General features: G+C 47.5%; 1 protein-coding gene across 1 annotated transcript; it reads left to right on the top strand.

Moving 5' to 3' along the window:
* Nucleotides 1-2,258: 2,258 nt before the first annotated feature.
* On the top strand, nt 2,259-27,435 carry LOC139229301 (sphingosine-1-phosphate phosphatase 2-like). The gene is made up of 5 exons (XM_070860984.1): nt 2,259-2,580; nt 11,343-11,501; nt 16,003-16,182; nt 24,274-24,363; nt 26,549-27,435. Exons 1-5 carry the CDS (start codon nt 2,365-2,367, stop codon nt 27,089-27,091), a joined length of 1,188 nt encoding a protein of 395 aa, XP_070717085.1. The 5' UTR covers nt 2,259-2,364; the 3' UTR covers nt 27,092-27,435.
* Nucleotides 27,436-60,948: the final 33,513 nt, after the last annotated feature.

The raw sequence follows: 60,948 nt of genomic DNA, 5'->3' as shown, positions 1-60,948 counted from the left end.
TATAACACTAAGGGGTATAACACTATGGGTATAACACTATGGGGTATAAAACTAAGGGGTATAACACAATGGGATATAACACTGAGGGGTATAACACTAAGTGGTATAACACTGTGGGTATAACACTATGGAATATAACACTAAGGGGTATATCACTATGGGGTATAACACTAAGGGGTATAACACTATGGGGGATAACACTAAGGGGTATTACACTATGGGGTATAACACTAAGTGGTAAAACACTAATGAGTATAACACTATGGTTATAACACTATGGGGGATAACACTAAGGGGTATAACACTATGGGATATAACACTAAGGGGTATAACACTTATGGGGGTTTCACACTAATGGTGTATAACACTTTGGGGTATAACACTATGGGGTATATAAATATGGGGTATAACACTATGGGATATAACACTATGGGATATAACACTAAGGGCTATAACACTATGGGATATAACACTAATGGGTATAACATTATGGGGTCTATCACTATGGGGTATAACACTATGGGGTATAACACTGTGGTTATAACACTAAGGGCTAATACTATGGTGTATAACACTAAGGGGTATAACACTAAGGGGTATAACACTAAGTGGTATAACACTATAGGGTATAACACTGTGGTTATAACACTAAGGGGTAATACTATGGGGTATAACACTATGGGGGATAACACTAAGGGGTATAACACTATGGGGTATAACACTAAGTGGTATAACACTGTGGGTATAACACTATGGGGCAGAACACTAAGGACTATAACACTATGGGGTATAATACTAAGGGGTATAAGACTATGGGGTACAACACTACGGGGTATAACACTAAGGGGTATATAAATATGGGGTATAACACTATGGGATATAACACTATGGGATATAACACTAAGGGCTATAACACTATGGGATATAACACTATGGAGTACAACACTATGGGGTATAACACTATGGGTATAAAACTAAAGTGTATAAAACTAAAGGGTATAACACTAAAGGATAAAATACTAAGGGGTATAACACTATGGGGTATATAAATATGGGGTATAACACTATGGGGTATAGCACTAAGGGGTATAACATTATGGGGTCTATCACTATGGGGTATAACACTATCGGGTATAAAATTAAGGGGTATAACACTATGGGGTATAATACTATGGGGTATAACACTAAGTGGTATTACACTATGGGGTATAACACTATGGGGTATAACATTATGGGGTCTATCACTTTGGGGTATAACACTGTCGGGTATAACACTAAGGGGTATAACACAATGGGGTATAACACTATGGGGTATAACACTATGGGTATAAAACTAAAGGGTATAAAGCTAAAGGATAAAACACTAAGGGGTGTAACACTATGGGGTATAACACTAATGGGATATAAAACTCAAGGGTATAACACTATGGGGTATAACACTATTGGGTATAACACTAAGGGGTATAACATTATGGGGTATAACACTATGGGGTATAACACTATGGGGTATAACACTATGGGTATAACACTAAGGGGTATAACACTCAAGGATATAACACTATGGGGTCTAATACTGTGGGGTACAACACTATGGGGTATAACACTAAGGGGTATAACATTATGGGGTATAACACTAAGGGGTATAACATTATGGGGTATAACACTTTGGGGTATAACACTAAGGGGTATAAAACTATGGGTATAACACTATGGGTTATATCACTATGGGGCATAAAACTAAGGGCTATAGCACTGTGGGATATAACACTAAGGGCTACAACACTCTGGGGTATAACACTCAGGGCTATAACACTATGGGATATAGGGTATCACACTGAGGGGTATAACACTATAGGGTGTAACACTATGGGTATAACACTATGGGAAATAACTATGGGGTATCGGTTATAACACTTTGGCGTATGACACTATGGCCATAACGCAATGTGGTTTAACTCTGTGGGATATGACACTGTAACAATGATTAGATGACATGTTCCCATCGAGCCCCACTTTGCCACAGCAGAATCTCACCATAATCTCAAAGGACCGTTTGGAATTTGAGCCCTGGCCTTGGCTCTCAAAGTGACCTTTCCAAACACGGTTGACTCTCTGAGGGTGGACTTTGAGCCTGCAGTCGCTACTGTTTCCTTGTTTACTGTCAATCATGGGTCGCTGACACCGCCTACCCAACCCCGGAGCACCAATGGCAGGAGTCAGATACCTGTGCACGTGATACCTGGAAAGGTAAGCCAAGGTTTTCCAGTTGAGTAGCAGATTTCTGCCTCCTGGCAGTTGACGGTCCTTTTCCATTGCCTCTGCCAGCTCACAACCCCCACCAGCTTAACAGCTCTTGCTTTTGACATGTCCGATTTGCTGAATAAACTCCGGGGGCCGGAGCTGGTGGCTGAGTTTCAGGGGATATGCGGACTCAGCCTGATTTCAGAGGACAAATCAGTTCCTCGGCACTTCCCTGAAGCGGACAGACAGGCACAGCCAGTTTCCACACCCCGATCACACGCTGCATGGAGGGGAGAACATGTCACAACTGAAACCAACGGCACGGTCTCGGGGACTCCGGTGAGTGCATTGCCTCAGGTATTGTGACTTTACTCTGATCCTGCGAGGCAGGGCTCGCCCTGCACTTTGGAATCCAAGTTTATTATACAATTTCCTCCTTGCACTAAACTGTACCGGTGGAGGAGGGCCCACACACGTGTGCCTCCGTTGGCCTCAGTGCCCAGGGATTAGGGAGGGGAGACATCAGCCTGGGTTCTTGCTCCTGTGCTGTAAACGAAAGTTCTAATGCCCTCTGTGTTTGAATAGCACATGGGTATATCACCCAGCTCCACAGAGGCAGGTTTCAATACCCCAAGTCTTGTTGCACCTGCACAGGCTTATTATTTGTCTGTATTTCCTCCTTGCTGTTTCTTCCTGTGCAGGGTTCCCCCTGGCTCCGATCTCCAGACTCCACACTGACCGGGGACTCAATCTGGCACCTGTCTGGTCTGTATGCTTCAGTATCAGTCCAGACTATGTCTTTACTCACTGAGCATTGGGGGAGCTGAGTCACCTCGTTCCATAATAGGCTCAGTGGGAGCCTGATCTATGTGGGGCTGGATCTATGGGGGTCGGATCTATGGGGGGCCGGATCTACGGAGGCCGGAACAATGGGGATCTGATCTATGGGGGCTGAATCTATGGGGGCTGAATCTATGGGGGCCGGATCTATGGGAGTTTGATCTATGGGGGTCTGATCTATGGGGGCCTGATATTTGGGGGGCGGATCTATGGGGCCCGGATCTCTGGGGGTCTGATCTATTGGGGCCTGATTGATGAGGGTCTGATTTATGGGGGGCTGATTTATGGGGGCCGGATCTATAGGGGCCGGATCTATGGACATCTGATCTATATGGGTCTGATATAACATCTCTGTTGCTATTCCGCACTGACTCTAGTTACAAGCTACTTGTCATGGAGAAATTTAGCAAAACCTTTTCATAATTCCCTGATATGTTTATGTATCTCAGAAAATTTACAAATCGTTATTAATGGATGGTTTTATATCAAGCATCTGCGTAAGAATAGGCCATTTAGTCCCTTGAGCCTGCTCCATCATTCAATCAGATCATGGCTGATCTGTACCTGAACTCCATTTATCTGCCTTTGATCCATGTCCCTTGATGCCTTTCACTTTCTGGAGTGTCCTGTAAAACCCTTCGTTCTATGCTGACATGACTAGTACCTCACCCAAGTTGCTATTCTTCATTGCAAATTTAGATACTGAGTGTCAACAAACTATTCAGCAGTGAAATGCATCACCATCAAGTCTGATCTTTTCTTCATCCGACATCCAGCAGGGGCACTAAGGTCAATTATATCACAGACTGGTGGTTGAGCCTTGGTTGTATTGGCACCAAGTGTCCTTGCTGTGTGACTGGAGACCCTCCTGTACATCAGGAATGAACTGTGGCAAACCTTTAGCACAGACTCACTCCTCTCATTTATCTAGGCATATAGCAAATGCCCAGTGAAGTCTCACAGTCTGATCTTATTCCAGTCTCAGGATGGAGAAAAGATTCCCGTTTTCTCATTGACAATGGCACCAGGTGGGACTTGCATTAATACAACCTCTTTCACTAGCTCAGGACCCACTAAAGTGCTTTACAGCCAATGAAGTACTTTTAAAGTGCAGTCACTATTGTAATGTAGGAAACATGGCAGCCAATTTGTACACAGCCAGGTCCCACAAACCACAAAGTGATAATTGTTATGTATGCAATAAAGGTTCAAACTGAGTACTGTTAAACTAAGCAAGGTACAAACTTGGCTCTGCTTTATTTAGGCCCAAAGTGCCTGACTCTCAAAATGGCTGGCCTTTTATACCTGAGCAGCACCATGTGCGTGCTGCTCAGTGGCCTCCAACAATGACGCCATCTGGTGGCTAAAAACAGAATATACATACATGACAATATCCCCATCTGAGATCTTATCACAGTCTTTCACAGGTTGAGACGGTCTGGTGCTTTGCGCTCCCGGGTTGACCGTCTCAGTTCGATTCCAACCTTGGGGGAGTGTGCGGGGTCTGTTGTGGCTGATGGCTGGATGATTGACTTGTTGGGGGTGGCAGTGGCCATGTCAGGAATTGCAAGTCCATTTTTATTGAACAGGTGATGGAAATTTCGGGTTCACTAATGATCCTTGAGTCCTCTGAAGACTGCTGGTAGGTTGGTTGGTCGTCGATGGTTTCTTCGTCTGACTGCTCTGGCTTGTCTGTGTGCCTCAGCTTTGTCTGATCCATGTGTTTCCTGCAAATTTGCCCATTCTTGAGCTTAATAACGAATATTCTGTTGCCCTCCTTGGCCATGACCGTACCAGCGATCCATTTGGGACCTGACCATAGTTCAACACATATACAGGATCATTAACAGAAATCTCATGTGACACAGTTGTGCAATCGTGGTACCCTTGTTGACTATGTCTTCTGTATTCAACATGATTATTTAAATCTGGGTGTACCAGAGAAAGCTTGGTATTAAGACCTCTTTTCATCATGAGTTCAGCAGGCGAGACCCCTGTGAGTGTGTGGGGTCTTGTCCTGTAACTCAGCAGTATGCAGGACAAGTGGGTCTGCAGTGACCCTTGGGTTACTCTCCTCATGCTTTGCTTGATAATTTGTACTGCACGTTCAGCTTGCCCGTTGGACGCAGGCTTGAATGGTGCTGACCTTACATGTTTTATGCCATTAAGTTTCACAAACTCCTGACTGGTGAACCACGATCCATTGTTGCTCACCACTATGTCAGGCAGACCATGTGTCGCGAACATGACATTGAGATTCTCTATGGTTGCCGTGGACGTGCTGGATGACATGATTATTCATTCTATCCACTTCGAATAAGCATCCACCACCACTAAAAACATCTTGTCCAGGAAGTGAACTGCAAAATCTACATGGATCCTGGACCAAGGTTTGGATGGCCACAACCACAGACTCAGCGGCAATTCCGCTGGTGCTTTGCTGAGCTGCATGCAAGTTTGCACTGATGCATGCATGCTTCCAGCTCAGAATCAATTCCTGGCCACCATACATGGATCCTGGCAATGGCCTTCATCATCACTATACCCGGATGTGTGCTATGTAACTCACGCACCAACTTCTCTCTCCCTTTCTTGAGCATTACAACGCGATTGCCCCACAATATGCAATCTGCTTGAATAGACAGTTCATCCTTGCGATGAATGTACGGTTTGGCCTCCTCGCACATTTGCATAGGTGTGGCAGACCAATCCGCTTTGAGGATGCAACCCTTTACCACCAATAAAATCGGGTCCTTGCTGGTCCAGGTCTTAACTTGTTGAGCCGTGACAGGGGTTGCTTTACTCTCAAAAGCATCCATGATTAACATTAGATCCGCCGGTTGTGGCATTTCCACCTCCGGTGTGGGCAACGACAACCGCTTAAAGCATCGGCACAATTTTCTGTGCCAGGTCTGTGGCGGATGACATAATCATAAGCAGATAATGCCAGCACCCACCTTTGGATACAGGATGAAGCATTGGTATTGATACATTTGCTCTCGGAAAACAATGAAATGAGCGGCTTGAGATCAGTCTCTAATTCGAACCTCAGACCGAGCAGGTATTGATGCATCTTTTTAACACCGTACACACACACTAAAGCTTCTTTTTCTACCATGCTGTAGGCTCCTTCCGCTTTAGACAAACTTTTGGATGCATACGCGACAGATTGAAGTTTCCCCGACTCATTGGCTTGTTGGAATATGCAACCAGTTCCATATGATGATGCGTCACAGGCCAAAACTAAATGTTCACATGGGTCATAATGTACCAGCGGCTTGTTCAAGCAAAGCAGATTGGTGGCTTTCTCGAAAGCTCTCTGTTGCGTTGCGCTCCACACCCAGTTGTCGCCTTTTCTCAATAGCATGTGCAGTGGTTCTAGTAAGGTGCTCAATTTAGATAGGAAATTACCAAAGTACTTGAGTAGACCCAGGAACGAATGCAGCTCCGTCACATTCTGCGGCTTGGGTACATTCTTGATGGGCCTAGGTTTTCACGTCAGTGGGGCTGATGCCATCAGTGGCAATTTTCCTCCTGAGGAATTCGACCTCTGGTGCCATGAAGATGCACTTCGAGCGTTTCAGTCTGAGTCCCATGCTATCCAAACGCAGTAGAACCTCTTCCAGGTTGTTCAGATGTTCCTTGGAGTCACGACCAGTGATCAGGATGTCATCTTGGAACACAACGGTTCTGGGAACGGACTTCAGTAGACTTTCCATATTCCTCTAGAATATTGCTACAGCCGAGCAAATTCCGAAAGGGCACCTGAGGTAAATAAACAGTCCTTTGTGCGTGTTAATGCACGTAAGTCTCTTCAACGTCTCAACCAATTCGTGTCATATAGGCCGACGTCAAGTGAACGACTTCCCTCCGGATAGCGTCGCAAACAAGTCATAAGCCTTGGGTAACGGGTACTGATCTTGTTTCGAAACCCTGTTGATCGTAGCCTTGTATTCTCCACAGATTCTGACTGTGCCATCACTTTTCAGCACAGGAACAATGGGGCTGGCCCATTCATTAAATTTGACCGGTGATATGATTCCTTCATGCTGGAGTCTGTCCAGTTCAATTTTGACCTTCTCCCTCATCATATACGGCACTGCCCGAGCTTTATGATGGATGGGTCTTGCATCTGAGTCCACGTGGATCTGCACCTTGGCTCCCGTGAAGTTGCCAATACCCAGTTCGAACAGCGAGGGGAACTTGCTCAATACTTGGGCACATGTATCTTCCTCCGATGACAACGCCTTTATGTCGTTCCAGTCGCATCTGATTTTCTCCAACCAGCTCCTACCGAGCAGCGTTGGTCCATTGCCTGGAACAATCCACAGTGGTAACTCGTGAACCGCACCATTATATGACACATTAATTTGTGCACTGCCAATCACCTTTATCAGTTCTTTGGTGTACGTGCACAGCTTGGCGTTAACAGGGCTCAGCCTGGGCCTCACAGTCTTAATATCCCACAGCTTATAAAATGCCCTCTCGTTCGTGATCGATTGACTCGCCCCCGTGTCCAGTTTCATCGATACCGGTATCCCGTTAAACTTCACGTTAATCAAAATTGGTTTACTCTTGGTTATGAAGGGGTACAGTCCATACACTTCCTCCTCTGGCATCTCAGATTGCGAGTCGGATCTGCGCTAGTCTGACTCTCATCCTCCACATGGTGCGTCGCAGCACGCTTGCTCATCTGCGGACACTTGCACTGGAGATGCCCCACTCTCAGACAGCCTTTGCAACTATATTGCTTAAATCAGCACTGCTGGTGCCGATGATTTCCCCCACAATGCCAACATGGAGAAGTCGGATATATTCCCCGCTGGTGGACTTTGGGCAGTCACAGGTTTCGCGAACACAGCTGGATAGGCCCTGCCATGTGCTGCTCTGCCGAACGCCAAATCAATCGCATTTACAGTACTTGCCGAGGTTCGGTTCTTCACCACTATTTGCTCTAGACTGTCCATTGTCATACATGATTGAGCGATCTGGATGGCCCTTTTTTAAATCTAACTCCTCCACTGCCAGAAGTTTGCACAGGATCACCTCGTGATTGATACCGATAACAAAGAAGTCCCGCAGCATGTCTGCCAACACCGTCCCGAACTTGCACGGTCCCGCTAGACGTCTCAGGTTGGCAACGAATTCCGCCGCTCTCTGGCCCTCCGATCGAACGTGTGTATAAAACCTGTATCTCGAGATGATGATGCCGTTGTCTGGCTTGAGCTGCTCACATACCAATGTACACAACTCCTCGTACGTTTTCTCTGTTGGATCACTAGGCGTGAGTAAATTTTTATCAGACCATAGATCTTTGAACCGTACACAGTGAGGAACATGACCCGGCGCCGATCTGCTTTGTCGACCCCCTTCATTTTGTTGGCCACGAAGTACTGGTTCAAACGGCTCACAGAGTCTGCCCAATCTTCTCCCTCCACGAATCGCTCTAAAAATCCAATCGTGCTCATTTTGCAAACAAAGATTCTTGTATTCTCGTCGCCAAATGTTATGTATGCAATAAAGGTTCAAGCTGAATACTGTTTAACTAAGCAAGGTACGACCTTGGCTCTGCTTTATTTAGGCCCAAAGTGCCTGACTCTCAAAATGGCTGGCCTTTTATACCTGAGCAGCACCATGTGTGTGTTGCTCAGTGGCCTCCAACAATGACGCCATCCGGTGGCTACAAACAGAATGTACATACATGACAATAATGACCAGCTATTCTGTTTGAGTGATGGTGGTTGAGGGAAAAATATTGTCCAGGCCCCAGATCCTTTTCAAAATAGTGCCATGGGATCTTTTACGTCCACCTGAGAGAGCAGCTGGAGCCTCAGTTTAACATCTCATCCAAAAGATGGCCCCTCCGACAGTGCAGCACTCCCTCATTATTGCACTGGAGTGTCTGCCTGGATTATGTGCTCAAGTCTCTAGAGTGGGATTTGAACCGACAATGTTTTGGCTCAGAGGCAAGAGTGGTACCACTGAATCACAGGGCTGTTATGGTCGGACTGCTTTCAGGTTCCTGCTCACTGTGCTGATATAATCCATCAGGCTTGGAATCTGATTCAATCTGCAAGGTTGTGGTGGCAGATAGGAGTCAAAGCGCAGAGGAACCTCAGTCACTCCAGATCTCATTAAACTCTGCTGAAGGTGCCACATGAACGACGGGGCTTGAAAACCGCTGCCTGGTGGGGTGAAGTACCAGCCTATATACGGCATTAGATCTCCCCTTACATCTTCTGTAAATGTTCTCTAAACTCAGAATATTTTGTCGGGAGGCCCCGAGCTGCGAGGGAACATCAGCGGCAGGTCGGGGCCATAAAAGGAGCGGCGAGCGGCCCCTGGAGCAGTGTGGCGGCCTACCACTGCAAGGTACAGCGCGAGCTGGTGCAGGAGGGCGATGGCTGTGAAGAGTGATGTCATCAAGATCCAGGTCGGTGATTGGAGCGTGGGCAGGTACAGCAGGAGTAGCGAAGTCGGGGCGAAGGAGCGGCGAGAGACTGTAGAGGGACGTGATCGGAGCCCAGTGGAGGCGTGAATTCGGATCCGGGGGCCCAAGGGTAGCACGGGCCAGCCCACACTGCGATATGTGTGTGCACTAGGTCCGTACAGCAGAGCAGGTCTCCAGTTGTCTTGGTTAATCCTTGCCACTGGACCAAGACCTAGCTCTGTCAAGCCCGTGTGGTGGCTGGTGTGCAACGGCCACCCCACGTTAAAAAAATCCACACACAGGCATCTTCCACCCTTCAGGCTGTAGTTCGCTGTGAAATACCTGTGAACTCGTCCTTTTTTTAGCGTGGAAGCAAGTCATCCTCATTTCGAGGGACCGCCTATGATGATGTTGATGATAAACACAGAAATTCTTAAGGGTGGAGGAGTCTGCATGTCATGTTATTAACTCACGCTGACAAATATTCAGAATCTTTGGCACTGCATTATTGGTTTCTGAAGTGGCACTGCTTTCCTGGATACTCTTTTTTTAATTCTGTCTCCCCTTAAAGCCTTGTTGTCCACACAAAACTTTGCCAAGAATCTAAATGTTTTGAAGACACTGCATTAATATACATAATATTAGCTGTGTTAGCCCTGGTTCAGTGGGTAGCACTCTCGCCTGTGAGTCAGAAGGTTGTGGGTTTTCCAGAGACTTGAGCACAAACTCCAGGCCGACACTGCCAGTACAGTACTGAGGGAATGCTGCACTGTCAGACGTGAGATCTTTCAGATGAGACATTAAACCGAGGCCCCATCTGCCCTCCCGGGTGGATGTAAAAAATCCCATGACACTATTGGAAGAAGTGCAGGAGAGTTCTCCCAGGTGTCTTAGACAATAGTTATCACTCAACCAGCATCACTAAAAACAGATTATCTGGTCATTGTCACATTGCTGTTTGTAGGACCTTGCTGTGCGCAAATTGGTTGCCGCATTTCTAACATTACAACAGTGACTACACTTCAAAAAGTATTTAAATGAGTGTAAGGCGTTTGGGACGCACTGAGGTCGTGAAAAGCAAGTCTGTCATTCAAGATGATAGGGGTGAAAGCACAGCCTGGGTGTGATGCTGAATCATGTGGACAGGTCCCATTCCCTGTCTATGTTGAGAGAGCTGATCTAAGCTGGGACATCGACTGGGGCTCTGAGTTAGGGAGAGGAAAATTCCTATATTATTGGGGCAGTATGTTACTATATTATTGGGGTGGTATATTAATATATTATTGGGGCGGTATGTTACTATAATATTGGGGCGGTATGTTACTATATTATTGGGCGGTATATTACTATATTATTGGGGTGGTATATTACTATATTATATTATTATATTAACATGGTGCTTCTCATGGTAACTCAGAGGATGTAATGTTTAAAAGAATAGGAACATTAAAGTAGACGTGTGTATCCCTTTCAGATCCTTAAAGTCTAATTGCATTAATTAGGTACACTGGGTGAGTTCTTACAGAGGTCAGTGAACATGGTGGAGACATTCTGGCTCTGAATGCTGGTGTTCCTGGAGAGATTCTTTATGCTTTTCTTTGAAGTATGACCCATAATGTTGGGTCTGACACTTGGAGTATGATAGCCAGGAAATGCACACTAGGTGCCTATTCTTATAACATTATGGGTGGATAGACATGTATTTCTATATGTTTATGTTGTATTTTACAAAGTCTGACAGTCCCTTTCAGCCTCCGCTCTTGTATGCTGCAGAATCTGATGGAGTGCACGTCAAACCCCAATAACAATATTGTGTGTACGATTCCTCTAGGTTCCTCGGAAGAAGTACAAGATTGAGAATTATTTCCTCTACTACCTCTTCATGTTTGCTGCCACCTTGGGCCAGGAGGTTTTTTACATCACCTTCCTTCCTTTTTGCTACTGGAACATTGACCCATATGTAGCTCGGAGAGTGATCAATATCTGGGCCGTGAGTTGCTTCATTTGTGTATTTTGGTGGGGGAAGGGTGACACTGAAATGCCAAAGCACTGCAATGAAAAGACGCTTCATGTGGGGTTGGCACAATGAGGATAATGTGCTAAAAAGTTTTATTCATTTATTGTGCTTCTCCCCTTGTCGTGTCCAATTCACTTTAACTGGGGTCCCTTTGTGGCTCGGTCTCAAATGTTGTCTGGTAACGCTCCTGTGGAACCCTTTGAGACCTTTTTCTACATTAATGGCTCAAATTAAAGGTTGATGTTACATAGGTACTGGTATCCATCTATTACCTCATTCAAGTGGCTATCCTTCATATGTGCCAGAGGCTATTGGACTGTGGTGTGCACATTCCATCACCATTCTATTGTTGATAGCTAGCAATAAGGAGTCAGATTAATTTACCTCCACCTCAGACCAAGGACTCCAGAGCTCCTGTTGTGGCTGAGATCAGCTGCCTTGGCACAGAGTAGGGGTTGAAAGTGGGGACCTCCCTTGGTAGTGTGGCTCAGTACCACATCATTTACCAACTGAGCCGCAGAGGCGTCTTTATTTCTCATCATTAATCTCTTAAAAGCAGTTTATTTGGGCCTTGAAATTTGGACGTCGTTATCTGATGTTAGAACATGGCGGACGTGTCTGGATTGAGGAACCTGTGGTTTGAGAAATAGTATCCCAGATGTTTCAATTACCTGAGCCCAACACACACCAGACCAGTCAATGAGGGTATTGACTTGAAGAGAGCATGATCTCCCGTGCCAGTGATTCATTGGCAAACGCCCCATAGCAGCTGATTGCTAGCAATGATCAGGTGAAGAAAATATTTGTCTGGCTGTCAGGCTTCCCTTACAGAGGCGGGGCAAAAGGCAGCTACACAATTGGATAGGGAGGGTGGTATTGCAGGCGACCAGAACCCTGTGGTATTGTGGTTTGGGTCTCCACCCAAATATTTACTCTTCATGAAATGGTACTTTCTGGTGGTATATGTTCACACTTGCCTCACTTAATTATAAGAGAACTCCACCTTCACCGCACAATACTCCCTGCTAGTGCAGAACAAGTTTGCCAAGATATTTAATGAATGGGTCACGATCATTATCAGCTGCAGAGTCAGCGCATTGAGTCTAAACCAAAGATAAAAGTTGTGATGCTGCACATATCTAAATCAATGTAAAACAGCAATCAACAGTCAATATAATGTTGAGCTACACATAGACCAAACAGTCAAACAATCAGAGGAGGTAATGGTCACACAGTATAGTAATCTGATCAGACCACATCTTGAGTACAGGAACAGGCCATTCAGCTCTTCCAGTCTGTTCCACTATTTAATTAGATCACGGCTGGTCTGTATCTTAACTCTATCTGCCCACCTTGGGTATCCCTTAATACTCTTGCCTAACAAAATTGTATCAAACCAAAGCAAAAGCATGTCAACTGTGGCTCAGTGGGTAGCAAGCTTGCCTCTGAATCAGAAGGTTGTGGGTTCAAGTCCTACTCTAGGAACTTATGCACATAAATCTAGGCTGACACTCCAGTGCAGTGCTGAGGGAGTGCTGCAATGTTGTAGGTGCCATCTTTCGGATAAGACATTAAACCGAGGGCCCCGTCTGCCCTCTCAGGTGGATGTAAAAGATCCCATGGCACTAATTTGAAGATCATCATTATCATAGGCAGTCCCTCGGAATTGAGGAAGACTTGCTTCCACTCTTAAAAATGAGTAGCAGGGGAGTTATCCCCAGTGTCCTGGCCAATATTTATTACTCAATCAACATAACAAAAATAAATTATCTGGTCATTATCACATTACTACTTGTGGGAGCTTGCTGTGTGCAAATTGGCTGCCCACATTTCAACAGTGTTCCCACATTACAACAGTGACTACACTCCAAAAGTACTTAAGTGCTTTGAGACGTCCGGTGGACGTGAAAGGCACTGTGTAAATGCAAGTATTTCATTTTTTTCTTTTCAAAATACTGCGGAGGCTGGCTATCTAAAATAAAAACAGAGAATGCTGGAAATACTCAGCAGGTCAGGCAGCGTTTATCAATCTCAGTTTTGATTTTTTTCAATTGACCCCCTAGCCTCAACAGCTTTTTGGGGCGATATTATCTAGAGATTGTCTAGTTCTGGTGACTGCAAAAACACGATGACCTTCGAGTGCTGGGGGCAGTGCAGAGAGGAGGCACAAGGCTGATTGCTACTGGCTGGGGGTCTGAGATCTGGGGAAATATTGGTGCCGTTCAGCTTGAGGAGGAGGTCGTCTTGGAGAGGTGCAAAAGATAGTTAAGGGAAAGGAAACGGTAATCCTGACATATTACTTTAATTTACATTGCGGGAGTAGAATTAGGGGGCTCAGGCTCGAACTAGTAAAAGGTAATTTTCAGACTAATATCAAGAAATTCCTTTTCACACAGGGGGTTGATCAAGACATGGAATGAACCTCCAGATAGATCATGGAGCAACCATTTAAGAAACAATTGAATGCTGCAGTGGCGGGGGCTTTAGATCTCTCGTTAGATCTCTCGGGATGCGTGCCTTGAGATAGACTGAATGGCCTTCCCCATCCGCAGTTATCTTATGATCTTGATTAAAAGAACATCTTATATTGAAGACTTAGGTAGTTACAACTTTTTTTCTGGTCACCAGTAAAATGCCCACATTGTATTGTGTCTGGGGATGTGCGTTCTGCACTGTACAACTTTCTACATCGAGGAAGGAAGATTGACCTGTATTGGCTCCAATTCCCTTTGTTGTGATGGAGCTCCATACTGGACTGTTCCATTCCTTTGTCTCGGGATGGGGGTGCGAGCTGGCGATTTATCTGCCCCCTTGGGTGTGAGACAGGTGCAGCTCTTCTATGATCCTCCTTGGGGACTGGAGTGGGTATCATTAAGTTTAAGCAGGTTGAATATGAAATACAACTCGCACATGGATGGGTGCAAAATAATCTACGAGTTCCCCCACTACTTCAAATCCCCCTCCCATAATATAGGCAGCAGCAGGGGACATAATCCGGCTTTTAATGTTCTGTGACGTAATCCGGCCTCTGAATACTGGGTTGACATCCAATGAGGTATTCACATCAGATGGGAGTGGAGTAGCGACCCCCATATCTAGTAGTACTCCTGAAGCTTTGATCACATGACCTGCTGTCCCCTACTGCCCCACCCTCACACTTCTGCCATTGGTCACCCGAATGTCCATCCTTGTGGTGCCCTGCCTTCCCACAGCCAATTGGAAAGCAAATAGATTCTTTATTCCCCGATTGGATGATTCTTGGCTGTCAGTCAGACAGCCTTTTCTCCCATCTCCAATATTTAACTAATGTACAAAGAAAATGAAAATAAACACAATTTAAAAAAATTCCTCCAATGATTTTTCTCCCTGGGTTTTGCTCATAGCAGTGTCCTGGCAATTAATCTTCAATTGGCCTGGCCAATCCTGGAGGGTTGGCAACCCCTCCCCCTGGTAGGGAATTGTAAATCAGTTTGACGACCCATCCACACACAAAAGGGTCTTTGTTACAGAAACAACACAGAGTGGATCTGCTAGATGTAAGAGCGGTGGAAGAAATGGGTTGAGTGATGTGTCATAGAATCATTTACAGCACAGAAGGAGGCCATTCGGCCCATCGTGTCTGTGCTGGCCGGAAAAGAGCTAGCCAGCCTAATCCCACTTTCCAACTCTTGGTACATAGCCTTTTAGGTTATGGCACTTCAAGTGCATATCCAAGGACTTTTTAAAAGTGATCACAGTATCTGCCTCTACCACCCTTTCAGACAGTGAGTTCCAGACCCCCAACACCCTCTGAGTGAAAAAAGTTCTCCAAAACTTCCCTCTGATCTTTCTGCCAATCACTTTAAATCTATGCCCCCGGTTATTGTCCTCGCTGCCACGGGAATTAGGTTCGTCCTATCCACTCTACCTAGGCCCCTGATAATTTTATACACCTCAAATAAGTCTCCCCTCAGCCTTCTCTGTTCCAAAGAAAGCAACCCCAGCCTATCCAATCTTTCCTCATAGCTAAAGTTCTCCAGCCCTGGCAACATCCTCATAAATCTCCTCTGTGCCCTCTCTCGTGCAATCACATCTTTCCTGTAATGTGCCACTCAGCACAGAAGGCAAAGGAGAAGGAGACGTACACAGAACGCTGATGCCACAGGTTAAATTTGACTTTCAAAAGCAGAGCACACAAATGTTAAATTAACCAGGCTTGGAATGAAACTAAGGGTGTGACAATGATTTTCATCACGAGTCTTATAGCCTCGAGTTAATGATGAGCCAAGCCATTCCTCTTAAAATAACCGAGTATGGTGCAGAACCTAAGGTTATAAGGATAAGTCGTGATAAGTAATAAACAGCTCCTAGGCACACTGGTTCCTGTTGTACTGGGGCCTGACATCTGGGGAATACAGCAGGTCAGGTGCTGCTTGTAAGGTGAGAAGGATACAGTGGATTGATCCCTTTCTCCTTGTCTTCCTCATTCCTCTAGATTGTGATGTACATCGGGCAGGCTTCCAAAGATGTCTTAAAGTGGCCGAGGCCTCCGTCACCTCCAGTGGTCAAGCTTGAAGTGCGGGTGGATGCAGAGTATGGGATGCCCTCCACTCACGCCATGGCTGCCACTGCCATCCCCTTCAGCTTCCTGCTGGCCACGATGAACAGGTACGAGGTGAGGCGGAGTTAATTTATTCCTTGCTCTTTGCGTGTTGGGATGGCTGTCATGGAACTTCAACTCTCTCTGTCTTGGTTCTTGTGACAGTTTCAAGTTTTTTTTTTTACCCTGGTCCCCTGCAATGACACATCAGATATTCTACTGGTGGGGGCGGCAGCGCAAAATTGGCAATAGCGAATCAACACCCGCCCGATGTTCTTTTCCAATGCTGATTCGCTATCGCCTGTTTTTACATTAGCGCCCAAGACGAATTTCACTCCCTTTGCTTCCCAAACGATCCCATGAGTGAGCACACTGGCCACTGTGGTACTGAGCCAAACAGGCTAGGAAGCTCCCAGGTTTTATCACTGGCCTGCATGGAGTGCGCAGAAGGTGGAGCACCAGAATTGGCCTCAGTGCCTCTGGGTCAGAGAGGGGAAAACTTGGGGGTAGAAATTCATTAAGGCTCGTTTTCGGGCACATAACCGCGGTACGTTTCCAGCGTGCGCCCGAACAGGGAGTCCTAAGGCTCCTCAGAAATTGGGTCCAAGGTGTTATTGTAGTAATAGAGGAGAACTGTGGCCACATGTTGCCCCTCCAGAGGCAGCTCGCTAAAATTGAGCTGGCTACCTCTCGGGCAGTGACCCTCAGGTAAGTCCCAGCATGGGGGTGATGGGGAGTGGGGGTGATCGTGGGATGGCATTGGCCCTCAGATATACAGTAGTCCACGGGAGGCTGGGTACGCTGCAGCGATCACCGTGGAAACCAGAGTAGGAGTAGGCTCGGCCCTATTCCACTCAGCGCTGCCCAATGTTCTGCGGGGATCCTGAAACAGGCGAAGGCCCTTCATTTACATAAGCAACGGGATTAATGCCCACTTTATGCCCGTAAAACAGGCTTGGGACCCTATTTGTACCCCGGCTTTCCTGCTCCTGAGCGCTCTCCAGTGACCAGTGCTGGAAAGTGACCTTGTGCGAGCGAGCGGCTATTGCCCGAGGGCAGGATGGCTATTGCTGACTTCCACAGGCTAACAACGATCAAAGTCTAGGCTCACATTGCAAAGAATGGGAACTTGAGAAAGATATCAGAGGATGAGTTGAGAAAGGAGAGAAAAAGAGAGCGTAGGAGAGCTAGAAGGAGACCGTTTGATAGAGAGAGGCAAAGAGAGAGGGAATGAGAAGGAGATAAAGCGAGAAAGAGAAACAGCACGAGAAAGCGAGTGAGGAAGATAGACAGACAAAGAAAATAAGGGAAAGACAGAGGGAGAAATATAGAGAACCCGAGAGACACAGAATGAGCGAGTGAAAGCAAGAGATAGACATAGACATATCCATACCCACACATCAATACTCATCATAGGCAATCCCATGGAATCGAGGAAGACTTGCTTCCACTCTTAAAATGAGTTCTTAGGTGGCTGAACAGTCCAATACGAGAACCACAGATTCTGTCATAGGTGGGGCAGATAGTCGTTGAGGGAAAGGGTGGGTGGGGAGTCTAGTTTGCCGATTTCTTCATGCTCTCAGCAATGAGACTCGAGGTGCTCAGCGACCCCTCGGACGCACTTCCTCCACTTAGGGCGGTCTTTGGCCAGGGACTTCCAGGTATAAGTGGGGATGTTACACTTTCTCAGGGAGGCTTTTGAGGGTGTCCTTGTAAAGTTTCCTCTGCCCACCTTTGGCTCGTTTGCTGTGAAGGAGTTCCGAGTCGAGCGCTTGCTTTGGGAGTCTTGTGACAGGCATGCGAACAATGTGGCCTGCCCAGCGAAGCTGATCAAGTGTGGTCAGTGTTTCAATGCTGGGGATGTTGGCTTGGCCGAGGTCGCTGATGTTGGTATGTCTGTCATCCTAGGGGATTTGTAGGATCTTGCAGAGACATCGTTGGTGGTATCTCTCCATCGATACATCAATACACACACACATTCTGTCATGTATTCAACCAGCATTGTAACCCATGTATAATCCGACCTAAGTTGTACACTGAGAACAATGACCACTAGGTGGTGAACTTGTGGGAGACACTCCTAACCTAGACCTTCAGTATAAAAGGGGAAGCTCCACCCACTTCCTGCACTTGAGTGCTATGAAATAAAGGACAGGTCATAGACTGACCTTCTCTCAAGCATGGGCCTCATGTGCATTTATACTACACAGTAAGGACGTATTAATGGCGACAAGAAACTGGGATTTAAACCACGTGAGCATGGCCACTAGCAATAACAGGGGCAGTCAGTGACGATCAACTGGCAAGGGACCTTTTGTTTCAAACTGCAGCTCATGCTGGAGGCGTGGAGGCACACATTCAGCCGGAGTTTGCAGAGGTGAGCAAAATACCTGCAGAAATTGCAGAAATGAACGCTGGGGGCAATCGCTGGAGGCTGAAGTTCAGCAAGTTTATGTGGAGCACGTATACAGTTCATAAACCAGGACGCCACCGATAATGATGAAAGTGCCCCCATGGCATCCCAATATCAATGGAGCTAGAACACGGGGGCCAGCCAGTCCCTGATGGGTATCAAACAGTTCAAAAAGTTGTGGGCGTCCAAGGCCAGGAGGCCAAAATTATCGCCGATTGACGCACAGCTACGGACTTACACAAAGCAGATCATTCCGGTGCTAGGCAGCGCCACGGTAGTCGTGACCCACAAAGATTCGGAGAACAGGTTGCCACTCTGGATTGTCCCAGGGGACGGTCCCGCACTACTGGGGAGGAGTTGGCTTGCTGTCATGAACTGGAAATGGAGCGATGTCAATGCAATTTCCTCTGTGGAGCGAGTATCATGCTCACAGATCCTGGACAAATTTGACTCATTATTTCAACCCGGCATTGGCACTTTCATGGGGGCCAAGGTAGTGATTCACATAAACCCGGACGCCAGGCCAGTACACCACAAGGCCAGAGCGGTGCCGTACGTGATGCGGGAAAAGATAGAAGCCGAATTGGACCGCCTGCTGAGGGAAGGCATCATCTCGCCAGTCGAATTCAGTGACTGGGCGAGCCCAATTGTGCCGGTGCTCAAGGCGGATGGGTCGGTCAGGATATGTGGCGATTACAAGGCCACCATCAATCGGGTGTCACTCCAAGACCAATACCCGCTACCGAGAGCGGAGGACCTCTTTGCGACGCTATCCGGTGGCAAACTTTTTTCAAAATTGGACCTGACCTCAGCTTACATGACCCAGGAGCTGGCGAGTGAGTTGAAGAAGCTGACCACCATCACGACACACAAGGGGTTGTTTGAGTACAACAGATGTCCGTTCGGGATTCGCTCGGCTGCTGCAGTCTTTCAACGTAACATGGAAAGTCTCCTCAAGTCGATTCCAGGGACGGTGGTTTTTCAGGACGACATCCTCATTACGGGTTACGATACTGAAGCACCTCCACAACCTGGAGGAGGTGCTATGCAGACTGGACCGGGTAGGGCTGCGACTGAAAAAGGCGAAGTGCGTCTTCCTATCTCTAGAGGTAGAATTCCTGGGGATGAGGGTAGCAGCAGACGGGATCAGCCCTACTGCGTCCAAGACGGAAGCGATCCAGAGAGCACCCAGACCCCGTAACGCGACGGAGCTGCGTTCATTCCTGAAGCTCCTGAACTATTTTGGTAACTTTCTTCCCAAATTGAGCACGCTGCTAGAGCCGCTACACGTGCTCCTACGCAAAGGTCGCAATGGGTCTGGGGGGACAGCCAGGAAAGGGCTTTTAATAGAGCACGCAAATTGTTATGTTCCAACAATCTGTTAACGCTATATGACCCATGTAAGAAACTTGTGTTAACGTGCGATGCGTCGTCTTATGGTGTCGGGTGTGTGTTTCAGCATGTCAATGCCAAGGGTCAGTTACAGCCGGTAGCTTATGCCTCCAGAAGTCTGTCCCAGGCAGAAAGGGGCTATGGGATGGTAGAAAAGGAGGCGCTCGCATGTGTATATGCGGTAAAGAAAATGCACCAGTACCTGTTTGGCAGGATATTTGAGCTGGAGACAGATCACAAACCCCTAACGTCCCTTTTGGCCGACAACAAGGCCATAAATGCAAATGCATCGGCCTGCATACAGAGGTGGGCACTCACGTTAGCCGCCTATGACTACACAATTCGGCACAGACCGGGCACCGAAAACTGCGCCGATGCACTCAGCAGGCTCCCACTAGCCACCACTGAGGGGACTATCGAGCATGTTGCTGAGATGGTCATGGCTGTTGAAGCTTTCGGAAGCGAAGGCTCACCCGTGACAGCCCGTCAGATTAAATTCTGGACAAATAGAGACCCGCTATTGTCTCTAGTCAAGAAATGTGTCCTGAATGGGGACTGGGCAGCCACGTACAGGGCATGCCCTGAGAAATTTAAACCATTTCACAGGCGCAAGGATGAACTCTCGATTCAGGCCGATTGCCTACTGTGGGGAAACCGCGTAGTCATGCCCCAGATGGGCAGAGAGGTGTTCATCAGAGAACTCCACAATGGGCACCCAGGCATTGTCACGATGAAGGCAATTGCCAGGTCACACGTTTGGTGGCCAGGGATAGACACAGATCTGGAACTTTGTGTTCGCAGGTGCAACATGTGTGCCCAGCTGGCCATGTGGACTACTCCGGTCCTTTCATGGGGAAAATGTTTTTGGTTGTAGTAGACGCCTACTCCAAATGGATCGAGTGTGACATTTTAAATTCAAGCACATCCTCTGCCACGGTAGAAAGCCTACGGGCAATGTTCGCCACCAACAGTCTACTGGACATCTTGGTCAGCGACAATGGCCCGTGCTTCACAAGCACTGAATTCCAGAACTTCATGGCAGGCAATGGAATTAACCATGTCAGAACGGCACCGTTCAAGCCGGCCTCAAATGGCCAGGCAGAACGAGCAGTGCAGATAATCAAACAGGGGATGCTCAGATTCCAAGGGGGTTCCCTACAATGCCGCTTATCACGCCTCCTGTTGGCCTACAGATCCCGACCACACTCGCTCACAGGGGTTCCACCCACAGAGCTGCTAATGAAAAGGACGCTCAAAACCCGGTTATCCCTTATACACTCCACCATGAAAGAAATTGTCGAGAGCAGGCGCCAGTCACAATATGACTACCATGACAGGAATGCGAGGGCGCGATGTATTGATGTAAATGACCCTGTTTTTGTCCTCAACTACGCTGCAGGGCCCAAATGGCTCGCAGGCACTGTGGTTGCCAAAGAGGGAAATAGGATTCTGGTAGTTAAACTTACCAATGGACAAATCTGCCGCAAACATTGGATCAAACAAAAAGGAGGTTCAACAACCCCATAAAAGAAGCAGAGGAAGAACACGATGTAGAGTTCACTCCATCACAGGTGACCGAACACAGGAACCAAAGGGAGGAGAGCCCAGTCACTGTGGGCAGTCCGGACAGGCCTGAGGCACCGCAAACAGTAGACACTCAGGCCAATGGCCAACAACCGGAGCCCCAACTCTACAAGGGAGCGTAAACCACCAGAGAGACTCAACCTGTGATCCCAATAAGACTTTGGGGGGGGAGGTGATGTCATGTATTCAACCAGCATTGTAACCCATGTATAATCCGACCTAAGTTGTACACTGAGAACAATGACCACTAGGTGGTGAACTTGTGGGAGACACTCCTAACCTTGACCTTCAGATATAAAAGGGGAAGCTCCACCCACTTCCTGCAATTGAGTGCTATGAAATAAAGGACAGGTCACAGACTGACCTTCTCTCAAGCATGCACCTCGTGTGCATTTATACTGTATAGTAAGGACGTATTAACTCACACCCACAAACACGCGCACACACACAAATACACACACCCACCTACCCACACATGCGCACACCCCTACCCACACACCCCTACACACACACACACACCCCCCCTACCCACACACCCCTACCTACACACCCCTACCCACACACACAAACCCCTACACACACAAACACAAACCCACCCACAAACACACACACAAACCCCCACACACACACTTACACACACACTCCCCTACCCACACACTCACACACATACTTACCCACACAAACCCCTACTGACACACTCACACAATATAAGCATAGAGACTGAGAGGGAGTGAGGGGGCCTGTACATTGACTGTGATCGGTGCTCACATCGCCTGCTCTCCCTGGCTGTACCAGAATGGAGGAACCTAAAGAAGGAAGAACATGTTTCAAAAGGACAGTAACTGGAACCAGGTGTTTCCTGATCAGAGCTGCCAAGAAGCTTTTAAAAAGCTGGCAAGGTCATCTCCGAGCTCGATAAAATCTAATTACTGTGAAAGTGACTCCCTATCTGGTTAATCAGTTACTACTGAGTATCATAAAAGGAATTTCCATCCAGGATCACTGAGCTCAGGAGCGTTCCACTGTGTGAGTTTGCTCCACATCTGACTACAGTGCGGACAGAAGAACAATTATCAGAACAATCGATCGATAAATAACAAAGCAGGTCCTTTCTGCTGACAGTTTCTCTCCCAGCGATGACCGTTTTACTGGACAGTCTCCCTGCTTGGAGTTATATTCATTGTTGTAATGTAGGAAACACCACAGCCAATTTGTGCATGGCAAGCTCCCACAAACAGCAATGTGGTAAATGACCAGATAATCTATTCTAATGATGTTGGTTGAGGGATAAATATTGGCCAGGACAGCAGGGAGAACTCCCCTGCTCTTCTTCGAAATAGTGCCATGGGATCTTTTACATCCACCTGAGAGAGCAGACGGGGCCTCAGTATAACGTCTCATCGAATGACGGCATCTCTGGCAGTGTAGCACTGCCTCAGTACTGCTTTGGGAGTGTCAGCCTAGATTTTGTGCTCAAGTCTCCGGAGTGGGGCCTTGAATCGCAAACTTTCTGACTCTGAGGCGAGAGTGCTACCCACTGAGCCACGGCTGACACGCAGAGCAGACTCAAAGCAAACTGAGGATGTGCCTGCGGGTGACCCTCGAGTGTTTTTATTGATTTGTGACTGGGGTGAGACCTGTAGACCTCTACACTCAACACTATCCGATTAATGTGCGGCCCTCCGATTCAGTGAAACTGCGAGTGCTAAGTCAGCTGCTTGAACCACGAATCACCAGCACAGTTTTGATTTTATACCAAGCTCCGTTTGGGCAACGGGGTTATAATTCATTGAAGCCCAGCCTCACCCTCGCCTACTCGATGATATTGCCTGGGGTTTGAGCGGAAGTGGTTTTGCTCTTGTAGTGTTTGAGTCAGTCTCGCTGCAGTATAGTCCTCTTGATCAAAGGTCACAGGCACAGTTCCTCGTGAAGAACTGTGTGCTGAGGTTATAAGAAGTATTGGATAGCCTTGGGGAATTGCTGAACAGAGAGCTGTGTCTATAGTGAGATTTTTATTTCACACAAGAAGATACAAGGAATGGGATTAAGCTGTGATATTAACTGGGGACTAGAGCCGTACTGAACAGCCAGAGTTAGAACACACATTGCTGAACATCTGAAGATCAATCACAGAGTCTGCAGTTAAACAGGGGTTCATTGTTTTAGATGCCAAGGAATACATTCATACTTAACCCAAACAATCCACTCTCATTACAGTCACTTAGGACCAAAGTGTATCCTGAAACCACTGTTATCTTCATCAGCATAGACATCTGAGGAGAATGGAATACGAGAGGTATTAAACGTGCTCTGTATCTAACCCATGCTGTACCCGCCCTGGGAGTGTTTGATGGGACAGTGTAGAGGGAGCTTTACTTTGTATCTAACCTGTGCTGTACCTGCCCTGGGAGTGTTTGATAGGACAATGTAGAGGGAGCTTTACTCTATCTATTCCGTGCTGTACCTATCCTGGGAGTGTTTGATGGGACAGTGTAGAGGGAGCTTTACTCTGTAACTAACCCGTGCTGTACCTGCTCTGGGAGTATTTGATAGGACAGTGTAGAGGGAGTTTTACTCTGTAACTAACCCGTGCTGTACCTGCCCTGGGAGTATTTGATAGGACAGTGTAGAGGGAGCTTTACTCTATCTATTCCGTGCTGTACCTGCCCTGGGAGTGTTTGATAGGACAGTGTAGAGGGAGCTTTACTCTGTAACTAACCCGTGCTGTACCTAACCCATTGCTCACTTAAGTTACTCCGTGCCTCTCTTTTTTTCAGTACCCCTGTGAGCTGGGACTGCTGCTAGCTGTGACTATTTGTGCCTTGGTCTCCCTCAGCCGTATTTACACGGGGATGCATACAGTTTTGGTAAGTCAGGAATGGGCAGTGCGTCACACAACTGGGGTGGGGGGGGTTCAATGAGAAAGGTTTTAATAAATGGGGTTTTGCGTTCTAGGGAAATGATCTAGATTATTCAACAGATTACCAGGAAATAAAAACAAATCCCAGAAATCTGAAATAACAAAGAAAATGCCAGAGATACACAACTGGTGCATCAGCATGTGTAAGGGGTGCGAGGAGGTTAACATCCCAGGCACAGACCTTCCCGCACAGGTCTGAGGAACCATCACAACCAAAATATCAGACAAGGCCAGTACACTCAATAAACCCCTGGTTTTGATAGATTAAAGCAACTAACCCAGCTACCCACCCTCTCCCCATATCCTTCAACTTCACCGACCCACCACCTCCCCATATCCCTCAACCTACCTTCTCCCCATATCCCTCAACCCCACCTACCTACCCTCACCGCACAATAGCCTAATGGTTATGTACTGGACTAGGAACCCATCGGTCATAAGTTCAAATCACACCATGGCAAGCTGTGAAATTGAGTTCAATAAATCTGGCAATTTGTGCTGCCAGGTGGTTGAAAAGTCCGTCAGGGAAGGGAACCTGCCACCATTACCCAGTCTGGCCTGCACGTTACTCCAATCCCACACACTGCATGGTTGATCTTAACGCCCTTGGGACAACTAGGGATGGACAGTAAATACTGCCTTGCCAGCATTGCCTAGATCCCAAGAACAAATGATAAAAAGCAACGAGTGGCCAATGTACTGAAGTGGCAAAGAGCAGGTGGCACACTTTTAAAGTCAATCTAAATTCTGATAAAATTATTGTGGTTTGTGGGTTGCAAACAGTGAATCTCAGCACCACCCTGGGGGTTGCAGGAGTGACTGAGGCTCAGACAGTTCACCCTCCAACATTTCAGTCACCCTCGGGTTTGTTGACTTATTCGTCAATACACATTGCCTATCCCCAAGTGTTTATAACTGCCGGGTGTTTAACAGCTTAAAGCAGCAATGTTATAAAAGTCGACTATTCATTAAATGTATCTGCTGTTATTTCGGTCCAAGAACCTGCACTTCTTTAGTAGAATTGAAAAGTGGATCTCTATACAGAGACTGGATTGTTAATGAATGGTTAGGAATTGTAGGGCTTTCCAGCAGAACCAACAGTGAGCCAGCAGTGGCTACACTACTTTTGGAACCCAGTTGTTAACTCGGAACTGAGCCACACAGAGCAGGAGGGTGACCGATTCGATGCCCAACCTGTGCTGAGTGAGGTGCTGCTACATTTGCACTTGATCCTGAAATGCGAGGACAGAAATCTGCTAGAGTTCCTGCCCGCATAGCCTATCCTGGAAAGTGTGTGTTGTGTGTTGTGTGTTGTGTGTTGTGTGTTGTGTGTGTGTGTGTTTGTGTGTGTGTTTGTGTTTGTGTGTGTGTGTGTGTTGTGTTGTGTGTGTGTGTGTTGTGTTGTGTGTGTTGTGAATGTATGTTTTGTGTGTGTGTTTGTTGTGTTGTGTTGTGCGTGGCGTGTGTGTGTGTGTTGTGTTGTGTGTGTGTGTGTGTTATGTTGTATGTGTTGTGTGTTGTGAATGTATGTGTTGTGTTTTGTGTGTGTGTTGTGTTTTGTGTGTGTGTTGTGTGTGAGTGTGTTATGTGTGTGTTGTGTGTGTGTGTTATGTTGTATGTGTTGTGTGTGTTGTGAATGTATGTTGTGTGTGTTGTGTTTTGTGTGTGTGTTGTGTTGTGTGTTATGTGTGTGTGTTGTGTTGTGTGTGTGTGTTATGTGTGTGTGTTGTGTGTGAACATGGGGTGAGGACAAAGACCTCTGGTTGTGATTCCCCCCCAGGTAAAATACCCTGCCGCCGATACCCTTCGGGGGTCCCACATGGAGGATAGCATTTGGGTGAGGTGCCGCAAGGTGACATGGAACCTGCACCCCAACATGAGCCACATATCTTCAAGAGAAAAGGGGAGAAAATGAGATCTGGAGAAGAATGCTCTGCATTCTGGACTGATCTCCATGACTTGAATCAAAGTTCCCAACTTCTAGTTTGAGTCTGAATCCTCCTGTTATTCCTTATTAGGTGATATTTTATTTCTCCATTCCAGGTGTGTAATGTACGTTTGGTGAGGGATTGATGTTGATTTAAAGGTTGTATCAGGCCCCTCTGGAACTAATGGCCCTTTCTCTCCCTCAGGATGTGCTCTGTGGAGTTGCAATCACTGCTCTGCTGGTGGCTGTATCCTACCCTTTCTGGGATGCTATTGAGGCCTTTCAGATGAGGAACTGTTTTGCTCCTTTACTAACATTGTCGCTGTCCTTCCTGCTGTCTATATACTACCCTGAGCTGGATCACTGGAGCACAGCACGGGGAGACACCACCAATATTGTCAGTGCTGGCGCTGGGGCTGCTGTGGCCACCTGGATCAATCATCAGTGGGACCTCGTCCCAGAACCTTTCTCGGCCCCACCCTACGAGATCCCTCCGCTGTCGACTGGATTAATCTGCAGGATGGGCGCCCGATTCACCATCGGGATCGTGATTGTGTTTTTCGCTCGGCAGGCTATAAAGTCTGCAGCCTTGGCTCTCGTCTGCAGATTGGCCGGAGTCTCCCCTGGAGACCAGGAAGCTCGGAAACTCTTGCGGGTGGAAGTCCCTTACAAGTATATTACCTATAGCTGCCTTGGAGTTGTTGGACTTGCAGTGTGTCCGGCAGTGCATAGATATTTATCACTTTGACCTTGTTACTGAGGCAGTAAGGCTTACTGGGGAGTGTAGCACTGAAAGTTTCACCAATTCGGCCAACTTGGCCTTTGGAATGAGCCTGGATTTAGCCAGAGACCTGAGGGACAGTAGTCAATGCTCAATGGTGAAGTTCCTCAATCGGCCAAGCTACCAATTCTCTGGCAGGGGATAGACATTCCCCTCTTACTATTGTTAATTGTTGCTTTTCTAAATGTGATTGCAGTTGGATGATTGTGCTGAGGGATTCTTTGATACTGCACTGCCTTCTACACACAGCCAGTATAGAGTGTAGGAACAATTGCGATAACTCCAACTTCTCATTGTTCAGCTCTCTCAGAGATGGCTCATTCCTACTTGAATTAAACTGTGAATTGGTTTGCTGACTTGTGTCTGGATTGCTTGAAGGGTCTTTAAACATTATCAATGGAAGTTTCAACAAAGACCAGTGGGGCTGAAATTCCTTGGGTTGACAACCATGGCCACTAAGTGGAGGTCCATCTTTGGTTCCCACCTGTCCATTTGACCAGAGACTGTGGAACTTGTCTGCCACTCGAGGAGGGGGAGAGTGCCCATGCTCCACTCCATCACTGGCCCGATGTTTAGGCTGGGGGCGGGGGAGAGGGGGCGATCAGTAAAATAAAAAATATATAGACTTCACTTCAGGGTTCAGGGCTGCATGCTGCCCTGGACCCGACCAGTTGTGACTAGACCCACTTAACAGGAGGCTAGTAGACTTCACCTGACTGTGTGTACAGGTCCCCACAGATACGCAGGACCCTGACTGTGTGTACAGGTCCCCACAGATACGCAGGACCTTGACTGTGTGTACAGGTCTCCACAGATACGCAGGACCTTGACTGTGTGTACAGGTCTGCACAGATATGCAGGATCCTGACTGTATGTACAGGTCTCCACAGATACGCGTGACCCTGACTGTGTGTACAGGTCTCCACAGATACGCAGGACCCTGACTGAGCCAGAACTGTGGGAACTCCTGGTGTAAAAAGTCCCTGCTCCCAGTGCCATTTGCCTTGTATGGGTCATAGAAACATAGAAACATAGAAAATAGGTGCAGGAGTAGGCCATTCAGCCCTTCTAGCCTGCACCGCCATTCAATGAGTTCGGCTGAACATGCAACTTCAGTACCCCATTCCTGCTTTTTTGCCATACCCCTTGATCCCCCGAGTAGTAAGGACTACATCTAACTCCTTTTTGAATATATTTAGTGAATTGGCCTCAACAACTTTCTGTGGTAGAGAATTCCGCAGGTTCACCAATCTCTTGGTGAAGAGGTTTCTCCTCATCTCGGTCCTAAATGGCTTACCCCTTATCCTTAGACTGTAACCCCTGGTTCTGGACTTCCCCAACATTGGGAACATTCTTCCTGCATCTAACCTGTCTAAACCCATCAGAATTTTAAATGTTTCTACAAGGTCCCCTCTCATTCTTCTGAACTCCAGTTAATACAAGCCCAGTTGATTTAGTCTTTCTTGATAGGTCTCTGAATTAACTGTTTCATTCTCCATCCTAATGCAGAATTCCACCATATTATGGTCACTCTTCCCCAAGGGGCCTCGCACAACGAGATTGCTAATTAATCCTCTCTCATTACACAACACCCAGTCTAAGATGGCCTCTCCCCTAGTTGGTTCCTCGACATATTGGTCTAGAAAATCATCCCTTATGCACTTCAGGAAATCCTCCTGGTCGGGTGGAGGTTAAACATGGGGCACCATGACAGAGGGGTCTTGCTCAGAGATGACCAAGGTTCTAAGGAGGGCTTAGTGATCAGCCTCTTCAACCCAGAACCCAAGAAATTACTGACGTGCTCAGCCCTGTCACAGTTACATTGCACAATGAATTAAACGAAGATGAAGATTACACAAAGCAGAAAGATCCCCACATTACATGCATGTGTCATGACGTTAGGATGCACTCTTGTAACCTTGGGCAATCTCATGAAATTAGCCCAGGCAGGCTGAGTGTAATTATAGGATGCGCACCTAATCTGGTACAACCCAAGTGAGAATATTAAATAGATCTGCGTTACATTTTAAGACTACAGTGACTGCCGTGGCTCCAATTCAATCCAGGTCCAGTGTGATTACTCGGGTTCCCTGACATTGCCCCAACATTAGGGAGTGTTCCCTCACGCAGCAAACTTTCAATAAAAAAAAATTCAAATATGGAATTCGAGCCCCTTCCCATTAACTCCCATTGTATAGAGTCCCAATGAACCCCATGGACTGAACCCGCTCCCATCAACTCCACTTGCATGGAATCCCACTGGACTAAACCCTTCCCATTCACTCCCATTGCATGGAATCCTAATAGTCTAAACCCATCCCATTCACTCCCATTTTATTGAATTCAATTATAATATTTAAGATTATGACCTGCTAATGATATAGTCCTGATTTATCTGGGGTTTTCATTGCTCGGTTAAATCAGTCACCCCATTGACGAATTTGTGAGGAGCAGCTCGCAGGCATCAATTCACTCATTTCATGTGGGTTTTGCTGTCCTTGTGTTTATGCTGCCACCGAATCATCGATTTAAAAGGATATGCAAAGAAAATTATAGATTGCATGTGTATTTTTAAATCCAGAGTGTACATAAATGAAGCCTATGATGGACCTGTTATACCTTCAGTCGGTCTGCACCGGGTCCAGTATGGCTGCCGTCCCATCAGGGTGGCCCCACTCAGTCTGTGCCTGGTATGTAAGGGCAAGCGGAAGGGAGGGCAAAGAATTGCAGCTTCTGTCTAAATGACTGGGATTTCGGGCTATGACACTCAAACAAGTTCCCCCAATGTACATGGTGCAATATCACAAGCCGCCACACAGAATGCGAGTTAACCTGCTCCCCTCCCCCGCTGTACCGCACATGTTCTGCTGCTCCCCCGCTGTACCGCACATGTTCGGGGCCGTTCCCCTCCCCCACTGTACCGCACATGTTCAGGGCAGCTTCAGTGAAACAGATCCAAGCGTGAGCCAGGTGCTCCTTGCTGAGAGCAGTCACTGTCAGTGGGACAGCGCCCCTTAAATCACCCGGGTACAATTTTGAAACAATAAATCTAGATTGGAACGCTCCCTCTACACTGTCCATTTAAATACTCCCAGGGCAGGTACAGCACGGGTTAGATACAGTATAAAGCTCCCCCTACACTGTCCTATCAAACACTCCCAGGGCAGGTACAGCACGGGTTAGATACAGAGTAAAGCTCCCTCTACACTGCCCCATCAAACACTCCCAAGGGCAGGTACAGCACGGGTTAGATACAGAGTAAAGCTCCCTCTACACTGCCCCATCAAACACTCCCAGGGCAGGTACAGCACGGGTTAGATACAGAGTAAAGCTCCCTCTACACTGCCCCATCAAACACTCCCAGGGCAGGTACAGTACGGGTTAGATACAGAGTAAAGCTCGCTCTACACTGTCCATCAAGAACTCGGGTGCCTTCAGTATCAAATTATGTTTAAGTCCCTCTAATTGAGCTGCCCTGTAGGCCGTGAGTCGGTCCACAGTCGGGGCTGGGTCTGCACCATGCTGACCACATGATGCCTGGTATCCATCTCGCTCTGTATTGACCTCAGCCAAGGTGTTGTTCGGGGGACTGTGATTGGCTTCAGTGCCCTAAATTGGGGAGGAGAAAATCATCCCTGTATCCCACTCTTGATCAGAGAATTTCTAGCAGGAGTCAATCAGGAAGGACAGAACAGGCTGGTGCTCTTTTCTCGAGATGGGAGAAGGCTCGAGTAAGGATAGGGTAGATGTAGAGAAAACGTTTCCACTTGTGGGTGAGACCAGGACTGGGAGCGATAAATATAATAAAATCACTAAGAAATCCTATAGGAAATTCAGGAAAAACTTCTTTACCCAGAGAGTGGTTCGAAGGTGGAACTCGCGACCACAGGGAGTAGCTGCGGCGAACAACATGGATGCATTTAAGGGGAACCAAGTAAAGTACATGAGGGAGAAGGAATAGAAGGACTTGCTGATAAGATGAGATGAAGTAGGGTGGGAGGAGGCTTGTGTGGACTATAAATGCTGGTGTAGACCTGTTGGGCTGAAAGGCCTGTTTCTGTGCTGTAAGTACTGTATAATTCTATGTAAATTGTGTTTGTTTGAATGACAGAATGCTTTGACAACACTCACCATCCAGGCCAACACCTGTAGAATGGCAGCTGGGAGGACAGACGCACCAACGTCAGTGTTCTCGATCAGGCTAACATCCCCAGCATCGAGGCACTGACCACACTCGACCAGCTCCGTTGGGCGGGCCACATCGTCAGCATGCCCGACACAAGACTCCCAAAGCAAGCGCTCTACTCAGAACTCCTACACGGCAAGTGAGCCCCAGGTGGGCAGAGGAAACGTTTCAAGAACACCCTCAAAGCCTCCTTGATAAAGTGCAACATCCCCACCGACACCTGGGAATCCCTGGCCAAAGATTACCCGAAGTGGAGGAAGAGCATCCGGGAGGGCGCTGAGCACCTCGAGTCTCATCGCCGAGAGCACGCAGAAAACAAGCGCAGGCAGCGGAAGGAACGTACGGCAAACCAGGCTTCCCCGCCCACCCTTTCCTTCAACCACTGTCTGAACCACCTGTGACAGAGACTGTAATTCCTGTATTGGACTGTACAGTCACCTGAGAACTCACTTTAAGAGTGGAAGCAAGTCTTCCTCGATTTCGAGGGACTGCCTATGATGGTGATTATGGTGGCTGGGGTGAGGTCAGGGCGTGCTGACGGGTCCATTGGGATTGTGTCAGCACCGAGCCAGTCAGTTAGGGCAAGGAGGTGGAAAAAAACTTCCCTCCAATCAAGGAAGCGGGCTTTGTACATCAGGAACTCATGATAAGGCAACCAGACACCAGGGACTGCACCAAACCACAGCATCTAATCAGCTGTAAGTGTCCACACAAATAAATCGAACCTAACCAAAACCTACGTGAGGGGTCTATTGGCAGCGTGTTAGTTTAGCAGCTGTGTACATGTGTAGGTGAAGAAAATTGAATTGAAGCATTGTAAACACATAGCAGCTACGTGTTAGCATGGCAACGAGCTTCCCAATGACATCATGTTTTGAAGACTGCATAGGAAAATGTGGCGCAGTGAAATACTTTTAACTCGCGCACCTTGGTCCTCCAGGGAATCAGACACTGACGCACAAACACAGTGTGTGCAGGGGCCACAGAGGTGTGAATGATGGCACGTTCAGGCAGGAAATAAAGACAGGTTTAGTTTAGAAAAATAATTGCGCAACATTAGCACTGCCTTTTTTTCAATCCTTGTGCTGCTCCGGGTGAGGTGAGGGATATTAGAGCTGGGGAATACAACTCTTGCCATTCTCTGCACCCACTCAAACACTCCCAGGTCAGGACTCGGGTATAACATAGGTAGATGCAGTGTAAAGCTCTCTCAGCTCTGTCCCAACAATGCACCTTAGCTCCAGCCTCAGAAGAGCGCCCTCTACTGCACCAATGTGCTATTTTCCATTTCGCACACCAGCAAATTCTGACGTCTCTCTGACATGGATTGGCCCATTTGCATCAGTTTCTTGCTGTAGGCCCATGCTCCCTGGGAACTAGATTGAGAGTCTGCCCAACCTCGATTTACATAGAGCCCAACTTCAATTTACAGCCAACAGACAGGAGGGATTTTCATCCCATATCTGGGCTCAATTTGAACCAAGGTCCCAGAAGTGAAAGGTCACTGTGGAACCCACTGAACCAACCAGTACTATAGTATTGATTTTAGCTAACCAAAACCTGTCCATGCCCCTACCCCTGTCCATGCCCCTCCCCTTCTTCCTGCACCTACCCCTGTCCCGGCCTCTGTCCATCTCCCTACCCCTGCCTGTGCCCATGTCCATGCCCCTACCACAGTCCCTGCCCTACCCTGTCACAAACTTTGTTCCCAATTCCGCAACTCCGTACCCCTCTCTGGCAACTGTCTGAGGTTGAACCAGACTGTTCGCAACCTCGGTGTTGTATTTGACCATGAGATGAGCTTCCGACCACATATCCACACTATCACAAAAATCGCCTATTTCCACCTCCGTAACATCACTCAACTCCACCCCTGCGTCAGCTCACCTGCTGCTGAATGTTCATCCCTGCCTTTATTACCTCTAGACTTGACTATTCCAATGCACTCCTGGCTGGCCACCTACGTTCTACCCTCTATAAACTTCAGGTTATCCAAACTCTGCTGCCCATGTCCTAACTCACACCAAACCCTGTTCATCCATCATCTCTGTTCACGCTGACCTACATTGTCTCCGAGTTAAGCAATACCTGGATTTTAAAATTCTTTATCCCTCCCTATCTTTTGTAATCCCCTCCAGCCCCACAACCTTCCAAGATATCTGCGCTCCTCTAATTCTGGCCTCTTGAGCATCCCTGATTTTAATCGCTCCACCATTAGTGGCCATGCCTTCAGCTGCCAAGGCCCCAACCTCTGGAATTCCCTCCTTAAACCTCTCCACCTCTCTATCTCTCTCTCCTCCTTTAAGATGCTCCTTAAGACCTACCTCTTTGACCAAGCTTTTGCTCAACTGTTTCAATATCTCTTTATCATAGAATCATAGAATGGTTACAGCCCAGAAGGAGGCCACTCGGCTCGTCGAGCCCGTACTGGCTCTCTGCAAGAGCACTTCAGCCAGTCCCACTCCCCCGTCCTTTCCCCGTAGCCCTGCAATTTTTTTTCCTTCAGGTACTTATCCAACTCCCTTTTGAAAGCCACAATTGAATCTGCCTCCACCACCATTTCCGGCGGTGCATTCCAGAACATAATCACTTGCTGCAGAAAAAGGTTTTTTCTCATGTCGCCTTTGGTTCTTCAACCAATCACCTTAACTCTCTGTCTTGTGGTTCTTAACCCTTTCACCAATGGGAACAATTTCTATCTACTCTGTCTAGGTCCCTCGGTGGCTCGGTGTCAAATTTTGTTTTATAATGTTCCTGTGAAGTGCCTTGGGCTGTTTGACTGTTAGAGGTGCTATATAAGTGGAAGTTGTTGTCCCGACCCCTGTCCATGCCCCTACTGTTACTCCTGCCTGTGCCCCTGCCCTATCCCTGTCCCTATCCCTGCCCTTACCCATGACCTGCCTCGCCTGTGCCCCTGCCCTATCCCTGCCCAGACCGTCATCCCAGGTGAGATCGACTTATTTAGTACAGCCCAGAGATTGAACTTGGGGCTAATACCAGGCTGAGCCACTGGAGAAAGCAAAGGCTGGTATTATCCACTGTTAACATGATATACCCACTTCTAATCTCTTCACTGTTTGTATCTGAGGGCTTTCACTGAAGCTGGTGATTGTTATCAGCTGCCTGCAGTACAGACAAGATGACAGACACACTTTCCTTGAGTGACCTTGTGAGAGCATGGGCAAACACATCTTCCTAACTGTTAAATGGGATGTTGCCTGCTACGCACAGCTGCAAGCTGACACTCTCGGGCAGTATTGAGGGAGTGCTGCACTGTTGGAGGTGCCGTCTTCAGAATGAGACATTAAACCAAGACACTATCTGCCCTCTCGGGTGGACATAAACGATCCCATGGCATTATTCAATGCAGAGCAGGGGAGAAAACAGGGAATTATAGACCGGTCAGCCTGACATCGGTAGTGGGTAAAATGATGGAATCAATTATTAAGGATGTCATAGCAGTGCATTTGGAAAGAGGTAATATGATAGGTCCAAGTCAGCATGGATTTGTGAAAGGGAAATCATGCTTGACAAATCTTCTGGAATTTTTTGAGGATGTTTCCAGTAGAGTGGACAAGGGAGAACCAGTTGATGTGGTATATTTGGACTTTCAGAAGGCTTTCGACAAGGTCCCACACAAGAGATTAATGTGCAAAGTTAAAGCACATGGGATTGGGGGTAGTGTGCTGACATGGATTGAGAACTGGTTGTCAGACAGGAAGCAAAGAGTAGGAGTAAATGGGTACTTTTCAGAATGGCAGGCAGTGACTAGTGGGGTACCGCAAGGTTCTGTGCTGGGGCCCCAGCTGTTTACACTGTACATTAATGATTTAGACGAGGGGATTAAATGTAGTATCTCCAAATTTGCGGATGACACTAAGTTGGGTGGCAGTGTGAGCTGCAAGGAGGATTCTATGAGGCTGCAGAGCGACTTGGATAGGTTAGGTGAGTGGGCAAATGCATGGCAGATGAAGTATAATGTGGATAAATGTGAGGTTATCCACTTTGGTGGTAAAAACAGAGAGACAGACCATTATCTGAATGGTGACAGATTATGAAAAGGGGAGGTGCAAAGAGACCTGGGTGTCATGGTACATCAGTCATTGAAGGTTGGCATGCAGGTACAGCAGGCGGTTAAGAAAGCAAATGGCATGTTGGCCTTCATAGCGAGGGGATTTGAGTACAAGGGCAGGGAGGTGTTGCTACAATTGTACAGGGCCTTGGTGAGGCCACACCTGGAGTATTGTGTACAGTTTTGGTCTCCTAACCTGAGGAAGGACATTCTTGTTATTGAGGGAGTGCAGCGAAGGTTCACCAGACTGATTCCCGGGATGGCGGGACTGATGTATCAAGAAAGACTGGATCAACTGGGCTTGTATTCACTGGAGTTCAGAAGAATGAGAGGGGACCTCATAGAAACGTTTAAAATTCTGACGGGGTTAGACAGGTTAGATGCAGGAAGAATGTTCCCAATGTTGGGGAAGTCCAGAACCAGGGGACACAGTCTAAGGATAAGGGGGAAGCCATTTAGGACCGAGATGAGGAGGAATTTCTTCACCCAGAGAGTGGTGAACCTGTGGAATTCTCTACCACAGAAAGTTGTTGAGGCCAATTCACTAAATATATTCAAATAGGAGTTAGATGAAGTCCTTACTACTAGGGGAATCAAGGGGTATGGTGAGAAAGCAGGAATGGGGTACTGAAGTTGCATGTTCAGCCATGAACTCATTGAATGGCGGTGCAGGCTAGAAGGGCCGAATGGCCTACTCCTGCACCTATTTTCTATGTTTCTATGTTTCTCCCCGGTGTTCAAGCCAATATTGATCCCTCAACCAACATCACTAAAAGCCAATTAACTGATCATTCATGTCGCTGTTTGTGGGAGCTTGCTGTGCGCAAATTGGTTGCAGCGTTTCCTACATTACAAGCGTCTACATTTCAAATGTACTTCGTGCGCTGTGAAATGCTTTGGGATGTCCTGAGGCTGTGCAACGCGCTATATAAATGCAAGTTCTTTCTTCATGTAGATAACAGCTCGAAATCCTTACAAGAAAACCACAATGGAGGGAACTCGATGTGAGGCTCCTGTTTCTTCACCTGCTTCTGACGCTTTAGAGTATCCTGATGCGCAACAGATCAAACTTCTGAGACATTTTACAGTATAACCCAGGAAGCGCAAAGCTCCTGACAAGATTAATCTTCCAAGAGTTTGATGATTTGTTCCAATTAGCTAAGAAAGAAGCTTTTGGAGCTAGTGTTTAGCCAAGCAGAGATATATTTTATGTGACAATGGTCTCAGCTCCAAAATAGTCAATAGGTTGTTGTGACGGAGGCACACAGCGAGATTGAAGGAAGAATGTTGGCCACCAGGACACCAGGAGAACGTCAGCAGTTTCTATTGCACAACATCCTTTCCGGCAGTGTGGTGGGTTCTTTAACATGCACCTGACAGGCCCTCGGTTTAACATCTCACTTGATGGATGGCATCTCCGACAGTGCAGCACTCCCTCAGTACTGCACTAAAGTGCACAAATCCTAAAATGAAAGAAAGAAAAAAAACAAGTTGCATTTGTATAGCACCTTGCACAACCTCAGGATGTCCCAAAGTGCTTTATGACCAATGAAGTACTGTTGAATTGTAGTCACTGTTGTAACAGGGAAATGCCGCAACCAATTTAAGCACATCACGGTTCCACAAACAGCAATGAGATATTGGCCCGATAATCTGTTTTAGTGATGTTAGTTGAGGGATAAATATTGGCCAGGATACCGGGGAGAACTCCCCTGCTCTCCTTCAAATAGTGCCACGGGATCTTTTACAATTCACCTGAAAAGGCAGACGGGGCCTCAGTTTAAAGTCTCATCCAAAAGACAGCACCTCCGACAGTACAACACTCCCTTAGTACTGCACTGGAGTGCCAGCTTGGATTATGGGCTCAAGTGCCTGGAGTGGGGATTGAACCCACGACTTTCTGACTGAGAGGCAAGAGAGTGCTGCCCATTGAGCCGCAGCTGAAGAGAAAATGAGAAATCAATGATAGCTTGGTGTCCAAGAGCTATACAACAACAACAACTTGCATTTATATAGCACCTTTAATGTAGTAAAATGACCCAAGGCGCTTCACAGGAGTTTTATCAAACAAGATTTGACACCGAGCCGCATAAGAAGACATTAGATCAGGTGACCAAAGGCTACAGTGCAGAAACTGGCCATTCGGCCCAACAGGGTCGTGCCGGTGTTTATGCTCCACACCAGCCTCCTCCCCCCCGTCTTCATCTCACCCTATCACCATATCCTATTCCTTTCTCCCTCGTGTGTTTATCTAGCTTCCCCTTAAATACATCTACTCGCCTCAACCACTCACATTCCACATTCTAGCCACTCTCTGGGTAAAGAATATTGGCTTTATTAGTGACAACTAACTTTATTAGTTAGATTCAGTGATCGCCCTGGTCTTATGGCTGAGTGCCACACTGGGCAATGTATCAGATTAACCCATGCCACCAAGAGGCCAAGAATTGTTTTTAAATCAGTGTTTAAAATAATAGATGCTTACAATGTATTAATCGATCAAATGATAAGGAAAGTCATCATTTATTGAAAACTTGCAAATCGTTTTATTTATAAATGAAACATTGCCTGTAATAATTGCAGACGCTACAGCACTCACCTTAGGAGATTCCCTAATAGGTGTGTTAGGATAGAGTGCAGCAGGGGATGCCTACATATCTGATCGGCTCTAAGTCCGATTATGTTTTGGGCCTGGGGGAAGCTTGGCAAAGATGACCTGGAAATCCTGTTGAGTGGTGATGAATCTGGGAGCGAGCCAGTGTCACACGATGGGAGATTTGGAAGTGATTAAGCACATTAAAAAATTTTGCACAGATACTGCTTCACCCCCTCCGGGCTTTCTTCCTGAGCCAGGCTGTTAGATAATGACACCTGCTGGACTGGCCACGATTTCACTGCTGTTCTGTTGCAAGATAGTGGTGGTCTTTCCGAGAGATGTGACACTGTTGGTGGCAAGAGCAGGTCACGGTGAGCGACATGGAGGGCACTGGGCTGCCAGGCAGATCCTGGCAGACCCTTACCCTCCAGCTACACAGCAGTGTGAGCTTTAACTTACTTAAGAGGATATTAATACGACCTCAGAATGCCCGGCACGACTGCAATGGAAAGACCCTCATCATCATGCATTTAACATGTGTGGCCATGTGCTCAGGCCTTCAGTGTTAGGATTAAGAGGCTGCACTGCAAGTTAGCACTTTGGAGACTGTAATCTACATTCCTGCATTCATGCTCCACCGGACGTCCCCTGTTGCTCTAGATTCCTGGTACCACACACCCACAGTCCTGCTCAAGTACCTGGAGTAGGAATTGAACCCACGACCCTTTGATTCAGAAGCGAGAGTACTACCCACTGAGCCACAATGGATACCTGAGCTCCAAATACCATGTTGTATGAGCTCCTCCTCCCTCATCATCATAGGCAGTCCCTTGAAATTGAGGAGGACTTGCTTCCACTCTAAAAAAGGGTTCTTAGGTGACTGAACAGTCCAATGCGGGAATTAGTCTCTGTCACAGGTGGGACACAGTCATTGAAGGAAAGGGTGGGTGGGACTGGTTTGCTGCACGCTCCTTCCGCTGCCTGCACCTGGTTTCTGCATGTAGTACGACCCCCTCATTGTAGTGACATGAAGAGTCATTGCACCACCTACTACTCAAACTCAATCTTGCCCAGGTTCTCACACGGTGGCACTGCTTAACACCCTGTGCCTTATATTTCTATTCCATCCCACCAGCTTTTAAAACTCTTAAATTGGCATCACCACATCTTGAGCTCCGACCTCTTCACCTACTCTTTCTAGCCTCCCTGTGGCCCATCACCTGGGATCCTCCATCAGGAAAAAGAACACGTTGGCCGGGAATTGCCTCCGAGCTGCTCCAGCTCACTGGTGGTACTTTGCCGGAAGCACAGCAGAATTTCCCGTCCTCTCCATCTCGAGGTGGCAGCTCGAATGTGACTGATGTCAATACCAGGTCAGTGAGATTGCTTGATGCTGTTCGAAATTCCATTCTGCCATTGCACAGCTTTCCGAAAAATATCAGAAATCTAAATAAAAGACCAGAGCCGGTACTGAAATCAAGAATAATCTAGAGTGGAAAATGAGGGCAGATCCTCTGAGGAACTCTCTTTGGGAAAATTGGAGTTTTCTTATTGAAGATTGATCTCCATTTTCATTTTTTCTCACTCTTCCATAGCCTTTCTTCCTCTGCAGTTGAGATCTGAGCAGATGATCTGCTCTCCCAGGGCTCTCGTGATGACACAAGAGTACTATGGGAAGAGGGAAAGGAATGTGACTCATCCGATTGTTTGCATTTCCATGGCAAAGTGCCTATCCTACACCCTGCCCCTTCAATCTGTATGGAATATTGTGGCACAAACCTCAGTGTGCCATTTGTTCATTTTTTTTTCCACTCGCCCAATTCTCTCTGAAGTCTTGAGTCCTCGCTGGGGGAGAGGTTCTGCAAGCATCTGTTACCTCACCCAGCTGACCATTCTTCAAGTGAAAGCCCTGACAGGGAGTGCCAACAGTCTATTCAATCATGGATCCTGTCACTATCTAATGTCCAGCAAATGGACTTTTTATCAGGGGTTATTGTATGGTGATTGTGGGGGGGGGCAGTCATTGGACAGTGATTGGGGGGGGGTCATGGTCATTGATCTGGAGGGATCATTGAGCAGTGGTCTAGAGGGATCATTGGTCAGTGATCTGGAGGGGTCATTGGGCAATGATCTGGAGGGGTCATTGGACAGTGATCTAGAGGGATCATTGGTCGGTGATCTGGAGGGATCATTGGTCAGTGATCTGGAGGGGTCATTGGGCAGTGATCTGGAGGGATCATTGGTCGGTGATCTGGAGGGGTCATTGGGCAGTGATCTGGAGGGGGCATTGGATGGTGATCTGAGGGGTCATTGAATGGTGATCTGGAGGGGTCATTGGTTGGAGATCTGAACGAGTCATTAGTCATGATCTGGAGCGGTCACTGGACGGTGATCTTGAGGTTTCATTGGTCGATATCTGGAGGGGAAATCCTGGCGATTTTCCTCTCCCTAGGTCGTGGCACTAAAGCCAATTTTAACGCCCCAAAACAACCCCTTTGAGAGCAGCTAACACAGCACAGATCAGGGGGCGGATTCTGGGACCTTTCTATATGTCTCAGTCCCCACTCGGGGGTACGTTTACCGACTAAAGCCTCTGGGGAAGCTATGTTTTTTTTAATTAATTGCATACTAGCTTTAATTACCTTTCATTAGCCCAGAACTTTTTGTAAATATGTGACATCACTGAAATATCAGTTAATAGGCTATGATTAGAAAACAGCTTCTTTGTACTTTTAGGCATAAGTTAAACTGCAGCACTTTCTCTCTCATTGGTGCTCCTGGTTCTAGGGGGCAAAATTGCGTACCGCCCCGTTTGGGGATGGTAACAGCTATCGGGGGGACTTCCTGTGCCAGACGCAGAAATCCTACCCCGCTAGCTAAATTGGGCTTACCGCCCCTGGGAGGAAGTGGAGTGGGCAAATCTCGAGCTCCACTTACTCGGGGTCGGGACCGCGACACTAACCTTCGATAATATTCCAGCTCTATACGACGAGGCACATAGCGCTGGTGGCAACACAGGGCCCTTCCCTTCCATTAAAGGGGAGGGCACGGGGAAGACTCTGTATCAGGGAGAAGGGACCACCGCTAGACTACTAGGGAGCGGGGTGCTGCCACAGCATCCCAGCACAGAAGCGGAGTGCCGTGCTGCTTGAAGATGAGATGAAGATGAGAAGGCCATTTTTAAAATTTTCAGCGCTGCACCTCCCCTTTAATTTCTGCCCGGCGAGCGGCCTTAAACCCCAGTATGCGCCCACGGTAGCCTCACGGAGCGTTACCGAATTCTTGCTCCGGGGCGAAAACGGGTTGTTGCGCATGGTGATGACATCATCATCCGGCAGGAGCAGGGCGCTACCTGCGGAACTTCATGGGAGTCGGTATCAGCGCCATGCCCAGCGAAGTCATTTGTGCCCCGTTAGCACCCCTCCCCCCCCAGGAACGCTAACGGGAAGCACAAATGACCCGAATTTTTCCCACTAGAGTGTTTGATCCCATCCAGAGAGCTCCGAATTGAATCTCAGCAATGTGTAACATTTGGACTGAAACCCCTCGCTCGGTTTGAGTTTGCCCAGGATTGAAACCCCCTCAAACAGCAGAGTGTTCCTCTGGGCCAGAGATGTGGGGGAAGGAGAACATTAGTGAGAGGGAATTCACTGTGACATAAAACGAGGCACATCAGTTACATGGAAAAACACTGGAGGCAGCTTGAAGTATTGATGACTCAGAGCTGTCTGCCCACCTGAAGCAAGAATGTGTTGGGGGAAATTTCCCAACCTTCAGGATGATCCTGGTGTAAGAAGTTTCCAAATTCTATTCCTAGTAAAATCAACATAAAAAAATGTCACTCTATCAGGAGTTTTACTGTATCAGAGTGTTGACTGACTGGTGAAGTGAAGACGTAGAGAACTCCTGATCTAAAACCGACCACATGATGGCTCTCCGCACACGCACGTTCATGTGATCCTGAGACACAACTGTAACTGAATCTGAGCTCACCTGATTACGATCGACCGGTCCTGGTTCGAAAGAGCCATGTGCGGACATCGGGTAAGGACAGAATTGGACCTGGGTATGATGCCCCCACCCCGCCGGCACTCATTACACAAGTTCACGCATGAGCAATTGCCACATCAGTGGGGCCTCAGAACTCCAGCAAGAGTCAGCGCTCTCAGGGCAGGAGGGGATCTGAACCCCAGTGAGAGTCAGCACCTTCAGGGCAGGAGGGGATCTGAACCCCAGTGAGAGTCAGCACCTTCAGGGGAGGAGGGGGCGCTGAACCCCAGTGAGAGTCAGCACCTTCAGGGGAGGAGGGGATCTGAACCCCAGTGAGAGTCAGCACCTTCAGGAGAAAAAAGTAAAACTTGCATTTATATAGCGCCTTTGACGAACACTGGACGATCCAAGGTGGACCTGAAATTGGGGCTCATCGACATCTTCAGGGACAGCTGCTGGTACCTGTTGCATCTCCACAGGCAGCTCATCCCAAGCGGGAAATCAATTCTGGGCCACCTCCCTGATCAGCAGTGGCCCTCAGCCAAGTTCTGTGTGGGAGGGGGCGATCGTCAGGACTGTGGAGTCCGGGGGGGTGCGGCAGGGGGGCCTGGGGAAGTGCTCCTGCTGTTCCTGGCTTTACACAAGATGTTTCATTATGTCATGAACTCTTACCTTTATTTCAGGGCAGTGGAACCCTGAGCGGGAAAGGCCACACACCTGCCTCCCTCTTTGATAACTCATTTTGCAATGTGGTCTTTCAACAGGTGCGAGGCTCTTTAATAACATATTCAGGGCGACTAAGACTTGTTTTAGGTGTCTGCTGGGGAGGCTTAAAAAAATGGGCCCCATGAATTTAGCAGTGGGACCAATGCCTGCGCAGATCGGGCACAGGCCATGGCACTGCTAAATTGGTGCAGCATGCACCCGTTTTAGGCCGGGGAAAAAACAGGGTGGTGGTTGGGAACATATACCAATTTCTACCCCACTATCTTCTTGTTGCGGTTTTTCAGCCTGGGACTGGGTTGGAAGGTCTGCCATCCCATAAACACAATGGCGAGAACTCTCCAACCCCGAGACTCAGTCAACAGGCAGCCATCGAATGGAGTGGCAGAATGTAAAAAGGGAATTTCAGAGACTCTGACCTTCCGCTTCGGAAAATAAAACTTGACATACAAGGCTTATCGGGTCTCCGGGGAAAGATCTGAAGTGTGAGAAAATCCAAAACCTGTCCTGCAATGAGTTGTGGGCCGTGCAAATTCCAAAAATCCCACAAGGACTATCGGCTGGGAGATGACATCATCACCTGGACTTGCCAACTTGCAAATCATATTCCAAACATGGACCTGCTTGATTAATTCTTTGTTAAATTATATTTCCAGGATCACACACACAAAAACTTAATTCTTTTCAGGATTTTAATGAGGTCTGTACCAGCGCTTATATTTGCAGCACTTTGAAGTTGAGTCTCCGGATTAATGTACCATCATTTTTAAAGCCTCTCTTAAAGAATGAAGCAAATCTTTTCTTTTAAGACCTTGCAAAAAGATCAAGGCAGCTATCTGCAGCTTCCCCGTCAAACCCACACCAGGCAATCTGGTAACGGTTAAAGCAAAATCATCCCCCCCACAATGGCCAGTCGGGTAGAGGTGAGAGACTAAATCAACCAGGCCAGTAACACTCAGGGGCACTCCCCTGTCTCCACTGTGTTAGCTGACCACAGCCGAACCAGCGATCCTGGTTCGACCAATTCCTCCACTGCTTGGGGCAGCTGGGTTCCCACTCAATAGATTGTTGTCAAGGGGACACCAGGTGAGGAGTGAATACATCTCAGCTACCATGTCCCCACCGGTGCCCCCCACCCCCCCCCCTCCCCTCCCCATCCCACTCCCGCCAGGTGTAGTAACCTTCTGACATTCGCTGCCTAGGGTCACACATGAAGAAAAGCCACTTGGGTGAGATATGCAGCCGTCGTCATGGAACCCTATCTCCGTGAGTGTCAGCACCTTCGGGGGAGGAGGGGTCAAAAAAATAAAATTAAAATAAATACAGAAAACAAGCGTTTTTTGGTGAATCTTGTGCTTATTAGAGCGAGGAATGTCAGTGCTGCTGAATAGAACAATGTGTTCATCATTACTATTCTGCACTCCCAGGGCAGGTACAGCACGGGTTAGATACAGAGTAAAGCTCCCTCTACACTGTCCCATCAAACACTCCCAGGGCAGGTACAGCACGGGTTTGATACAGAGTAAAGCTCCCTCTACACTGTCCCATTAAACACTCCCAGGGCAGGTACAGCACGAGTTGGATACAGAGTAAAGCTCCCTCTACACTGTCTCGTCAAACACTCCCAGGGCAGGTACAGCACAGGTTAGATACAGAGTAAAGCTTTGTAAAGAAAGATATTTGCTCTATATCTAACCCGTGCTGTACCTACCCTGGGAGTTGCAGACAATTGCAACAAAATACGGCGTCGCTACCTCCAGAGATTTACCTGATACCATTGAAGTGCCATGAGAGTGGCTGTTACATTTTGGGGGTTTTGCATTAGATATTAGCTTGTGTCCAGGGTCACTGAATAGTTCGATGAGTGGATCTCGTGTGCCCTATGAACCAGAGTATGCCTTTCTCACGAATAACCAGGTGATAAGTCGCAAAAGTCAAACAGACAGCCCTCACCACTGCACCTTGGTTCCTGGACTATATCACAGGCCGCCCTGCGACCTTATGCTTGGTGGACAGATCATGTTTGCTTTATCAGGCTGAGGGTCCGACTGCAAACCAACTGACAAATTTATTGAACATTAAAGAGGTAAATGAACAATTCTCAGTACAAACAGGGTATTTACAGGAATTACAAACTTTACATCTCTAATTGAAATATCAAAAAACAGCAAAGACCCTTCTCTGCTCGAACCCACATCATAAACCAGACCCTGTAAACATCAGTGTTACAGCCTAGATGGCTGTCCACTATCAACAAACCTTTGTCCCGCTGACCACCTCAGCCTGACCATTCCATCCAAATATAGTTCCAGAAGATATCCCAGAACTGAGAGCATTAACTGGCATACCTCATAATTAAAAAATTCTCGAGATGCGAGCAAGGCCAGCATTTATTACCCTTCCATAGTCGCCCTGAGAAGGTGGTGGTGGGCCTTCTTGAACCGCTGCAGTCCGTGAGTTTCTTGTTATTGTTTGTAGAGTTTTGATACAATGGACTGGCTTGCTCGGCCTCTTTGGAGGGCAGTTAAAAATCCACCACATTGGTGTGTGGCTAGAGTGCTGGGAATGGCCTTTGTTTACATTGCCGTAATATAACCAGCGTCTATGGCATGCTTGGAATTGATCGGAATGGCTTGACCCCGAAATCTGTCACATAAACGTTGAATGATCTGCGAGACTGGTCCCCAGTGTGTCAGGGGTCAGACTGGACAAAAGCCCGGGTTCTTCACCCTGGAGAGAGGTCTATGAGAGGAAGATCTCAAAGCGATAATATTCCTTCCATTGAATTTGTTAGATAAGAAGGAGACACAAGTTTAAACTGATAAAAGGTCACTTGAGGACTGATGTTCGGATGTTCCTCTTCACACCAGAGCGTGATCAATACTTGGAATGGAGCGGGGGAGACAAGACCTCTGGAAGCATTTCAGGAGCAATTGGATTGTGCAAAGAGGGGGAGTGCAGGGTCGTTCTGGGTGGAAGAGCAAACACGAGATGAATGGTCTTCCTCATCTCGAATTATCTTGCGATCTTATGCAGGCTGCACAACAATGGCTAGCAACTCATTTTAACCCCCCGTGTGCTGTAACTAGCAGCAAATAATCCAATATGTAATTTATCTAAGTCAAAAAAAATGCTTCCTTTTCTTTGCCCCGGTGGGGCTGCTGAGCTTTGGGGGTGAGTGATTAGATTAGAAGGGACAGGTTGCCCCAATCACCCGCATCGTGAGACGGAGCGTGGTGAGGAAAGAGCAAACGGTTTCGCGGGAAAGTGAGGGAACCAATGAGAATCAACCCTGCCAGCCAACATGTGCTGCTTATCAGCCAATTGTGAAGGCGCGTTGGCAGCGGGATTGCAGGAGAGGATCATAGTCGGGCCTAGATGTTTACACTGAACCCCTTTCCTCCCATTTCCCTCCTTCCTGTCCTGAAGGTGCTGATTTCTTACTGGGGTAGTAGTCACCCTGGGTGCCCATTCTTCACGTATGAATCTGAACATGATTGTCAATTGGCTATTCAAGCATAGGGGGCATCACAACCAAGCCCAATTGTGTCCTCACCCACATTCACAGATGGGCAGACTCCATCTCGGTGGGAGGGACGAGGTGACTGGATACGGTCGTGTAGTGGATCTGTTACTGAATTGTGGATCTGTTACTGAATTGTGGATCTGTTGCTGATTTAGTAATTCAGAAGCCTGGATTAATAATCCAGTAGAACATGACCTCGAAATTCATGACTTTCCCACATTGCAACAGTGACTACATTTCAAAAGTACTTCATTGGCTGTAAAGCGCTTTGAGACGTATGGTGATCGTGAAAGGCGCTATATAAATGTAAATCATTCTTTCTTTCGAAATCCCACTGTGGTAGTTTGAGAATTTGAATTCAGTTTTAAAAGTTATTAATAAAAAAACCCTTGTGTCAGTAAAAGTGGCCATGAAGCTGTTAGATTGTCGTAGAAACCCAACGGGTTCACTAATGTCCCTTAGGGAAGGAAACCCACCTTCCTCACCCGGTCTGGGCCTATATGTGACTCCAGTCCCACGCCAACATTGTTGACTCTTAACTGCCCTGTGAAATAGTCTCTCAGTTATATCCAAACCGCCATAAAGGAAAACAAGGACCACAGGGGCAGCAGCTTTTCAGGGCAACTAGGGATGGGCAATAAGTCTTTCTCGTTTTATCCACATCCCAAGAATTAATGTTTAAAAACCCAAGGACACTGAGGCTAATTGTAGGGCCCCCTATCACTTTCCTAGCTGGGGTGGGTGTCCTCATTCTACATCATACAACCTGAACCCCCAACAACTATTATTCATTTACAGCATATATCATCAGGAAAATTTGGAATAACTGGTACAATTTTACGACGCTCCCTTACTGACACAAGGGGAGAAAGGTTTATTGCAGAAAGGGGTGGGTTCCTGGGGATCTGAGGTCACAGATTATGGGTATTTTATAGCTATTAGCTCAAGCTCTAGTTTAGACTGTGAGAAAAATAATACATAATTTCCATGTCTGTCCAAACAGATGAACGAAAGCCAAATGTAAAATCTGGAATCATCTGAAGATGGTTTTCATCTCCCACCTAAACTTGGCAGCTTCACTGCTCAGCTGAATATGATTAGTGGTGTAAAATCAAAGATGGTGGTCAGTGGGTCTTGGACCCATCCATCACACTCACTCAAGGTGAAGGGGTTTGCATGATATACAAACAGGTCTGACAGCAATGTCGGCCCGATAACTATTACAAATAGCTGAATAATTAAAAACAGGTCTCCCCTGCTCTCTCCCAGAAAGCCAGGGTATTATTGTATTACTGTCAACTGACAATATACTGTCAGGCAAATTACTGGACACCTTGGCAGTCATAGTGAGAATTAAAATGGGGATACTTTTATTTGTGGCAAATGTTTTCTTCCTGAGGAGACAGAGGGATCGCGTGTCATCTTAAACACAGGCAGTGATGTGTTCCTATTTGTAAAGTAGATGTATTTAAGGGGAAGCTAGATAAGCACATGAAGGAGAAAGGAATAGAAGGATATGTTGATAGGGTGAGAAGAAAACGGGGGCGGGAATGGGCCGAATGGCCTGTTTCTGTGCTGTAGACTCGATGTAATTCTATATATGTCATTTTATATATTCTCGAGATGTGGGCGTTACTGGCAAGGCTGGCATTTATTTCCCATCCTTAGTTGCCCTATCAAGATGATGATATAGCCAGCTGTGGGGCTTGCTAGGCCACTTCAGAGAACAGTTAAGAATCAACCATGTAAGGGCAGCAGGTTTCCTTCCCTAAAGGACAGTAGTGAACCAGTTGGGTTTTTACGGCAATCCGACAGCTTCATGATCAGGTGAGTGATGTTACTTTGACCTGGCAAGTAAAGGTCGAGTAGAGATTGCTAGGTTACAACCAGCAGCTCACTGACAGATTAATGCATTTGCATCAGATTCGCGTGTGCGTTAACCAGTTTAAAATCAGCAGGTTAATGACTTTGTTCAAAGTGCGCTAGAGCGACAGGAGCAGCCTGGGAATGCCTTGATTTTAAAGTTCTCATCCTTGCTTTCAAATCCCTCAATGGCCTCGCCCCACCCTATCTCTGTAACCTCCTCCAGCCCTACAACCCTCTGGGTTAGTTGCGCTCCTCCAATTCTGGCCTCTTGTGCATACCTGATTATAATCGCTCCACCATTGTCGACCGTGCCTTTAACTGCCTAGGTCTTAGGCTCTGGAATTCCCTCCCTAAATCTCTCCTTCTCTCCACCTCTCTCTCCTCCTGTAAGACCCTCCTTCAAACCTACCTCTTTGATCAAACTTTTGGTCACCTGTCCTAATATCTCCTTATGTGGCTCAGTGTCAAATTCTGTTTGATTTATGCTCTTGTGAAGTGTCTTGGGATGTTTTACTGCATTAAAGACGCTATATAATGCAAGTTGTTGTTATTGTCCTTGATTGATTTTCCCATTTAACCCCAAGTGTTGCTGCAACACTGAGATCATTGGCCTTTTTGTTTATTTCTGCATAGAATTTCACCCGTTACTTCGCAACACACACCTCCCTCCCTGGACGGATAATTCCAGCTGGCGGTTGTTGCCACGGTTACAGGATGCATGTTGGGTTATCGCTCTGGATAGTTTCTGCATGATTCTCTAGTATGCAATTGCCTCGCCCAATCGCCTTCTGCCAAGGTCCTGGAATGTTGGTTGCCAGTGCCCAGAGTCACTAGCAGGGGGGGCGGCATCAACACCGAGGGTCTCCCACGCCAACCAGACCCGGCCTAGTCTGGCCATTGTTACATGGCACAGCCCCAGGAGTTCTCATGTAAAGCTTGGACGTAATCAAACTGCTTGATCTAAATTGGAGGATTTGTCATGCAAAGAGAAAATAACGTTCATCCAAATTGCTACATAATCCCAACAGTTATGAAAGGCAGATATTTTGGTGTAGCTCAGAAAGACATGTCGCTGTGGTTTTAATTCTAACTCTGCTGGTCGGACTGGGTGATGCAGGGGGTCAGACACTGGCCTATTCATCTCCTGGGTCTGGGGTCCAATCCAGCCCAGGCTCTCTGCTGGCTGTAAGGGGCCCAATGTGTAATGAGCTCTCTGCAGTTTGAAGGCATTTCCCAGTGGGCACAACAAATCCACTCAAAATTGACAATCTCCCTCAGAGAGGCCACAGCGTGAGCTGCTCTGGGAACTGGAACAGCGTCACACAAAAGCAGCGTGGCTCTTCTGAGGCTGAGCCAGAGGCACATTTTTGGGGCAGTGCAGTGGGAGCTCGCCCTGTATCCTTTAATATTTTTCTTTGTCAAGTATTTATCTAATTGCCTTTACATGTTGGGATTTTCTTAGCTTCAGCAGTGGTTGGTCAGCAGACGCTTGAAATAACTTACGGTTCATTTCCTCAAGCAGATGCGTACAAACCAGCATTGGTACAGACATCCCATCATACCAGCTAGAACGAGCGGAACAGGGAGATGCTTCTTCTCATGCTATCTTCTTCAGGGAAAGTGTCAGCCGTGGCTCAGTGGGTAGTCCTCTTGTCTTCTGAGTTAGGAGGTTGTGGATTCAAATCCCATTCCATAAACCTGAGCACAAGATCCAGGCTGAGACTCCAGTGCAGTACTGAGGGACAGTTGCACTGTCAGAACCACTGCCTGACTTATGCAGAGATAAGATCTGACAAGAGGTAAGTACTCTGTATATAAGTCAGGGTCAATATGGTCTCCTGGGCTAGATATTATTGCTGGCAGATGGGTGGGGCAGGGTGAGGTTGAAGAAGAATGTTCCAGCTTTTGCGTCAATCCTAGGAGATCACATTTCCCCTGGTGTGTCGTGAGTGTATGAATCACAATGCATCAGGCATCACCGCTGTACGGGACAGGCTGGGTTGGCCAGCTGGTCTTCTCCTGTCCGACATTTTCGTTTCTTTGTGAGTTGTGATGCCTTGTGTGGTGGAATAGTTGCACCACTCTCACTGTCTGAGCTCACCTGTGAAGAAAGGTACCCACGGAATTGTACCCCAGCAAGCTTTAAGTGCCGTGAAGAGTGGGGTGGGGGGTAACATTTTGGTTGGGGAGGGCCTGTGTTGAACATTGTATCACAATATACCTGTTCTGTGCGTTGATGCAGAGATTCAACATCGCCTCCAGTGCGCCAGTGCAGCCTTCGGCCGTCTAAGTGTTTGAAGACCAGGCCCTCAAATCTACCACCAAGCTCATGGTCTACAGGGCTGTAATAATACCCGCCCTCCTGTGTGGATCTGAGGCATGGACGATGTATAGAAGGCACCTCAAGTCACTGGAGATATATCACCAACGATGTCTCTGCATCCCCTGGGAGGACAGGCACACCAACATCAGTGTCCTCATCCAGGCTAACATCTCGCATATTGAAGCACTGACCACACTCGATCAGCTTCGCTGGGCAGGCCACATAGTTCTCATGCCAGACACGAGACTCCCTAAGCAAATGCTCTATGCGGAGCTCCTTCATGGTAAACGAGCCAAAGGAGGAAAGCCTACCTGGTAAAGTGCGACATCATCACTGACACCTGGGAGACCCTGGCCGCAGACCGCCCGAGGTGGAGAAAGTGCGTCCGGGAGGGCGTTGAGCTCTTTGAGTCTCAACGCAAAGAGCATGAAGAGGTCAAGCGCTGGCAGCGGAAGGAGCGCGCGGCAAACCAGCCCCACCCACCCCTTCCCTCGACGAATGTCTGTCCCACCTGTAACAGGGTCTGTGGCTCTCGTATCGGACTGTTCAACCATCAAAGAACTCACTTTGGGATTGGAAGCAAGTCTTCCTCGATTCCGAGGGACTGCCTATGATATGATATGTTTTAATTCTGAGGAATGATCCAACGCTCATCGCAAAGTCGCCCGTTTTCCCTTCGTGTCTTTAAATAAAATCCTTATCCGACCGCAGCAATTTCTTGGCAGATGTGTTGCGGTTTTTTGTAAAGAGAAGGAGCTGTCTGGAGAAAACACGGCCTGTGAGAAAAGGTGTGAGCTGCCAAAACAACCAGTGACGGAGCAGGGCTGTCGACTGTCGACAGGCCCGATGACAGCAGCAACAGCTGAGCCCCCCTCTGCGCCTGACCCCCTCCATGTCAGAGGAATCAACAGTTCCTCTCAGCCAGGGCCAAGGAACTGTCAGGCACTGCAGCCAAGAACTATTACGACTGGACGATATAGGCCTCACCTGTTTCAGCCTGTTACTGTAAACCAGCGGAAAATCTTCACTCCCGTTTTTTTTTATGGGAAAAAAAATATTAATATATTGTGGATCCCTCGGGGGCTGGCTGACCCCGAGCTCTTCGCAAGTAAGGTTCTGAGCGCAAGGATAGACACGCACAGTACACTGTGGGCTCCCTCCAGTAAACACGCTGGGCCCTGATGTAAGGAGAGTAATGGGTGGCGCTATCGTTGTTTTCGTATCTTCGAAATCTTCTCCCCGGGACTGTCAGGGGCTCCTGTCTCCCCGGGACTGTCTGGAGCTCCTGTCTCCCCTCTCCGGGATTGATTGGAATGAGGTTCGAACCCGACTCAGAGGTAGAAATGTTACCACTGGGCCAAAGGCTCGTTCCAATAAGTGGGCGAGTGGGTATCGTTTTGCCACACGTGCACCCAGATGGCTCATTTAGTCAATGCACTGCCCGGTGTGGCTCTGAGCACGCGGACCAGCACAGTCCCAGCGCGGTCCCAGCGCGGTCCCAGCATGGTCCCAGCACGGTCCCAGCACGATCCCGGCACGGTACCAGCACGCGGACCAGCACAGTCCCAGCACTGTCCCAGCACATGGACCAGCATGGACCCAGCACGGTTCCAGCATGCGGACCAGCACAGTCCCAGCACTGTCTGAGCACGTGGACCAGCATGGACCCAGCACGGTTCCAGCATGCGGACCAGCACAGTCCCAGCACGCGGACCAGCACAGTCCCAGTACGCGGACCAGCACAGTCCCAGCACTGTCCCAAGTTCCACCCACAGTCTGTGCGGAGTCAATGCTGCAATCAGGCTCACTGCCCCTGCGTTAGAGAGGAACATCAAGAGAGCATACACTGCCCGCCGTTTCATCATCATCGCTGGGTCAATATCCTGGAACTCCCTCCCTAACAGCACTGTGGGAGCACCTTTACCACACGGACTGCAGCAGTTCAAGTAGGCGGCTCACCACCACCTTCTCAAGGACAGCTAGCGGATGGGCAATAAAAGCCGGCATTGCCAGTGACGTCCACAAATCCTGATTACCATCTAGTGGCTCCTGCTGGAAAACGAGATCAGCTGCGATGCCCTTCATGGTCAAATAGCCTGCCAACACTCACATGGAGAATGGTCGCTTGGGCGAGGTAGCAGAAGTCCACCAGCAGCTGTGAAACCATGTCCTGGCATCGAGACACACTGCACTGGCTCCTGTGGACTTGCGTCCAGTGAGTCACCACCTGAAGTCCCCTCCTCCAACCTGGCATCTAACGTCCGCGTGGCGCCAGTATCTGAGCTGCTGTTTGCGAGGCTGGGTTCGAGTGAGGGTGCATCTTCAGCAAGGCCGATCTCCTCTTCCTCGAATGGTGAGGGGCTTCCACGTTATCAGCAGCCGAGAGGGACAAGGGTTAGCTTGTGGTGTGAAGGAGGAGAGCAGTCTGTCATGCGGAGTGTGTGGGGTGAGACAGAAGTTGGAAGGTACACAGAGGATATGGTGTGAAGCAGTCCTTGGTGATGTCTCCTCCAGCATTGCCGGTAGCCGCGGCTGTGACTCTGCCCCGGCCCACGCTGGCCTGCACGCTTGCTGAGAGGGGGGAGAGGGTGTGCAGGTGGCCTCTTCCACCTCGGGTGCCACCCTCCTGTCTGGTGCTGTGTGCAACCTTCTCCTGCAGGTGTGTTACTGAAAATCCTGTGAGGTGCGTGGAGAATGTGGAACAGCTGATAGTCAGTGTGCAAGGTGTGATGTGAGGGCTGCAATAGTGGCGAGAGTGAGGAGAGGAGGTATAGTGAAGTGTGATGCACTGATTTTAGGAGTGTGAAGGGAAGCTGGGGAGAGGAGTATTGTGAGTATTGAGGCTGGAGGTGTGAGCAAAGAGTAAGAGAATTTTACTCTGCATCTAAACCCGGCCGTATGTGCCTGGGAGTGTTTGATGGGGCAGTGTAGAGGGAGCTTTACTCTGTATCTAACCCGTGCTGTACCTGCCCTGGGAGTGTTTGATGGGGCAGTGTAGAGGGAGCTTTACTCTGTATCTAACCCGTGCTGTACCTGCCCTGGGCGTGTTTGATGGGGCTGTGCGTCTTATTCTGAGAATGTTTGATGCTGATACTGGTGTCTGAAATTGGAAATTGATTAGCAGTAACATCTTAACTAAACCTTTAAGAGCACAACAATTCATCAAAAATTCGTATTTGTCGCTAATTTTGCTCACATTTAAATGCTGACCCTCAGTTATTGAGCTCTCTGACAATCTAAAGCGTTCAGTGTGAGCTTGATGACATTAGTCAGGGCTGTACTGAGTTAGCTGATCTGAGCATGGGGCAGGAGTAGGATCTGTAATTGACCCGAGCACTCCAGGGTCAGGGACGGTCGAACCTGCCAGGGTACCTGCTCCTGATTGCCATCCAGTCGCCATGCTGGATAGTCATTGGCTGTGAGCTGGATCAGTCTCAGCTATGATCACGCTGCCACCCCTTGTTGAATAGCTACTGTTGCTCACTATCCAGCCTCGCAGATGAAGAATGGTCATTTGGCTGAGATACCAAAAGGGCAACTTGCACCCATGGAACTGCTCCCCAGTGACAGTCATTGGGGATAAAATTCAACTTCAAGGGGAGGCAAAAGAGGCAGCCGAGGATCATGCACCCGTTGCACACCCCATTGTTCCACTGCAGCCAATGGAATGCAACGTTGGTGTATAACTTTCCGCCAATCGTCTTTGGGAACCTTGTAGCATCTAACAGCGCAGAAGGAGGCGGTTGGGCCCATCATGCCTGTGCCGGCTCTGTGAAAGATCGATCCAATTGTGGTGCAATGTAAAACGAATGGAACATTTAACAAATATCAACCAGTTCCAACACGAGATAAGGAGAATTGGTACAGACCATATACAGATACCACAATTAATCTGGTAATTAGCAAGATATACTTAAAATATGAAAAGGAGTTTTATTTAATTTTCAATGTAATCGGACTGATGTCGGTATGACCTTTAATAGTTGATAACTCGGGGAGTTCACAGGACGTCATGTGCAGAGTCTGGAGATTCGGGATAACTAAAACCATGTGATGAACAATTATATCCCCCCCCCCCCTTCCCGTCTCCCCCTAGGATCTTTAACTGAAACCAACTAACCCAGCTGCCTATTGCAGTGAAGGACATTCTTGTCTCTCCTCTGTTTAACACTCTTGTGTCCTATTTTAAACAGTCTGACTTTTGTTTGTTATTTAATAAGCAGTGCCGATCAAATGATTGGCATTACGTAGAGGGCTGCAGTCATGCGTGCAGTTATTTTATCAATGGATGTATTTAGTTTTTAGCGATAAACAAGTGGTTAGAAGACTTTGTTGCTTGTGAGGGTCTGACAAGGTGCTGCAGGGTATAAGCTTTGAAGATGTACAAGGCGGAAAGCATCGTAACCGCAGTATCCTCCCTTCTCCACTTGGAGTGACTACTGTAGCTGCAAGACCCCTTTATTGACACATAAGCTACAATTTTGTGAGCTCTTATCATTTCATAGTAATGATAACTTTTATAAAAATTGGATTTACCGAAGTCTGAATTTAGCCTCAGATTCCCATTTTATTGAATGAAAGCATTATCCCTTTACTTAGTCTTTCTAGTTATCCTGCTGAGGTTTTATCCCGACTCATTTCTCTCCATAATTAATATTAAAAATTCTCCTCTTGCCGCCGATTTGCCTCCTTCGCCTGTGACTATGCCGACCCTGCCTGCCCCTCTACGCTCTCTCCCAAGCCGGTAAAAACCTAAAGGGTCAGCAGGGTATTTGACGGCGGGGTCATCATTGTCTTCGAGCTTGACCAGTGCTCATCCAACATCCATTTCCAGGGTCACTGGACAGTGATCAGGAGCAGGTACCCTGGCTGATTGCCCCTCTCTCTAACCCAAAGGTCACTGGACAGTGATCAGGAGCAGGAACCCTGGCTGATTGCCCCTCTCTCTAACCCAAAGGTCATTGGGCAGAGATCATGAGTAGGAACGCTGGCTGATTTCTCCTCTCTCTCTCTAATTTAGGGTCACTGGACAGTGATCAAGAGCAGGAACCTTGACTGATTTCCCCTCTCGCTAACCCAAAGGTCACTGGGCAGTGATCAGGAGCAGGAACTGTTAAGTATGTAAACATTATAACAGTGTAAGACTTGCCACTAGAGGGTGCACCTGTTGGAGGCCCAAGGGTCACCTGCACACCTCATGCAAGCAAGTATAAAAGATTGTCTGCCATGCTGCTTTGGCACTCTGGAGCTTTATTAAAGAGACTAAGGTCACATCAGTTTAAGGTTACAGTACTCAGTCTTGTGGAGTTATTCTAAACATAACAATTGGCGACGAGTAACAGATCACAAAGTTTCACACGGTTATGGTTGCCGTTGGTATTCTTGAGCGATTTGTAGAGAGTGATGATTGGGAAGCCTTCATGAACGTCTCAACCAGTACTTCATGGCCAACGATCTGGATGCAGACGATAAAGCGATCAAGTGCAGGGCGATTCTCCTCACCATTTGTGGGTCTACAACATATGGCCTCATCAAGCATCTGTTAGCACCGGAGAAACCAGTAGAAAAGACATATGCAGAGTTGTGTACGCTGGTTCGGGAACACCTCAAGCCGAAGGAGAGCATCTTAATGGCCATGTATCGCTTCTATACACACCATCGCTCCGAGGGTCAGGACGTGGCGAGTTATGTCGCCGACCCAAGACGCGTTGCGGGGCCTTGCGATTTTAAGAACATAAGAACATAAGAATTAGGACCAAGAGTAGGCCATCTAGCCCCTCGAGCCTGCTCCGCCATTCAATAAGATCATGGCTGATCTGGTCGTGGACTCAGCGCCACTTACCTGCCCTCTCCCCGTAACCCTTAATTCCCTTATTGGTTAAAAATCTATCTATTTTTGACTTGAAAACATTCAATGAGCTAGTCTCAACTGCTTCCTTGGGCAGAGAATTCCACAGATTCACAACCCTCTGGGAGAAGAAATTCCTTCTCAACTCGGTTTTAAATTGGCTCCTCCGTATTTTGAGGCTGTGCCCCCTAGTTCTAGTCTCCCCTACCAATGGAAACAACCTCTCTGCCTCTATCTTGTCTATCCCTTTCATGATTTTAAATGTTTCTATAAGATCACCCCTCATCCTTCTGAACTCCAACGAGTAAAGACCCAGTCTACTCAATCTATCATCATAAAGTAACCCCCTCATTTCTGGAATCAGCCTAGTGAATCGTCTCTGTACCCCTTCCAAAGCTAGTATATCCTTCCTTAAGTAAAGTGACCAAAACTGCATGCAGTACTCCAGGTGCAGCCTTACCACTACCTTATACAGTTGCAGCAAGACCTCCCTGCTTTTGTACTCCATCCCCCTCGCAATGAAGGCCAACATTCCATTCGCCTTCCTGATTACCTGCTGCACCTGCAAACTAACCTTTTGGGATTCATGCACAAGGACATCCAGGACCCTCTGCACCACAGCATGTTGTAATTTCTCCCCATTCAAATAATATTCCCTTTTACTGTTTTTTTTCCCAAGGTGGATGACCTCACACTTTCCGACATTGTATTCCATCTGCCAAACCTTAGCCCATTCGCTTAACCTATCCAAATCTCCTTGCAGCTAATGTAATGCCTCTGTTTAAAAAAGGGGGCAGGCAAAAGGCAGGTAACTATAGGCCGGTTAGTTTAACATCTGTAGTGGGGAAAATGCTTGAAACTATCATTAAGGAAGAAATTGAGTCCTCTACACAACCCGCTTTCCCACTAATCTTAGTGTCATCTGCAAATTTTGTTGCACTACACTCTGTTCCCTCTTCTAGGTCATCTATGTATATTGTAAACAGTTGTGGTCCCAGCACTGATCCCTGTGGCACACCACTAACCACTGATTTCCAACCGGAAAAGGACCCATTTATCCCGACTCTCTGCTTTCTGTTCGCCAGCCAATTCTCTATCCATGCTAATACATTTCCTCTGACTCCGCGTACCTTTATCTTCTGCAGTAACCTTTTGTGTGGCACCTTATCGAATGCCTTTTGGAAATCTAAATACACCACATCCATCGGTACACCTCTATCCACCATGCTCGTTATATCCTCAAAGAATTCCAGTAAGTTAGTTAAACATGATTTTCCTTTCATGAATCCATGCTGCGTCTGCTTGATTGCACTATTCCTATCTCGATGTGCTGCTATTTCTTCCTTAATGATAGTTTCAAGCATTTTCCCCACTACAGATGTTAAACTAACCGGCCTATAGTTACCTGCCTTTTGCCTGCCCCCTTTTTTAAACAGAGGCGTTACATTAGCTGCTTTCCAATCCGCTGGTACCTTCCCAGAGTCCAGAGAATTTTGGTAGATTATAACGAATGCATCTGCTATAACTTCCGCCATCTCTTTTAATACCCTGGGATGCATTTCATCAGGACCAGGGGACTTGTCTACATTCAGTCCCATTAGCCTGTCCAGCACCACCCCCCTAGTGATAGTAATTGTCTCAAGGTCCTCCCTTCCCACATTCCTGTGGCCTGCAAATTTTGGCATGGTTTTTGTGTCTTCCACTGTGAAGACGGAAGCAAAATAATTGTTTAAGGTCTCAGCCATTTCCACATTTCCCATTATTAAATCCCCCTTTTCATCTTCTAAGGGACCAACATTTACTTTAGTCACTCTTTTCCATTTTATATATCTGTAAAAGCTTTTACTATCTGTTTTTATGTTTTGCGCAAGTTTACCTTTGTAATCTATCTTCCCTTTCTTTATTGCTTTTTTAGTCATTCTTTGCTGTTGCTTAAAATTTTCCCAATCCTCTAGTTTCCCACTAACCTTGGCCACCTTATATGCATTGGTCTTTGATTTGATACTTTCCTTTATTTCCTTGGTTATCCACGGCTGGTTATCCCTTCTCTTGCCGCCCTTCTTTTTCACTGGAATATATTTTTGTTGCGCACTATGAAGGAGCTCCTTAAAAGTCCTCCACTGTTCCTCAATTGTGCCACCGTTTTGTCCTTGTTTCCAGTCTACTTTAGCCAACTCTGCCCTCATCCCACTGTAGTCCCCTTTGTTTAAGCATAGTACGCTCGTTTCTGACACAACTTCCTCATCCTCAATCTGTATTACAAATTCACCCATATTGTGATCACTCATTCCGAGAGGATCTTTTACGAGGAGATCGTTTATTTTTCCTGTCTCATTACACAGGACCAGATCTAAGATGGCTTGCTGCCTTGTAGGTTCTGTTACATACTGTTCTAAGAAACAATCCCGTATGCATTCTATGAATTCCTCCTCCAGGCTACCCCGTGCGATTTGATTTGACCAATCGATATGTCGGTTAAAATCCCTATTTTGGTGGATATTTGGGGGAAATGCTGCAGGACTTTTTCATGCTTGGAATCGGCCACAAAGTCATTCTTCGCAAGCTGCTGTCTGCCGAATCCCCAGACCTGAACAAAGCCATCATGATAGCCCAAGCTTTCATGTCCACGAACAATAATACTAAACTGATATCTTCTCAGCATCGAAGCTCACCAGCAAGTACTATGTATAAAATAATGCCATTAGCAGGCAGAACTGTACATGGCAGGGCTATATGTCTGCAGCTGCAAGACCTAGGATGACTCAGAGTCCACCGTCGGGCGTGAATGTGAATCCATTAACACCATGTTGGCGCTGCGGGGGTAACCTATAGCTCATCAATGTCAATTCAAGCTCTACGTGTGCAAAGGCTGCAAAACAATGGGGCACCTCCAGCGAATATGCAAACATGCTGCGACTCACCACGTGGCAGAGTCAGCAGAGGATGGTCGATCCAAAGTGGATCACGCAGAACGAATAAGAGAGGCAACTCAACCCGAGGCCGAGGAAGAAATGTATGGGGTACACACCTTCACCACCAAGAGCCCTTCTATGATACTGAAAGTCAAATTAAATGGCATTCCATTTTCCATGGAGTTGGACATGGGGCGAGGCAGTCAATTATGAGCCAGAAGGCTTCTGAGAAATTGTGGGGCAACAAGACACAAAGGCCCAAAGTGAGCCCAATATATACAAAGCTGCGCAAGTACACCAAAGAGCTCATACCAGTCATTGGCAGTGCGGCAGTGAAAGTATCGTACGATGGAGCTGTGCCTGACTTATCACTGTGGATTGTACTAGGCAATGACCCAATGCTGTTCAACAGAAGCTGGCTAGGAGAGATTGGATGGAACTGGGATGACATAAAAGCACTATCTTCGGTGGATGACACCTCGTGCGCTCAAATGCTGAGCAAATTTCCGTCGCTATTTGAACCAGGCATCGGCAACTTCACAGGCGCCAAGGTGCAGATCCATCTAGTCCCTGATGCACGGCCTGTTCATCACAAGGCTTGAGCGGTTCTATATATGATGATGGAGAAAGTCGAGATCGAACTGGACAAACTTCAACGAGAGGGATTCATATCGCCAGTTGAGTTCAACGTGTGGGCCAGCTCAATTGTTCCGGTGTTGAAAAGCGATGGCACGGTCATAATCTGCAGAAACTATAAGGTAACGATCAACTGAGTCTCGTTACAAGACCAGTATCCACTACCCAAGGCGGACGACCTGTTCGCAACATTAGCAGGGGGGAAGTTGTTCATCAAATTGGATCTAACCTCCGCTTGTTTGACACAGGAGCTGGCTGAATCTTTGAAAAGATTGGTGTGCATCAACATGCACAAAGGACTGTTTATATACCATAGATGCCCTTCTGGGATTTGCTCGGCTGCTGCCATTTTCCAGAGGAACATGGAGAGTCTGCTGAAATCGGTTTCGGGTACCGTTGTGTTTCAAGACGACATCCTGATCACCGGTCATGACACCATCGAACACCTGCACAATCTGGAAGAGGTTCTAAATCAACTGGACAGAGTGGGACTCAGGCTGAAATGCTCCAAGTGTGTTTTCCTGCTGCCAGAGGTCGAATTTTTGGGGAGAAAGATTGCGGCACACAGCATCAGACCCATGGACTCAAAGATGGAGGCCATCAAGAATGCACCCAGACCATAGAATGTGATGGAGCTGCGTTCGTTCCTGGGACTCCTCAACTATTTTGGTAACTTTCTACCTGGGTTGAGCACTTTGCTGGAACCATTGCACATGTTGCTACTTAAGGGTGATGACTGGATTTGGAGTAAATCTCAAGAGACAGCCTTTGAGAAGGCCAGAAACTTGCTATGTTCTAACAAGTTACTTGTATTGTATGAACCATATAAACGTTTAGTGCTAGCTTGTGATGCATCTTCATATAGGGTCGAGTGTGTGTTACAGCAAACCAATGTATCAGGCAAACTGCAGCTGGTTGCATATGCATCTAGAAGTCTATCTAAGGCTGAAGGAGCCTATGGTATGGTCGAGAAAGAGGCGTTAGCATGCGTATACGGGGTTAAGAAAATGCACCAATACCTATTTGGACTCCGGTTCAAGCTTGAAACCGACCACAAACCGCTCATTTCGCTGTTTTCAGGCAGCAAAGGTAAAAACACCAATGCTTCGTCCCGTATCCAAAGATGGGCACTAACATTGTCCGCTT

The sequence above is a fragment of the Pristiophorus japonicus genome, chromosome 18, assembly GCF_044704955.1.
Source record: "Pristiophorus japonicus isolate sPriJap1 chromosome 18, sPriJap1.hap1, whole genome shotgun sequence".
NCBI classification, from domain to species: domain Eukaryota; kingdom Metazoa; phylum Chordata; class Chondrichthyes; family Pristiophoridae; genus Pristiophorus; species Pristiophorus japonicus.
Note: the sequence above shows the minus strand (reverse complement) of the source record. Positions and strands in the feature narration are given on the sequence as shown.

What these genes read in the sequence shown, in the direction of transcription:
- LOC139229301 (XM_070860984.1), top strand. Translation starts at nt 2,365, where the DNA reads ATGTCCGATTTGCTGAATAAACTCCGGGGGCCGGAGCTGGTGGCTGAG. An exon ending in GAGTGATCAATATCTGGGCC is followed by an intron (nt 11,502 to 16,002) that starts GTGAGTTGCTTC and finishes TCATTCCTCTAG; the next exon opens with ATTGTGATGTACATCGGGCA. An exon ending in CCACGATGAACAGGTACGAG is followed by an intron (nt 16,183 to 24,273) that starts GTGAGGCGGAGT and finishes TCTTTTTTTCAG; the next exon opens with TACCCCTGTGAGCTGGGACT.